The sequence below is a fragment of the Schistocerca piceifrons genome, chromosome 3 (genome assembly GCF_021461385.2).
Source record: "Schistocerca piceifrons isolate TAMUIC-IGC-003096 chromosome 3, iqSchPice1.1, whole genome shotgun sequence".
Classification (NCBI taxonomy): domain Eukaryota; kingdom Metazoa; phylum Arthropoda; class Insecta; order Orthoptera; family Acrididae; genus Schistocerca; species Schistocerca piceifrons.
The window spans coordinates 94,631,169-94,703,257 of NC_060140.1; the positions used below are offsets into that span (position 1 = coordinate 94,631,169).

Genomic DNA, 72,089 nt, shown 5'->3' on the forward strand with positions numbered 1-72,089 from the left:
AGTTTCTCTTATTTTATCCTCGTGGTCCTCACACGAAATGTACATTGGCGGCAGGAGAATCGTTCTGCAGTCAGCTTCAGATGCCGAGTTTGTAAATTTTCTCAATTGTGTTTGTCGAAAGGAACGTCGGCTTCCTTCCCGGGATACCTACTTGAATTCAGAAAGCGCCTTTGTAATACTCGCGTTCTGATCGAACCTACCATTAACAAATCTATCAATCCGCCTCTGAATTGCTTCGAGGTCTTCCTTTAATCTGACCTGGTGAGAATCGGAAACATTCGAGCAGTCTTCAAGAATGGCTAATACTAGTGTTCTATACGCAGTCTCCTTCACAGATGAACTACATCTTCCTACAATTCTCGCAATAAACTGAAGTCTACCACTCGCCTTCCCTTATACCGTCGTTACATACTCGTTCCATTTCACATCGCTTTGCAACGTTACGCCTAGATATTTAATCGGCATGACTGTGTCAAGCAGTATACTACTAATACTGTATTCGAGCATTGAGGGATTGTTTTTCACACTCATCTGTATTAATTTACATTTTACTAAATTTACATTTTACTAAATTTAGAGCAGGCAGGCGTTGTGTGTGTCATTTTGTACCCTCGTACAGTCACTCAACGCTGACACCCTCCCATACACCACACAGCCTCATCGGCAAACAGACGCAGATTGCTGCTCGCCTTGGCCGTCTGATGAATACACGTTATAGGTAGAAGCCCATGTCATTTCTCATAAAAACACAATAAAATATTTGACATGTTTTGTTGGGCAATCATCAGAATAATAAAGGCCAGTAGAAACCTAGCAGCGATATTACATTACAAGAAATACTGTGCAGCCCTAACATGTGTAATCAGGAAGGCCAAATGAACCAGGTATGGAATTATGCCCAAAAAAATCAGCCAGTCAAACAATAAAAACCATCAAAACATCATAAAAAGAGAGATAAATAGGAACATAAAATCAGGAAAAGGAGGGATACAACAGTCCTTTGGTAATGATACAGATCAGCAGAATCAAAAAGTTACAGCCTCAGTTGTCAATAATTTTTTTCTCATTGTAGCTGGAAAAAACAAGGAACCATAGTAACCAGTTTGCCACAGATGCTATACAACTACACTACTGGCCATTAAACATGCTACATCACTAAGATGACGTGCTACAGACGTGAAATTAACCCGACAGGAAGAAGATGCTGTGATATGCAAATGATTAATTTTCCAGAGCATTCACACAGGGTTGGCGCCGGTGGCGACACCCACAACGTGTTGACATCAGGAAAGTTTCCAATCGATTTCTCATACACAAACAGCAGTTGACCGGCTTTGCCTGTTGAAACGTTGTTGTGATGTTTCGTGTAAGGAAGAGAAATGCGTACCATCACGTTTCCGACTTTGATCGGATTGTAGCCTATCGCGATTGCGGTTTATCGTATCGCGACATTGCTGCTCGCTTTGGTCGAGATCCAATGACTGTTAGCAGAATATGGAATCAGTGGGTTCAGGAGGGTAATATGGAACGCTGTGCTGGGTCCCAACGGCCTCGTATCACTAGCAGTCGAGATGACAGGCATCTTATCCGCATTGCCGTAACGGATCGTGCAGCCACGTCTCGATCCCTGAGTCAACAGATGGGGACGTTCACAAGACAACAACCATCTGAACGAACAGTTCGACGACGTTTGCAGCAGCATGGACTATCAGCTCGGAGACCATGGCTGCGGTTACCCTTAACGCTGCATCACAGACAGGAGCGCCTGCGATGGTGTACTCAACGACGAACGTGGATGCACGAATGGCAAAACGTCATTTTTTCGGATGAATCCAGGTTCTGTTTACAGCATCATGATGGTGGCATCCGTGTTTGGCGACATCGCGGTGAACGCACATTGGAAGCGTGTATTCGTCTTCGCCATACTGGCGTATCACCCGGCGTGATGATATGGGGTGCTATTGGTTACACGTCTGGGTCACCTCTTGTTCGCATTGACGGCACTTTGAACAGTGGACGCTACATTTCAGATGTGTTACGACCCGTGGCAGTACCCTTCATCCGATCTCTGCGAAACCCTACATTTCAGTAGGATTGTAGTGTTGGCAGAAGTGCCAACATCGTGTTGCTAGAGGAGGCCGAAATGCACGCTTTTAATTACACGCAGACTGGCGTGAGGTCTGGAACAGTTAAGAGAATTAATAGTAGCAAATAAAGTACGTAGTTGATGTAATACTTAACTTTAATCCACAATTGTAGAACATCTCTCGTTACTGTACAAGCTTCACAATATTAATTATCAAATGCTATGGCGCCTGCCTAGGTCGTAGCAGATGACGTAGCTGAAGGCTATGCTAACTATGGTGTCGGCAAATGAGAGCGTAATTGTCAGTGATCCATCTCTGGCAAACTCTGCTGTACAACTGGGGCGAGTGCTAGTAAGTCTCGCTAGACCTGCCGTGTGGTGGCGCTCGGTCTGCAATCACTGACAGTGGCGACACGCGGGTCCGGCGTATACTAATGGACCGCGGCCGATTTAAAGGCTACCACCTAGCAAGTGTGGTGTCTGGCGGTGACACCACAAGAATAATGCACGACCGTATGTTGCAGGTCCTGTACGGGCCTTTCTGGATACAGAAAATGTTCGACTGCTGCCCTGGCCAGCACATTCTCGAGATCTCTCACCAATAGAAAACGTCTTTTCAATGGTGGCCGAGCAACTGGCTCGTCACAATGCGCCAGTCACTACTCTTGATGAACTGTTGTATTGTGTTGAAGCTGCATGGGCAGCTGTACCTGTACACGCCATCCAAGCTCTGCTTGACTCAATGCCCAGGCGTATCAAGGCCGTTATTATCGCCAGAGGTGGTTGTTCTGGGTACTGATTTCTCAGGATCTATGCACCCAAATTGCATGAAAATGTAATCACATGTCAGTTCTAGTGTAATATATTTGTCCAATGAATACCGGTTGATCATCTGCATTTCTTCTTGGTGTAGCAATTTTAATGGCGAGTAGTGTACTTGTTCGCATGCACATCACCCCAAATGTAGCACTTCATTACAAAAGCACGAGTCCTAAAGAAATTGTAAAAATCATAGCATTTCTTAATTGCACTTAATACTTTAGAATTGATGATGCATCAAGTACGATTTTGAAACCATGTGGAATATGTGCAGACTGAATCAGTCACATATTATACAGCCAGTAGTTGAAAACTGGGGTGTTTCCAGTTAGACTAAAACGTACGGTAATTATGCCAGTCTACAAAAGTAGCAAGAGCCATGTAGTATCCAGCTATTGGCCCATCTGGGTGCTGCCAGTGTTCCCGAAGATATTTGAGAGAATAGTGTATGATAGGATTTATAGCCACATTACACAAAATCACTGACATCCACACAGTTCGGTTTTCACTTGAGATTCTCCACTGAGAGAACAATGTTTTTTCCAGCAATTGAAATTATAAGTGAACTAAATTTGTGAATGTGTTCAGTGGGGATTTTTTATCACCTTGCTGAGGCATTTCACTGAGTGGGTCATAACAAAATGCTAAAATAGCTATCACAAAATGGCAGCAAAGATAAACTTTTGTCTTGGCAAGAATCTTAATTACACAACAGGAAAAAAGTGTTGTCTTAATGGAGGCAAGTAAAAACAAAAAGCTCAGACTGGGGAAACGTAAAAATGGAGTCCCCAGCACTCAGTCCTTTGGCCTTTGATTTATTCCATCTGTGTTATGTTATCTACCAATTACAATATTAATAATGGAGCAAAAATAGTGTTGTTTGCTGATGATATAAGTACTCTAATCAAATGGCCCAACTCCACAATGCGATAGACAGCTCTGGCGGTCACAAAGCACGCATATGCATGATTCAGAGCAAATAGCCTAACCCTAAATTTTTTAAAAATTAATATTGTACAGTTTCAGCCAACAAATAAAACACTTAATTTCCTGAAATGGATATTAAAAATCTGGAAATTAATCAAATCCACAGAAAATTCGTGGCCATGCAGATGCACTACCAGTTAAGACGAAATCAGGAAATTATCAGTTGTCCAAGAAACAGCTCAGCATGCTTTGCACTGAGAGCAGTTTCTCATTTTGTTCTCAGAGAAATATTGACGCTGTTCTATTTTGCATATTGCCACTCTATAATCTACTATAGCATAATCTTCTAAGAAAAAGCTGCAGGAACGGAAAAAATTTTCAAACTTCGAAAAAGAGCAGTGAGATTATTAACTGTATATATACCGCATGTGTTCTGGCCGGAGGCAGTTCGCTCCTCGCTGTTGTTGGTGCAAGCGCTGAATAAACCTCCGTTAAGTGAAGTTGGTGTTCGTCATTCATCTAATTACACCTGCATCTACGTGACCTGATCCAGATGGAGGCGCCGGGTATTGGAACTTGTGATAGTTCACATTATCGACGACACAGTGGCTCCTATCAGGCCACGACAAAGCCGCCGTTTACGTGGCGAGAAACCCGAGTTCGAGCCATATTCAGCAGATCGCAATCTATCGGAGACAGAAGAAGAAGACTTTACGATGACAGCAACTTTGTACCACCACATGAGACATCCTTCCGGGTTTTCTTGGGACGATGGCCAAGATCCAAACAAGTGACTGAAGGTGTATGAGCGTTTGGGCAAATTTAACAAATGAGATGTTTGGCTAACGTATTTTTCTACTTGGAGGACACTGCCGAGCAATGGTATGAGAACATCGAGGAGAAGTTCACAAGCTGGGAAGTATTCCAGGCGGAACTGCGCAAGTATTTCGGCGACACACAACGACAGACGTGCAAGGTTGAAGATAAATTAAAGTGCAGGGCACAGTGTCCAGGAGAAACTACAGCATCCTACATTCAAGACGTCTTGGAGCTGTGTAAAGTAGTGCATCCTAGGATGAAGGAGGAAGATAAGGTTGCACATGTCATGAAGGGTGTTGCTGAGGACATGTATCAAGCCATACTCATGAACGAGGTTTCGACAGCAGACGACTTCATAAAATGGTGTCAGTATATCGAGAGAATGCAACAGAAAAGAATTACACGCAAGAAGTTTGAACGGCTTCCAAACGTCGTATCGATGTCTGTGACGCAGGAGGAAATTGATTTCACAAGTGTTCTTCGTCATATAGTGAGAGAGGAGGTTCAGAAGGCACCTGGATTGCACGACGAGCAAAAAACCGAGACGCTTCAAGAGGTCATAAGGGAGGAACTGGAAATCCTCCGCAAAAGCGATAGGTAATGTGTCGATACCTTCATGGATGGCCGTCTATCCCAAGCTCTTGTGGACTCTAGAGCATCATATTCAGTCATTTCGGAGAATTACCGTCACCAGTTGCAGGAAACCGTATTCGTCGACAGCAAAACGTCTCTGCTAAAGATGGCTAATGTGAAATATGTCAAACCTGGGTCTGGCCGCACACCTTCGTTTGACACAAGGTGTCCAAGTATTTTGATTTCTTTTGCTCCAGAGAGACTCTTTCTTGGATTAAGTTTCAGTCCGCCTTGTTGGAGACACTTAAGAACTGCCCTCAGTCTTTTTGTATGCTCATCAAATGTCTCTGAGAACACTGTGATGTCACCTAAATAACAATGACACATCGTCCACTTCAGGTGACTTAGATTACACATCATCCGTTCAAAAGTTGCTGGTGCATTGCACAAACCAAATGGCATTACCTTAAACTCATACAGGCCATCAGGGGCGGAGAAAGCAGTTTTCTCACGACCAGCCTCATCTACTTCGATCTGCCAGTATTCCGAGTAAATGTCCATGGTTGAGAAAAATTTAGCCCCCTTCAGACAATCTAGGGTATCGTCAATTCGTGGAAGGGGGTAAACGCCCTTTTTACTTATCTTATTAAGCTTACTGTAGTCAACACAAAAGCGCCAACTGCCATCCTTCTTCCTGACGAAAACCACTGGTGAGGACCATGGGCTCTGCGACGGCTGACTGATGTCATTCTTCATCATTTTCTCTAACTCGTCGCGAATTATTCGACGTTCCGTTGCTGACACACGGTATGCTCTCTGGCTTATTGCTTGATGGTCTCCAGTGCTAATCCAGTGCTCTTCATCTGTGGATTGAAGCATTCAGAGAACTCTTGAAGAATGGCAAGTAGCTTCTTCTGTTGTTCCTTAGTGAACTCCGATGATAGTCGAGCTAGCAGCAGCGCTGATTTCGCCCACAGACTCGGCATCAGAGGTTTGTATGACACTCAGCTGTGCTGCAGTTACCGGCTCAGCGTTTGCTACGCACATGCGTCTTGGAAGGATCTGCGGTTCTCGGCGACAGTTAACTATCCACAATTCACCGAATACGTTCTTAAACGATACGACAGAGGCTGAGATGACGAAGTTATTCTTCAGTGGTATTCTTCTCATACAGGGCTATTACAAATGATTGAAGCGATTTCATAAATTCACTGTAGCTCCATTCATTGACATATGGTCACGACACACTACAGATACGTAGAAAAACTCAAAGTTTTGTTCGGCTGAAGCCGCACTTCAGGTTTCTGCCGCCAGAGCGCTCGAGAGCGCAGTGAGACAAAATGGCGACAGGAGCCGAGAAAGCGTATGTCGTGCTTGAAATGCACTTACATCAGTCAGTTATAACAGTGCAACGACACTTCAGGACGAAGTTCAACAAAGATCCACCAACTGCTAACTCCATTCGGCGATGGTATGCGCAGTTTAAAGCTTCTGCATGCCTCTGTAAGGGGAAATCAACGGGTCGGCATGCAGTGAGCGAAGAAACGGTTGAACGCGTGCGGGCAAGTATCACGCGTAGCCTGCGGAAGTCGACGAATAAAGCAAGCAGGGAGCTAAACGTACCACAGCTGACGGTTTGGAAAATCTTACGGAAAAGGCTAAAGCAGAAGCCTTACCGTTTACAATTGCTACAAGCCCTGACACCCGATTTCAAAGTCAAAGGCTTTGAATTTTCGGCGCGGTTGCAACAGCTCATGGAAGAGGATGCGTTCAGTGCGAAACTTGTTTTCAGTGATGAAGCAACATTTTTTCTTAATGGTGAAGTGAACATACACAATGTGCGAATCTGGGCGGTAGAGAATCCTCACGCATTCGTGCAGCAAATTCGCAATTCACCAAAAGTTAACGTGTTTTGTGCAATCTCACGGTTTAAAATTTACGGCCCCTTTTTCTTCTGTGAAAAAAACGTTACAGGACACGTGTATCTGGACATGCTGGAAAATTGGCTCATGCCACAACTGGAGACCGACAGCGCCGACTTCATCTTTCAACAGGATGGTGCTCCACCACACTTCCATCATGATGTACGGCATTTCTTAAACAGGAGATTGGAAAACCGATGGATCGGTCGTGGTGGAGATCATGATCAGCAATTCATGTCATGGCCTCACGCTCTCCCGACTTAACCCCATGCGATTTCTTTCTGTGGGGTTATGTGAAGGATTCACTGTTTAAACCTCCTCTACCAAGAAACGTGCCAGAACTGCGAGCTCGCATCAACGATGCTTTCAAAATCATTGATGGGGACATGCTGCGCCGAGTGTGGGAGGAACTTGATTATCGGCTTGATGTCTGCCGAATCACTAAAGGGGCAAATATCAAACATTTGTGAATGCCTAAAAAAACTTTTTGAGTTTTTGTATGTGTGTGCAAAGCATTGTGAAAATATCTCAAATAATAAAGTTATTGTAGAGCTGTGAAATCGCTTCAGTCATTTGTAATAACCCAGTACATTCTTCTATAAGATCCATGGGTTGATGCAAGGCATGACACATGACAATTACCTTTCTAGCGCTGACTACAGGAATGATCATCCAGCACACATAGTCTCCACACACTCGGATGCGCATCTTCCTGTCGACAGTATTCCATCTCGTCTAGCATAACCTTCGAACGACCACAATCTATCATTGCCAGAGAAGCTTTCAAAAAGTCCCATCCGAGAATGACGTCATGACTACACGCTTGTAAGACGATGAATTCTAAGGGCTATGTATGGCCACTTATACCCACACCAATGACACAATTGCTCAGTTTACGTATTGAAACAAGGAATTTCCAAAAATATATGGAAATATTACCCTTTGTCAGTGGGGGATACTGCACAATCCTGGTGATGGGTTTTCTGAATAAACTTAATGCAAAAATCGATCTTTCACACCTGTTATGGATGATATTGAAGCTGGAAACGAGTGATACATTGGCAGAAGGTCCACCAAACATGAAGGTGGAACGGAATAAACTACATACACATTAATTAAAGCACAATTTGCTAGATTAAATACCGAGAGGCAGAGGAAAATTACTCTGGGTGAGTGTGCATACTGACCTGAACGATATGCTGTGTGTTATAGAGCTGTTTGTTCCAGTGCGTTTAGATAATTTTGACTCTCACGAAGGAGATCTGCCAAAACGGTTAGTGGTCGCCCATTTAAAAGTCCTAAATGAGGACCATTTGGATAGGTCGAACGGAGACCTCTGTCTCAAGTGAACGGTCAGTGCATCTGAATTATGCAAGAAGATGAAGCATTTGAAAGGAAAGAATAAATCTGCTATGATAATCCTGTTAATGTGATTCGGAGATTTGTTTAATCCTGGTGACCATTGCCAGTAACAACTGTGACTAAACACAGAATCCTAAAGGGAAATAACCACCAGTCTATTAATAGTTATACGGAATACCCAGAATCTTGCAACCTGTAATGGAAGATTCATCAATCAGCAGTCGGCTGATCGCATTATTAAGAAGAGTGGGAGTCCATGGGGCGCACATGTCGTTATTGTTCCAAAGATATCCTCAGATAGAACAAAGGAATACACGTTTTGTTGGGATTACAGATACAAAAACATAAGAAAAATCATGGATGCATATCCTACACTGAACGTCACGGAGACATTGGATAACCTAGGTCAGGATAAATATTTCTGCATAAAGGATTTGAAGAGAGGATATCACCAGTTGGAAGTGGTTCCAGAAGACCAGCCAAAGTCAGTATTTACTGTTCCATGGAGTCACTATCACTATCGACATACACCATTTGGGCTTAAGAATGCATCGGTCACAGTCCAGAGGCTATTAAATGAAATCATAAGGGGATTAAAACTACGGCAAGGTATGACCTATAGCGACAATATTAATGTGTTTTCTAAAGATCTAGAGGGCATTGTGCAATGATAGGAGTATGTGTTTAAAGGTTATTTTCGGCACATTTAATACTATTGAAAAATTTCACTTTGCATTAAGGGAGGTAGGACGTCAAACGGGCCGACTTGGAGCAGGAGAGGCACCACAGAACATTTTAGTTTCCACCGTTTATACTTTTACAAATTAATTCATAAAACTTTGTCAGTATGGCCAGGAAGGATTCAGAATTGACCCCCATAGCAGTGGAAGTTCGAAAACATAACGAAATAATTTTTTTTACAAGTGAAATTTCATCATTTTTTTCACCTACTAATGGCTGCATTTGTTGCTATAGGTACACTTTTCTTGATAAGTGAAAGAGATTCTTCGATGAATTTTGCACAGCATACAAGCCATACTTAAAGGTGTATGAAACTCTAGGATTTCCCAAATCTATAAAAACCTGTGGTAAAAATTAGATAATTAACTAAAAAATTTGTGTTTTTTCTAAACATGAAGTTTAAAATATAACAGTTCATTCGTTTGTTCATAAATTAAATAAAGTCTAGAAGAAAAGTGTGCCTATAGCAACAAATGCAGCCATTAGTAAGTGAAAAAAATGATGACGTTTCGCACGTAAAAAATTTATTTTGTTATGTTTTCAAACTTCCACTGCAATTAGTCTGAATCCTGAATCCTTCCTGAAGATTTGACAAAGTTTTATGAATTTATTTGTAAAAGTATAGACACTGGAAATTAAAATGTCGTGTGATGCCTCTCATGCTCCAAGTCGACCCGTCTGACGTCGTACCCCCCTTAACAGAGGTAAGCTACCTAGGTCATGTGATTAGCCAGAATGGTGTAAAAAGTCCCCCAAAGTTGATATGTGCTGTCCTTGATTCTTACTTCTATGAGGGTCTTTCAATAAGTAATGCCCCACATTTCTTTAAAGGCGTTAATATATACAGACAAACATACTTGTGGGTGCTTCACGATTGTTGTTTGTTCTGTGTGCTGGTGAAGTTTCGGACAGTTCTGGCAGACGGCAGAGCTGTAGTACAGCGTCAAAGTGGTGTCTACATACGACTTACTTTACAAGCAGCGTGCTGTTATTGAATTCTTGTGGGCAGAAAAACAAACCGTGGTGACCATCTACAAACGTCTGTGTGCAGTGTATGGCGATGCCCCAGTTGATAGGAGTACAGTTGGGCGGTGGATAAAGAAAGTTACAGCCTCGGGAAATGCAGAAACAGAGCTCCATGATCAGCTACGCTCGGGACGTCCTGTCACAGCCACTGCTCCGGACATGCTGAATCGTGCGGATCACATTATTCGTGCCAACCGCCGCATCAAAACTCGACAATTGGCTCTACAGTTGTCGGTCAGCATTGGAAGTGCGTCTAGAATGACCGAGACTCTCGGATATTCAAAGAGGTGCTCACCATGGGTTCCACAAGTGCTCACAGCGGACCACAAGATTCAAAGAAGGAGCATTTCATCTGAATTGTTGGGGCATTTTGAGACCGACAGCGAGGCCTCACGGATCGTTACGGGGGACGACAGCTAGGTGCACCACTTTGCGCCGGAAACAAAAAGGCAGTCCATGGAGTGGCTTCATCATCATTCACCACAAAAGAAGAAATTCAAGACAACTCACTCTGCCAGAAAAGTCGTGGTGACACGCGTCTGGGTCCGTGATGGTGTCATTCTCGTGGACGTGACAACAAGAGGTTCAACCATGAATTCAGAGGCATAGGTGAAGACTCCGAATAAATTCAAGAACCAATCCCGACGTGTTCTATCGGAAGAGAATGCAACAGAAATCTTGCTCCAACGCGCCCACACACAAGTGTGAGAACCCGGGAACACATCGCCAAACTGGGTTGGACATCATTGCCTCATCCACCCTACAGTCCAGACCTGACACACTCGGACTTCCATCTCTTTGGGCCGCTTAAAGATTCTCTAGGAGGAACACACTTTGAAGATGACGAGAGTGTCAGTCATGCAGTGAAAATATGGCTACACCTACAGGACAAGAGCTTTTACCAGCAGGAAATACATGCTCTTTCACAACGTTGGCGTATGGCCATTGAACGTGATGGAGACCACTTAGAAAAATAAGACATGGACAAGACATGTTGGTGTATATTGTCACCAAATTCTGACTTTTAACAATAAACGTGTTCTGAGAAAAAAATGTGCGGCATTACTTATTGAACGACCCTCGTACAGACAACAAAATAACTTCAATCATTTTTATTACTATGTAATTGTTATTGAAAATGCATCAAATAAAATGCTGAAATTGCTAGATCGTTAACTCATTCCCTGAAAAAAGGTATGAAAGTCCAGCGACCAACCTACTGTCAGACTGCATTTGAGGAACTGAAATACAGGTTTTAACAATGAGTCAGGTGTTAATGTTTCTAATCCGCAAGAAGAAATTTATCCCATACTGTGACGCAAGTGGTTAGGCAATTGAATGTGTTGTAAATCAGGATACAGATTGCAAGGAACACACAGTAGCATATGCACCAAGGCAGCTGAATAAAGCTCAAGAGAATTACTCAATCACAGAGAAAAAGTTGTTGAGGGTCATATAAGTATATGGTATTATTTATTTCCATTGCTACCTGTACGGTAGGAAATTCAGTCATAATGGATTTTGCAGCATTAAAATGGATACTATGACAGAAGGATCCTTTGAGTAGACTAACGTGCTGGGCTTCAAATTTGACTGAATTCGACTACGAGGTAGTAGAAAAACCCAGCAAGGAACATAGCAACATCGGTGGTTTGTGAAGAAAGATGGGGGTCATGTAAACACTTGGCAATAGCCACAATGAGTAGCAAGAACTCAGACTGATGATGCAAACTGCCTGTTATTTAGGACACAGCTACATAAGGTGAAACACAAGAGGCTATTGTGTAAGATGATTAGGTAGGGTCGCGCATTGTAGTACTTGCAGCTTTGAAGGGTGAAGTGCTGAGACAAGTACAACCATATATTAGCAGTCACGGAGGATGAACGACAACGGATCACTAAATAGCTGAGTAATACTGATGGAGAACGATGAGGCAGGACGTCAGCCAATATTAGTAAAACTGTATACTTTGCGCACAACATGCTGATCTAAGTCATCAACGTCTACCTTTGCAAAGATTACTAGAGGCATCCACGCCATCTTAAAATGTGCGAATGAAACATTTTAGGTCCATTCAATGTGACGTCACCAGGCAACAACTATGTGTCAACAATTATAGACCATTTTCCACATTATAACACGATGGCTGCAGTCCTGAATCAACAAGCAAGTATGGTGGCACATGCTATGGTAAACAATTGGTTATTAACGTTTGGCGTTCAGGACACAATAATTAGAGATTGGGGCACCAAATTTATGTCTGAGTTGGTTAAGCAGCTATGACATCTATTGCAGATCCAGAAGCTCAGAACTAGCGCTTAACATCTTCAACTGAATGGAGTAACAGAATACATCCATGGTAGTGTTGGTGGGGGTGTTATAATGTGCACGCCTACCATAACGACTGAAACGTTTATCTACCTTGTGTCATAACTGTGTATAATTCTAAAGTATATACCAGTGTTGGGCTTTCAATATACAAATTTGTATATGTCGTCTTTTGAGGTGATTAAACCTGAAAAGTGGAGAATCAGTGAAGAAGTCTGTGAAGATTTTACAGGTGATTTGGAAATGGGTGAAGAAAGTTAATATGAAAGCACTAGATCGGCAAGAGCAAGTGGGGCAACACGTTGACAAATTACCTGAGCATAGAATCGGTCAGAGGGTCATGCTTGCGGATCCCTGCAGGCCAAGTGTAAAATAAAAAACTCGTTAATTATTACCAAAAGGCATATCAAGCTACGGAAGTTTGTTACCAACAAAGACTTCCATTGTTTACGTAGGGCACATCAAGCCTTTTAAAGAAGCTATGGACGTTTTGCCACAACCACTAGTGTCGTTACCAGCGAAGGACATTAAGGAGAAGAAGAAAAAAAAAAACTGGAGCTGATGGGCAAGGTACACACAGAGTTCCTGATGTACTCAGCTCACGCCAATGGATATCAGTGGGAGAGGAGGCATGAAAGATTGAAAGGGGCTGTTAATGGACGACGTGACCTGCCAACCACTCTGAGTGATCTACGCCGAATCGCCGTTGAGGAGTGGGACGATCTGGACCAACAGTGCCTTGATGAAATTGTGGATAGTATTCCGTGACGAATACAGGCATGCATCAATGGAAGTGGACGTGCTACTGGGTATTAGAGGTACCGGTGTGTACAGCAATCTGGACCACCGCCTCTGAAGGTCTGTGTATGTTGTTACAACATGCAGTGTGTGGTTTTTATGAGCAACAAAAAGGGCGGAAATGACGTTTACGTTGATGTCTATTCCTGTTTTCTGTACAGGTTCCGGGACTCTTGGAACCGAGGTGATGCAAGGCCTTTTTGAAGTGTGTAGTAGCATACTTCAATAACTTTTTTTAGTAGTATGAAGAAATGATTCTATGGGATCATGTTCCCGGAGGAAAGCAAGTCAGTCACGTGAACTACACCTATAAAATGTTGTTTAGAATTGGGGGTGCAGCCAATGGTCCTTGTCCCTTAATCTGAGATTGTGTAAGTGGGAGGATAAGAGTACTGTAAATGTTTGTCAATTTTTTAATATATGTCGAGACTTTGCAGAGGAGCCACAAAAAGATCTGGAGGACAGATTTTTCTGAGTGAGGGAGGAGTGTTGCAATGCAAATAATTTACTTGGCACATCGAGGTTAAATTAAGACACCTTCCTCAGTTAATGGAAGAAGCCACAGAAACAGGTCAAGTCAGAGAGCTGATCAGAATTATACCAGGGCTGTTTGCTTATTCAGTGACTATTGTGTCGAGGAGGTTATCCCACTGACGTTGTCAACAAGCTGAGAGACCAGAAACATAAGTACCACTGACGCACCAGAAAGACAAAGTCACCACAGGGGGCTGTGGATGGCTGAGTTACTTCACATCTGAGCCACGGATTTGATGTGATTTATGTGCTAAAAACTCACGCTATGCAAAACGAGGATGGACCAGTCAAAAGTATTGCAGTCTGCTGGCCACCAGTCTCTAGAAGGGACCTACGTTGTTACACGAGCCTGAGTCTCCATGAGTCAACCATTCGCGCACTCCAGACACTGCTAGCTGGAGCCCCATGCTGTGTACGTAGATCTCCCCAACTGGGGGGCCACCTGGAGGGCCTACTTCATCTGCAACAGCCCCTGGACGTCTACAGCTCAAACCTGGGGCTTCGCAGCGATTCAACCGCCATCACCACTGCAGTCAAACGTCTTACGGCCTGCCTCTGCTCTGGGCAGACTATGCTGTTGTGAGCTGCCCTTACTACATCAGGTCTGAAGTGGGATCCAGTGCTCCATGGTGTGCCTCGCTGTAGCTGTCTTGCTGCCTCAGACAGCACGACTATGTGATCTAGCAGGGTCAGCAGCTTGGCATACCATTGGCATCTGTACGACGGTGCTGCCTGCCCATGGGTACAGACCATGTGCTGACCACATGAATTCCTTATTGGGTGTGAACTGCTGACATCCTGGGGCAACGACACGATTATATTAGTTCTGTGTAATAAATGGTTGGTTTTTAGAATGCTGTTCCTATGACAACTTTTCGGACGTCTACCAGGCACCCACTCACCGCCACAATGCTACCTTGCCCAGGGTGGTGGACTAACAGCATCCTGACCTCAGTGCACCTAGGTCTGTCACTCACCACAGCAGCTGACCAACCTGGTCGCTTTAAATATGTGCATAAGCAGCGAGATATATCGGATTCCAGTGAGAAAATTAACGTGTGGTACGTCCTTCTTTTCTCTCAAATTATTCACATGCCCTCTTTTTTGTGATCGTTCTTCTTTGTAGTAGTTAACAAAATGACAAATGTTTAATCATTCTTGAAATCGCGTTTCGAATTGAAAGTACTGATATAACGGTCGATGGTGTGAGGATGGCTTCGGTATATTGAGGGATGGACAATATAGTATTTGAACCGTGATTTATTTTCAAAGAATATTCTTAAGAATTTATTTTATTTACTTGCGATTCATCAAGAACATTAACACATTTACTCACACTATGTAAGCATGGAAGTAGTTTCCAGGGAGTAACTGATGAAATCATAACCAAATCCTTTTAACAAATGAGAATTTTATTCACTTTAATAGTGCCTAAAAGCATTTTTTAAAAGAAACAGATTGAAAATTATAATCAGAAAGCGCCCTCTAAATATCAAGTTACAATTTATTCAGAGGCAGAAAGAAACAAGTTTGGACTTTATGAGCTTTCGGGCAGAGAACCTTCCCGCTTCCTTTTGACACGGCCGTAGTTACGACCGCTCACAACAGCCTCTGAAAGACTACACTGGTGCAAATCTGTAACACACCAGATAACTTTAAACTAAGAGTTTTAACAATTTACACAAGCACACAAACCATGCACCCCATAGGAGGGATGGAAATGGTACAAAACACTAACAATTAAAATATTAACCTTGCCACCGAAGGTGCAACTTGATTTTAACTTCTAAGAAAAGTCTTACGGCGAAAGGGTGGCAACTTTATATACTAAAACGATCATTTAAATAAAAGCCCATGAAATGCAATCTTATATAAAACTCTACAAGGTTGGCCAAACAATAGTTAAGATGCTCTACAGTACACAGATACCACCTCTCAAGATCATAGGCAATAATATCAAAGTTTTCAAAGATCAAAACATATTTCAGGTATTAGGCCGTTACACTCCAAGCAATAAATTCGTTAACACACCAAATCCGACAAACATGACAGAGGCAGCTACTAACGTATGATAGATTGATAGGGAGATTACCGAACACCCCGAACCGCAGGTTGCTCTAACCCGCCCCTACTCCACAAGGCAATAAGGGAGCACCCAATTTATAAACAACCACCTTCCCGCGGGTGGGCAAACGGAGAAGAACGGTGGGACGATCCCAAAGCAAAACGGCTGGTGACCTCAGCAACAAAACAAGTAGAATTTAACAAGAGTAAATCAAACAACATATCACCAATCACTTAACTTCTAATAAACTGTGATTTCTCGAGTAGACGTGGCGCAGCACCCCCAAATCGCTCTCCCGAACCGTCCGCTGCCAGCCGCTTCAACGGACGCAGGTAGGCGCGCCGATCTCCCGTCTCACGGCGTCGCAGCTCGCAGCGGCCAGACTGATGTCGTGGGTTGACTCCTGTTGCTCTCGTGTGGATCGCGAAGTCACTACCCCTCGCTATACGCCGCGACCCACTGGACTCACGTGGCGACCTCACATGCGCCGACGCTCAAGACGGACAAGTCATCTTGTGTCTCAGTGCGCGACCGACCAACCGATCGATCCAACCGCCAATGACCATTGCCTGAGCAAACTCGAGCAGACTTGCGGCCTAACGCGCAGACTCAGATACAGGAACTAAGCCCCGACCGGGCGATCACTCGCTGAGTTCTCTTACTGGCAGAGTGGAAAGACTCTCATTTTGCCGGCTTTAAAGGTTGGTCCGAACGACAGACAGACAGACACTAACTGCCGCACAAATGCGGACGAGATACAGACCCAGACTGACCCCGTACTGACCGACTGACGAGCTCATAACGCCCCTTAAAAGCACGTGAACAGGCAACCTTTCATCTTTCCCACCAGAGGGAGACACCAAAGCTGCGACTGCCACAGCAGCGCCTCCGCCAGAAACGGAGGGCGACTGCTTCACAGTACGCGCTGCGGCGCGCTCTTCAAAACGGCAATTTTTTACCACAGCTCAGTATTGTTAAACGATATTGATTGTGAGGAGAGCCCTTATGTAAAGGTGTTATCTGCAAATTTCCGCCAAACCTGCTGTTCGCGTACTTCCGTATACACCGCATTTCTCCAGCATTCAGGCGGCCCTGGCCCCAAGCACCTGCAGCGGCTTGCTGTTGACGCTGGGGTGGGAATCGTAACCTTCATCGTAAAGCATGGTGTACTGCAAGAAAGAACCAAATGATGTCAACACGTCACTAATATTGCTCTAAAAACTCCGTTACGTCATACCGGATGGCTATAATTAATGTGGGTGAGCCTGGTGTGTCACCTGGAAGATTAAGACGGCCTATCCCAGTGGAAGCTGCTGACGAAGTTGCTGCCGTATGGGACGGTACGTCACATAAATATTGACATTTTTATCGGTTGTAAACCGCAGTTATAGTATTTTATGAGTATAATTAGTGTAAAAGATATAGTTAATGTACTTCAAACAACTGGTATGCAGCGATAATTGAAGAGTAGCATCTTTATTTAATGTCTATGAAAATGAAAAAAGATCGAAAGAGACGTGATTGTACGGCCGAGGAGAAAGGACGTATTTTATGAGACACACACTGTTTTGTTTCGCTAGACGGAAGGCAGCCATTGAGCGGCTACACATATTTTATGTAAGTTATTCGTATCTCTGCTAAAATAAAATTGTTATTATTATCACAAAATGAATTTCTTTGTAGTAGTTGTCACCTAAAATGCTCGCAGTGGCTAACTATTTTTAATAAGCATTTTTTCAGTAATTTGCAGCATCTGGTCGGCCATTACGCGGCGAGTATTAATTTATTCTTCAAAGTGTTAACAGTAACTGTAAATGCGAGAGATTTCGTTATAAGAACCTTTTTAAATTGCAACAGATAATTAATTTACGTTAAAGTTCTTGTTGTTAAACTATACACGTTCCATGAGTTCAGTAGGGTTTATCTTGGCCGCTCCATGGCAACAATCGACATTCTCTCGAGGCTTGCTTCGCAATCAATGAATAGAAATCAACAGAATTACATTCAGTTAAGTTAACGACAACTATATTTTAGTCACCACGTTCAAAAACTAAAGTTGGTCCAAGAATAACAGCGGCCCTTCAAGAACACGTTTCATATTTACTTATGCACGTAAGTAAAAGTGATAAGAAAAGATAATATCCCTGACAGAAAGAGTCATGCTCAAACCAAAGAAAAATTCATGCTGATAAATTAAAAATAACCCTCGGTTCGGGTTGTTCGGTAATCTCGCTATCAATCTACCGTACGTTAGTAGGTGCCTCTGCCATGTTTGTTGGATTTGGTGTGTTAACGAATTTATTGCTTGGAGTGTAACGGCCTAGTACATGCAATATGTTTTGATGTTTGGAAACTTTGATATTATTGCCTTTGATCTTGAGAGGCGGTATCTGTGTATTGTAGAGCATCTTAACTATTGTTTGGACAATCTTGTAGAATTATATATATATATATATATTGTATATAACGTAACAAATGCCACAGACGTCACACGTAACTGACCATGCAGCACGACCACGCGCTCCGTGTAGTGCTACAGCTTGTGCTGAGTCACTAGAATTTCCATCCGACGGTCAACTGTATGGAAGTTTTGCGATGTATATTACACTAACACCCGCACAAGGTCCAGACTGGACACAACAACTGAAACCTCATGATCCGCAGCAACTTTTTGCGTATGCTCTTCAGCTTACGGCACGGATCAAAATTGATTATATGTGGCCAGACAATATTCTCTGCAGTGACGAGGTACATTTTACGCTACAGAGTGCAGTGAATACACAGAACTGCCGAATTGGGGGTACTGTTAAGCCGAGCGTTGTGCATGAAGAGCCACTGCACTTCCGTTTGTGACAGTGTACTGTGGATGCACAAGTACCTTCATTCTAGGTCCGTTCTCCTTTGAAGACAGTACGCTCAGAGAGCTTGTCAGTTGTACCGTGACTTCTGCACGTTATCGAGACCTCCTTGTACAGCATGTGATTCCTACTTTGGAAGAGCGAAACTGTGTCAAACCACAGTTTTCATGCAAGATGGCGCAACGCATCATCTCGCTCTCCCAGTGAAAGATCTACTTAATGCAACCTTCCACGATCGTGTTATCCCATGAGATTTTCCAGGTTCACGGCCTGCAGTATCACCTGATGTGAATCCTAGTGACTTTTGGCTCTGGGCATGCTGGGCGGAGAAAAATTGTGCCACAAAACTTGGCGCCACGCGCTTCGATTGGCCGTGGGATTGGCCTGTTGTCGTTCGTCGGTTGACGGGCAGCGCTATGGTTGTCTGTTCAGACATCCCCCGTCACTGTCCCAACGTGATACGCACACGTGTCGAATAGGTCTCGCTGTTTGTCTCCACCTCACGTCAGAGGCATTCGGTACACACACACGTCACCTGCGATTTAGTCATACATTAAGCGTGGCGGCACAGTATCCGTTTGGAGAACAACGAGATATGGTTTTTGTTTATGGACTAGCCAACGGTAATGCGCATGACGTTCGACGGTTGTATGAGGAACGGTACCCAGCAAACCCGCAAACGTTTACAACAATTCATCAGCGACTTGGCGAAACAGGCTCTTTAGCGCGATATCATGGTGATGCTGGAAGACTTCGAACACGACGCTATGCTGCATTTGAAGAGCTCGAGTGCTTCGAGGAAGCATCTACGACAAGTACTCGAGCGGTTGGACACGATATGAGGGCACTCATCGGTTAGTCTGGGAGGTTTTGAGGGATGATGTCCAGCATCCATTTAGTTTCCACCTTATCCAAGACCTAAATCCTGTGGCGGACTGTGAACATAGGCTAGGGTTTTGCAGGTGGTTTATGCGACGTGTTGCACGAGATCCCGACTTCCCCGCCATTGTGTTGTTTACCAACGATTGCACCTCCCATCGGGGTGCCCTTTACAACAGTCGAAACCTTCATTACTGGGCAAGTGGAAATCCTCACGTCACGTATGTCCACGGACACCAGGAACGATTTTCGGTCAACATTTGGGCAGGCATTGTGGGTGACCATCTGACTGAGGCGGTCCGTCTACCTCCTCGACTAATCGGGGAAAATTAGCTTCATTTTTTGCAAGAAACTCTACCCGTCCTGCTGGAAGATGTTCCGCCGGACATACGGCTATGCATGTGGTTGCAGCATAACACTGGTGCTGTGTGCGGATATTGGCAGAGGTGCTCGTAGGACGTGGCCCCCGTGATCACCAGACCTCACGCCACCGGACTTGTTCCTGTGGGGATTCTTCAAAGGTTCTTGTTCTCCCACCTGGACGGGAACTACCTAGAAACGAAGAGGAATTGATGGATCGCATTCAACATGACGCCAATCACATGAGGGTAATGCCAGGAATCTCTGAAAGAGTTCGGCAAGACACCGATCGACATTAACAAGCTTGTGTCGCGTCAGAGCGTCGCCAGTTCGAACACCTGCTTTAAGTAAACAATGTACCAGCTACAAAAAAGGCCTTTTTCAGGGCCGACACAATTTGTAAAAGACTTTCTGCAGGCGAAATAACAGATGTTGACGTGTTTGATCCCGGTACGTCTTATAATGAAACTACAATGGATGTGTCGCGACCCCGGCGGATTCGCCCTCAGGCTGCCAGAGTGGAAGGCTGGCGCGCTACCAGGGAGCGTGCGAGTCGCCTTGGATACATCGTGACCTCTGGAAGGCAAAGCATTCGCTGTCATGCGTTGTCCAGAGCATCCGGCAACAGGGCAATCCCGTGGCCAATAGGAGTGCGTGGCCCCAAGTTTCCGTAGTTTAAAAACTGTGCGTTGCCGACCTACACTACATTAGGAATTTTGGTTCCTACTGCCATCAGGTATCCAGGGTTAAAATTTCGTGACACAATTTTTCTCCGCCCTGCGTCTAAAAGGCCAGTATACAGGAGCACGTTGCTCATATTCCACCGGTGCTGTTACACGCAACTGTTGGTCAGATCGTTTTACAGTTGCATTACTTCGATGACGTTTCCAGTGTTCATTTTGAATAAACCGAGTAAGCGGAATTTAATAAAAAAATCACCATTACGCCTTTCTCACTTGTTTGACCTTTTCTGCCCACGCCCCATTCCTAATCCATTGCACAGGCAAAAACGTTTCTATACGTGTTCCACGTATTCACAGCGCCAAATTTTCACCTGGTGGTCAACTATTGTTTTTCCAGCGTAAATCGGTTCCACATTAACGCACTAGCATAGAAACCAAGTTTCGCCACCATACCATAGATCTGAAGTCCATTTCATTCATAACACAATAATGAAACTTCCTGGCAGATTAAAACTGTGTACCGGAGCGAGACTCGAACTTGGGACCTTTCCCTTTCGCGGGCAAGTGCTCTACCAACTGAGCTACCCAAGCACGACTCACGCCCCCTCCGCACAGCTCTACTTCTGTCAGTATCTCGTCTCCTACCTTCCAAACTTTACAGAAGCTCTCCTGCGAACGCTGCATAACTAGCACTCCTGAAAGAAAGGATATGCGGAGACATGGCTTAGCCACAGCCTGGGGGATGTTTCCAGAATGAGATTTTCACTCTGCAGCGGAGTGTTCACTCATATGAAACTTTCTGGCAGATTAAAACTGGCAGATTAAAACTTGGAAGGTAGGAGACGAGATACTGGCAGAAGTAAAGCCGTCCGGACATGGCGTGAGTCGTGCTTGGGTAGCTCAGTTGGTGCCGGCACGGTAGCTCTGTGTGTTCGGTCAGAGGTTTAGCAGCTCTCTGTAATAAAAAAAAACTGAGCTAATCGATCAACAACGAACTTAAAACGGATGTCTTACGACGTCCGCCCCGAGCAGATGCAACGAACAAAAGCAAACAAAATGAGATTAAAAAGAAAAAGTTGGTAGAGCACTTGCCCGTGAAAGGCAAAGGTCCCGAGTTCGAGTCTCGGTCCGGCACACAGTTTTAATCTGCCAGGAATTGTCATATCAGTGCACACTCCGCTGCAGTCGGCCGGTGTGGCCGTGCGGTTAAAGGCGCTTCAGTCTGGAACCGCGTGACCGCTACGGTCGCAGGTTCGAATCCTGCCTCGGGCATGGATGTATGTGATGTCCTTAGGTTAGTTAGGTTTAATTAGTTCTAAGTTCTAGGCGACTGATGACCTCAGAAGTTAAGCCGCATAGTGCTCAGAGCCATTTGAACCATTTGAACCACACTCCGCTGCAGAGTAAAAATCGCATTCTGGAAACACAATAATGACTACGATCGACATCGCATGTTTCAATCGGGGCTGGACCAGAATAATTTTCCCTGTTGTTGTTGTTGTGGTCTTCAGTCCTGAGACTGGTTTGATGCAGCTCTCCATGCTACTCTATCGTGTGCAAGCTTCTTCATCTCCCAGTACCTACTGCAACCTACATCCTTCTGAATCTGCTTAGTGTATTCATCTCTTGGTGTCCCTCTACGATTTTTACCCTCCACGCTGCCCTCCAATACTAAATTGGTTATCCCTTGATGCCTCAGAATATGTCCTACCAAGTGATCCCTTCTTCTAGTCAAGTTGTGCCACAAATTTCTCTTCTCCCCATTTCTGTTCATTACCTCCTCATTAGTTATGTGATCTACCCATCTAATCTTCAGCATTCTTTTGTAGCACCACATTTCAAAAGCTTCTATTCTCTTCTTGTCCAAACTATTTATCGTCCATGTTTCACTTCCATACGTAGCTACACTTCATACAAATACTTTCAGAAACGACTTCCTGGCACTTAAATCTATACTCGATGTTAACAAATTTCTCTTCTTCAGAAACGCTTTCCTTGCCATTGCCAGTCTATATTTTATATCCTCTCTACTTCGACCATCATCAGTTATTTTGCTCCCCAAATAGCAAAACTCCTTTACTACTTTAAGTCTCTCATTCCCTAATCTAATTGCCTCAGCATCACCCGACTTAATTCGACTACATTCCATTATCCTCTTTTCGCTTTTGTTGATGTTCATCTTATATCCTTCTTTCAAGACACTGTCCATTCCATTCAACTGCTCTTCCAAGTCCTTTGCTGTCTCTGACAGAATTGCAATGTCATCGGCGAACCTCAAAGTTTTTATTTCTTCTCCATGGATTTTATTACCTACTTCAAATTTTTCTTTTGTTTCCTTCACTGCTTGCTTCATATACAGATTGAATAACATCGGGGAGAGGCTACAACCCTGTCTCACTCCCTTTGCAACCACTGCTACCCTTTCGTGTCCCTCGACTCTTATAACTGCCCTCTGGTTTCTGTACAAATTGTAAATAGCCTTTCGCTCCCTTTATTTTACCCCTGCCACCTTCAGAATTTGAAAGAGAGTATTCCAGCCAATATTGTCAAAAGCTTTCCCTAAGCCTACAAATGGTAGAAACGTAGGTTTGCCTTTCCTTAATCTAGCTTCCAAGATAAATCGTAGGGCCAGTATTGCCTCACGTGTTCCAATATTTCTATGGAATCAAAACTGATCTTCCCCGTGGTCAGTTTTTGCTAGTTTTTCCACTCGTCTGTAAAGAATTCGCGTTGGTATTTTGCAGCCGTGCCTTATTATACTGATAGTTCGGTAATTTTCGCATCTGTCAACACCTGCTTTCTTTGGGATTGGAATTATTATATTCTTCTTGAAGTCTGAGGGTATTTCGCCTGTCTCATATATCTTGCTCACCAGATGGTAGATGGAGTTTCCCTACTGCTACTCAAATGCTTAAAACAGCAATTTACTTGAACAGTACCTGTTGTGTTGTCTAAATAAAGGTTTAGTGCCACATAATGTTCGTATGGGTGCTGAAAACAGTAATAACTTATGAAATTACATACGACTACTGCTATCAGTGTGTGCTTTTATGCCCAATAACGCTGACCAGCATTTTCCCCTTATTAATGTGAAAGATATCATGGTCTGACTATACTAATATCACGATATGTTGGGGATTTTATGTGTCACATCAGCTTTATAAACAAATAAATTTCATTTGGTACTGCCTACATAGCCTGATACAGTCGTATAATGCTGCTGCCGCAGGCCCCCACTATTCCCGTCATCCCTGCAGTCGTTCAGCTCCGTACAGAGAGCGTTACGTCGGAAGTTAACGCAAACGGCAATGGAAAAGAGACAGCAGATGAAGGCGGGGACCTGCGCACAGTGTTCCAGTCGCAGGTTGGGCGCCCACAGTTTCCGCATCCTTCGTGCAGACGCTCTTGTGTGGCTCTCCAGCTGTCTACACGTCACCGTTTGCTTCGCACCGCCCCGTATCTTGGGCGGAGAGGAAACATCTATCGAGGAATTCCCTTATATGGCAGGTCTCGAGAGGTGGGGTGTGTTTGAATGTGCAGCGACCATCATCAGAAAGTCTTGGGCCATGACTGCTAAACACTGTATCGAGCGGACTGAAACCGACGGCGAAGTAACACTGCGAGTTGGAACATCTGACCGCGAAAGCGGGGGATATGTGATTGGCGTCGATAAAATTGTTTCACATAGCATCGCCGACATCGCTGTTTTACACGTGCAGCTGGAGTTCCCAATGGGACAAAAAGTGCAGGTACGTTCTACTGATGTTCGCAGATTGTTACATCATATTCTGGGGTCATCTGTCTGTTGGCTGGTTCGAAACGGACAATCACAACATCTTCGCCTGTGCCAACCTCTTCATCTCACAGTAGCAGTTATTTCCTAAGCCCTCAACTTTTTTACTGTACGTGGTGTTCAAAAAGTCTCTCCGCAGTGCCGTATGATTGTTATCCGCGCGTGCCGTATGATTGTTCGCCTGCCTGGGTTTCTTCCCTTCAAGTGGACTCTCCCAACATTCCACTGTTTCGTTTATCTCAGCCAGCGTCAGTAGTATCGTTGGTGTGTGTCGTTACGTGTTGACATGAACGTTGAAGTTTAGTTCCTTTGTTCGTTTGTTTTGTTTTTGTCACTGTCAAAATGCTAAAAAATGAAGAACAAGTGATCAAAGCTGGCAGTAAATACACGGTTTCAGTTCGTCAAACATTTAATTCAGTTTTCCCGAAGACAACACTCCCACATCGCGATACTGTGCGAGATTTGACTAACAAATTTCGAAGTACGGGTTCAGTGACAGATGCACCGAGAAGTGGTCGTCCTAGCGTTTTGTCTGAGGATAAACTACTCTACATTTCCGATAAAATGTCCATAAGTCCGAACAAGTCAGTAAGAAAACTCGTCCAGGAAATCGATGTTAGTGTCGGTACGGTCCACACAGCTGTAAGGAAAAAATTAGAACTTTTCCCACACAAAGTGAGTCGTGCAAGAACTGAAAAATACTGATCATGGCAAGAGACTGCATTATTGTCAATGGTTCAAAAACGAACTCGCAAAATTCTCGTATGTGGAGTACTGCAAATCCATTGTGTATTCATGAGGGACCTTTTCATTTTGTGAAAATAGGAGTTTGGTTTGTGGGTCCCATATTTTTCAACGAAACAATAAACGCACAACGATATTGCAGTGATATTCTGTACCCATTCATAGGTGAACTTATGTTAAGTGAAATACTGAACGATTATTTTGAACAAGATGGTGCAACCGCGCATACAGCTCGCGTTTCAATGTCACTGCTTGCTGATGTTTTTGGTGATGGCATAATTTCACAGGAACTTTGGCCTCCACTATCGCCTGACCTAACACCACCTGGCTATTTCTGGAGTGCAGCGAAAGCAACTGTCTATAAAAACCGTCCAAAATTCATCGATGAATTGAAAACTGCAATATCCACTTTCACTGCTTCTGTTACAGAAGAAATGTTACAGATTGTGTTTGGAAACATGATTAGACAAATTGAATTGTGTATTCTACAGCAGGAGGGACACTTCCAACATTTAAAGTGAAAATTTGTAAGTAAAAATGAATATTCAATCAGTTAATAACTTGTATTTCACTGAGTTTCATTTCGGCATATTCACTGCGGCCTACGGCACGCGCGGCTAACAATCATACGGCACTGCGGAGAGACTTTTTGAACACCCCGTATATTGTCCACTTTCCATGTTACCCTACATTTGTTCCTTTTACGGTTCCCTATAAGATCAAGGAAGTTACCCCCTGATGACTAAAGAAACGAAATATGATCCTGTCTCTAATTCTAATTTTCAGCATCCTTCTGGAACGGCACATACTCTTTTTCGGTTTCCCAACAGCCCACAATTCGCTTTCATAGAGTGCTGTGCACCAGAAACATACTCGGAAATGTTTTCCACAAATCAAGGCCTGTAGTTGATACCAGCAGTCTTCTCTTACCGAGAAAAGTCATTCCTGGCTATCTTTTTCTGCTTATGATGCACCTTTCTGTTTGTCCATGTACGCGTCATTTTACATCCAAGGCTCCCTGTCCGACAACGATGATGAATTATTGGGCTCCACACCTGTTTCAATATCACTTACACTTGTTAAGCATGTATCATCATCAGTGGATTCCCCATGTTCATTGTCCACACAGTCGAGCGTATATGACACCACACATTCCACTGACTCACCTTGCAGAAAAGCTACTATTTCATCTGCCACTTATTTCTCGCTCTGAAAAATTCCTTTGGTTTCTTTCTGACAAAATGCCAACTTCGTCAACAGTTGTAGATATAACTCAATGTTTTATTTGTTTATCGTTGACATTGCTCTTACATGGGTTAAGTTTCAAATCTAATTAAGTTTCAAATCTATGTTTGGGCCCTTTGAGATTAAGCAAGTAAGTCAGCATTTACATTCTGGATGGCTGTGCATAGATTTGTTGGGTTTGCACTTAGATATGACTGTAGGTCATCAGTATGTAAATGACATTTGCAGTGGAAGATAATATTCGACATGTCATTAACATACAAAGAAAAAAGTAATGGGACCAATACTGATACATGTGGGACCCCTTACATTACATTCATCCACTGTGTCCTCTTTTCTCCAATCATTTCACACTTTTGGCGGTATGTAAGGTATGAGTGGAATCATTGTACACCACATAAAGGATAGTTTTGAGTTTTGAGGTTGGCAATTAGGATATAAAAGTCGACAGCATCGAAAGCTTTGCTGAAATCCATAAAACTCATAGTAGTTTTTTGTCCATAACTTGTTTTAGTTCGTCACTGGCTTTTATAAAAGCAGTCGTCGCTATGCGATTTATGCGGAAACGAGATTGACATTCGCTCAGAAAGCTCATAATCATTTCCTTGTGTGTTTGCCCCACTTCAACGTGAGGTCGGCCCTGTTACTATGAATTTGGCGTTGTTAGTGTCGAAGGTTGGCCAGATGTCCTTCCTGTTGCCATCCGGTACCCCCTGGGCCGGAATTAGTGTACCCCAACTGTCTGCGTCTAGTGTAAGCCACAGAAAAGTGCGAACGTGTCCAGATATCTGCGAGTCGTGTAACTGAGGCGGGACGTGGGGACCAGCCCGGTATTCACCTAGTGGGATGAGGAATTTCGCCTAAAAACCACATCCAGGCTGGCTGGCACACCAGCCATCGCCGTAATTCGATCCGGGGCCAGTGTCTACCCGAGTCCTATTAGTAGCCCTCATTTTTCCACAAGAAGGAGGGCGTGTTAAAATTCCCAGGTAACTAGTGGGCGTACCCCAATTTTGCATTTCTCACCGACTGACTAACTCAGTTACATAGTCGGTTGTGGCAGAGATCATTCTCGGACGTCGGATGCCATTTATAATCTCTGCATACTGCGTCTCTTATAAGGTGTTTGAGTTGTTCAGAGCGTGTTTATCGTATAAAATTTTTAGTTTCTCAGTGAAATTAGCTACTTCATAATTTATGTCACAGTTAGTTCCTGTCATTCCCTGGCAAGAATTTCATAGGCGTCGGTTATAAGCTCAGACTTACGCAAACGCTTAAAACCTCTAAAATTGGTGACTTGCTGTTTGGACACTGTAACCAATAATTCATGAATATTACAGCATGAGCAGATAAGCTAGGCGCAGAAATTTGATCATGCGAATTGCTCTCTTGCTTGCGAAAGTATAGATGTATGAATGTCAGCAGTATAATGAGTTGGCCCAATGGGAAACAATACACATAAATTTTGAATCTGCAGGACTCCAGCTACAAAGCTCCAGCTTTTCATACAAATATTGAAGACCCGAGAGCGGGACCCGAGAGCGCAGATTCAAAGCTGGAGAACTGTCCAGCTTTTGGTGGATTGAAAATCACATGTATAAGACACTTTTCTGTTAAGAGGGTTAACTTCAGTGAACATACACTACTGGCCATTAAAATTGCTACGCCAGGAAGATGACGTGCTACAGACGCGAAATTTAACCGACAGGAAGAAGATGCTGTGACATGCAAATGATTAGCTTTTCATAGGATTCACACAAGGTTGGCGCCGGTGGCGACATCTACAACGTGCTGACTTGAGGAAAGTTTCCAACCAATTTCTCATACACAAACAGCAGTTGACCGGCGTTGCCTGGTGAAACGTTGTTGTGATGCCTCGTCTAAGGAGGAGAAATGCGTACCATCACGTTTCCAACTTTGATAAAGGTCGGATTGTAGCCTATCGCGATTGCGGTTTATCGTATCGCGACATTGCTGCTCGCGTTTGTCGAGATCCAATGACTGTTAGCAGAATATGGAATCCTTGGGTTCAGGAGGGTAATACGGAACGCCATGCTGGATCCCAACGGCCTCGTATCACTAGCAGTCGAGATGACAGCCATCTTATCCGCATGGCTGTAACGGATCGTGCAGCCACGTCTCGATCCCTGAGTCAACAGATGGGGACGTTTGCAAGACAACAACTATCTACACGAACAGCTCGACGACGTTTGCAGCAGCATGGACTATCAGCTCGGAGACCATGGATGCGGTTACCCGTGACGCTGCATCACAGACAGGAGCGCATGCGATGGTGTGCTCAACGACGAACTTGGATGCATGAATGGCAAAACGTCATTTTTTTTCGGATGAATCCCGGTTCTGTTTACAGCAACATGTTAGTCGCATCCGTATTTGGCGACATCGCGGTGAACACTCATTGGAAGCGTGTATTCGTCATCGCCATACTGGCGTATCACCTGGCGTGATGGTATGGGGTGCCATTGGTTACACGTCTCGGTCACCTCTTGTTCGCACTGACGGCACTTTGAACAATGGACGTTACGTTTCAGATGTGTTACGACCCGTGGCTCTACCCTTCATTCGATCCCTGCGAAACCCTACATTTCGCAGGATAATGCACGACCGCATGTTGCAGGTCCTGTACGGGCCTTTCTGAATACAGAAAATGTTCGACTGCTGCCCTGGCCAGCAAATTCTCCAGATGTCTCACCAACTGAAAACGTCTGGTCAATGGTGGCCCAGCAACTGGCTCGTCACAATTCACCAGCCACTACCCGTGATGAACTGTGGTATCGTGTTGAAGCTGAATGGGCAGCTGTACCTGTACACGCCATCCAAGCTCTGTTTGACTCAATGCCCAGGCGTATCAAGGCCGTTATTACGGCCAGAGGTGGTTGTTCTGGGTACTGATTTCTAAGGGTGTATGCACCCAAATTGCGTGAAAATGTAATCACATGTCAGTTCTAGTGTAATATGTTTGTCTGATGAATACCCGTTTATCATCTGCATTTCTTCTTGGTGTAGCAATTGTAATGGCAGGAGTGTATATACGGGTTGTTTGTCCCCGCTTTTGGACATGGCTGGCTGGCTCTGAGCACTATGGGACTTAACTACTAAGGTCATCAGTCCCCTAGAACTTAGAACTACTTAAACCTAACTAACCTAAGGACATCACACACATCCATGCCCGAGGCAGGATTCGAACCTGCAACCGCAGCAGTCACGCGGTTCCAAACTGACGCGCTTAGAACCGCACGGCCACACCGGCCGGCTTTTGGACATGAGCACGATGTTCGGAAGCCAGTATCCTTGTATCCACGTAACCACGCTGCCACCTCTTCTTTTATACCTGTCGTGTCTAAGAAGCAGATAGCCATAGAGGCCAACATAGCTGGAAGAGATATTTGGCTTCAGTCACATCTCCAGTTGGAGTATGACATTAGAGCTACGAGTGGGAAAGGAACGACAGCACATTTACACGTATGTGTTGTAGCATATAGACATTGTGAATTATTTCCGCTGTAATGCTATAAGTAGGGATATCGGCTGCCCTGGAGTCTGGCATAGCCCTTGCGGTATGCGAGGGGGACGGAGGGGGGGGGGGGGGGGGGAGGTAATGGGCCCACAGGCAGATACGGGGTTTCAGGAAGCTTGGAGTTTCAAGGTTGGTTACACTTCACCAGAACAAAGCTCGGAGGTCTGCGCGAATACAGAGGAGTGAGGGGCATGGAGTATTCGTTCTGAGGCAATATTACTGAGGATTGCAACGGCTGTAAAAACATGAAGGACGACGGTCGAGTGTAGGCTCGTTCTGCGCATCTGCATCACACATTCTCCGACAACCAATCAGCGTTCAGTGGTGCTCTCAGCGCTTTGCTGTGAACGTCTTAGCCAATCAGAGCATTAGACGTGATAGCAGCGAGTTATTCAGTGAATTTTTGTTCCATTTATTGAGAGCTGTCACAGCTAATGGTGGTGATAAGCGACAAATTCTGCACAAGCAAGCGAGAGACATAATTTGCAATATATTAACTTTCTTCAAGCACAGAGCTCGTTTATGTACTTTCCGCATCTGTTGCTGGCAAGTGGCAACAATGCAACGCCCATCATAGTCTCGAGCTGTGCAAACCGCCGTCATTCGTGGACCGACTATAGTGCACTGTGCAGTTCAGGGTGATAGGAGAGAAGCAGATGATTTACACAGACGATGATACCAGCAGAGAAAGTTAGGCTCTATAACTACAATATTAACGCAGAAATCTAACAATTAAATTAGAAATTACGAAAGTAGCACTGACAGTAATTTTGTTCTGGGCCACATAAAGGAAGAAGAGGAGCGAATAATTTAAGCAGGAAAGGAATAATAATTACAGTGCTACAATTCTATGCAAGACAGGGAATTCTCACACAGACAGTGTTAAAAGTAAATAAAATTATATGCTACTACTATTACATACAGGACCACCATAAGCTTGTAAATACTAACTTTTGTTCGTTTACTAAATGTTTGTATGGTGGGTTCAGTGGGTAAATCATTTTATTTGATAATAAATCAAATTGTTATAGTGACCACTAGTATCCATTGGTAGGTAGATGAGCCCCTTCATTAATATAATCGTGTGAGGTGTGGTGCCCATACATTCATGCTTAATGGGGTCATCTCTAATAGTTTTCCTTCAGTAAGACGCTATCCAGGTTGTTTACATGGAAGGAGCCTGGAGACACTGGAAGGTTTCAGATAGATTATATAATGGTAAGACAGAGATTTAGGAACCAGGTTTTAAACTGTAAAACATTTCCAGGGGCATACGTGGTCTCTGACCACAATTTATTGGTTTTGAATTGTAGGTTAAAACTGAAGAAACTGCAAAAAGGTGGGAGTTTAAGGAGATGGGACCCGGACAAACACTGAAAGAACCAAAGATTGTAGAGAGTTTCAGAGATAGCATTAGGGAATGATTGACAACGATGAGGAAAGATATACAGTAGAAGACGAATGGGTAGCTCTGGGAGATGAAATAGTAAAGGCAGCAGAGAATGAAGTAGGTAAAGAGACGAGGGCTAGTAGAAATCCTTGGTTAACAGAAGAGACACTCAATTGATGAAAGGAGAATATATAAAAATTCAGTAAATGAAGCAGGCAAAAAGGAATACAAACGTCTCAAAAATGAGATCGACAGGAAGTGCAGAATGGCTAACCAGGGATGGCTAGAGGAGAAATGTAAGAATGTATAGGCATACATCACTAGGGCTAAGATGCCAAGAGAAAAATTAGAGAGACCTTTGGAAACAAAAGAACCACCTGTACGAATAACAAGAGCTCAGATGGAAAACCAGTTCTAAGCAAAGAAGGGAAAGCAGAAAGGTGGAAGGAGTATGGAGAGAGTCTATCCAAGAGCGATGTACTTGAGGGCAATATTATGGAAATAGGATGTAGATGAAGATGAAATGGGAGATATGATACTGCGTGAAGAATCTGACGGAGCACTTAAAGACCTAAGTTCAAACAAGGCCCTGGGAGTAGATAACATTCTATTAGAACTAATGACAGCCTTCCCTCGAGAGCCAGCCATGACGAAACCTTACCGTCTGGTGAGCAAGATGTATGAGACAGGCGAAGTACCCTCAGACTTCAAGAAGAATATAATAATTCTAATCCCAATTCACACGTGTGAAAACTACTAGTTAAATAAGTCACGGCTGCAAAATATTAACACAAATTCATTACAGACGAATGGAAAAACTGGTAGACGCTGACCTTGGGGAAGATCAGTTTGAATTCCGTAGAAATGTTGGAACATGTGAGGCAATACTAATCCTACGACTTATCTTAGAAGATAGATTAAGGAAAGGCAAACCTACGTTTCTAATATTTGTAGACTTAGAGAAAGCTTTTGAAAATGTTAACTGGAATACTCTCTTTCAAATTCTAAAGGTGACAGGGATCCAATACATGGAGCAAAGGCTACATAAAATTTTTACAGATACCAGGCGGCAGTTATAAGAGTCGAGGGGAATGAAAGGGAAGCAGTGGTTGGGAAGGGAGTGAGACAGGGTTGTGGCCTATCCCTGATGTTATTCAATCTGTATATTGAGCAAGCAGTAAAGGAAACAAAAGAAAAATTTGGAGTAGAAATTAAAATGCATGGAGAAGAAAGAAAAACTATGAGGTTTGCCGAGGATATTGTAATTCTGTCAGAGACAGCAAAGGACCTGGAAAAACAGTTGAACAGAATGAACAGTATCTTGTAAGGAGGATATAAGATGAACATCAACAAAAGCAAAACGAACATATGTTCCTTCTGTGCTTTTATCTTTCAGTGACAACCTGAATTTTATAATGGTATCAGAGACTGGGCCTGTAGGGCGCTCAGCGAGAACTTAGTATATGAATGATTTACATGGACCATCAGCGATATTCCAATTTGTTTGCATTCGAAACCTTATGTCATTTTGTTGACTTATGCACTACTCTTGATATGCAACATCAGCAGTGATGCATTTCTTCCTGCCCCTAATCTTATGATATTTTATCGTTAAGATATGTTGTAATTGTGTTAATTTGTATGAGATTGTCAGTGCTTAATATCAGGATTATGACACTTATTTATCAATACGTAGGTCAACCTATTTATACACTGACACACGTGTTTGTACATGAGAGTTTGTCTAATGTTTTAATGTTCATGACATTTTCCTGCTGTATACCGACTTTGTATGAATTCATGATTATATGTATATTCTTCCATGTACCTCTATGCATTTCTGTGAATCCCGTTGTCCAGTGTGATAAGCCACTTACTATGATATGTTTCCAATGACATGAATAATTCCGTATTTTAATGTGGTAATTGTGGATGTAGTAACTTCGTATTAAATTGATTTTGAGTTTGTTTTGAATTTTTACACAAACCATCCTTGTCTTTGTGAGATTATCTAGACATTATCTTCATTTATGAGCATTGTAAAACTAAATGATATGTGTGTGTAGTATTGTATGATCTCATGTTTCTCCATTTATTATTTACAATATGCCTTCCAACGAAATACACCCTTGCTCTAGAGGATATGACTCAGTGTGAGGAGGCTTCTGAGTAAGTCTGTTTCTGTATTTTCATGTTTTAATGTTGCAACCACGTTAAAATTTTCCACCCATGGCATGAAACACATCGGACAATGATCATGCAGAACAAAAACAAGGTATAGTACCCATTGCCCTGTGCTACAGGATCATCTCAGAAAAACTTTATCTACATACATGTTACAAGCAACAACAAGGTGATGGTACATGATAGTTTATTCCCGAACTGTCATGCAACCTATTTTATAATGTAATATGAACATCCCAATACCCAGAATAGCCGATTCTTTAACGCTGCATGAAAACTGTACACAATATTCGCTACTGCTAATGACTGAACAGCTGATTCTCCTTTCTTTTTGTTATAGCAAGAGAGACCTTGGGAGCTTTCTTTAGTTGGCTATCAACAGGAAGTTATCTTGGACGGACCAGAGTGTAAAACCTACTTGGCGCTGAAGTAGCCCCCCAGCAATTAAACAATGGGGAATCCACAGCGTCCCATCTGCGCACATTAGGTGTAGATCCGACGTTTAGTCTTGTAAATCCAGCTTTAATACAATGTGGCAAAAGTGGTGAAATGAAAGTGTAAGCGATTCTAATTTTTCGAGTGTTCTATTCACGCAACATACTGCATTTCTTGCTTCAGTGACCCTCTCTTCACCAAAATCTCCTTAATCTCTGTCGTGTCTATATGCAAGTCACTGCGTATTGCTACTCCTCAACTATAGTTAGGGGTATGATGCAATGAAACCGAAATCAGATACTCATCCAACAACTTCAGGAGGGTGCTTGCTTGTTGTGCAACCCTGCTTCTATCACTAATATCAAGCTGTCGAGACCCTTTATATATCTTCTCAAACGTATCATCTTCCCTTGTTATTGTAAGAAAGACTTTTAATGCTGCGGGTGTGTCCAGTTATGACACATTGCTTTAACTTTATATCAAGTCAGAGCAGGTAAGTCCCATTTTTACACTCTTTCTTACTGCCCAAGGGATAGCTTGACTATCAAAAGATAATGTTGGAGAACCCGTGCGTGCCATAGTGTTCCTACCAGCAACTATGGAAACAAACAGACCACCTAGGTAGGGTCCACACACCGAAGGCTCGCTTGCCCGATAAAGCCTTATACAACTGAGGCACAACAGTGTCCTCAAATGTTGCCTGCTAGTGACCATTCTACTTCAACAGCAATTCACCGCATCGGCATGTAGCACACCCTGAAGCTGAGGTTTCTTTTTTGTGGAAACTTGTACCATCCTCGCAATCTGGGCAGTTAAGGCTACTACACAAGTCAGACAGACGCTCCTAATGTACCAACAAGAACTGCTTGAAAAACATTCAGCAACAAATATCTTCTGGAGTTGTCCACTGTAAGGAAAAGACACAACATTATTCTGTATATTCTTACGTAACTAGTGGAATGCTTGGGTATGGGAGTATTGCTAGTTAGTGAAAGAAAACCATTAAACCAACGAAAAATATTATTTATTACAAAAAAATGTGAGAAATCAAGTGAAATTTTTTCTTATAAAATAGTAATAAATTTCCGGGTTCTTTTCAGAACAGTAGATTGCCTCTTATGGGCAGGAATGCTATTATTTTACAATGCATAGAAAGGTTATTTTTTCCCTTTTCTTTAAGAATGTTATTTACTTGGCAGAATGGCTGAGAGCCGCACCTACACAACCTGAATAACTTTCCTAGGTACGGTCAAGGCTGTCGTATGAGAAATGTAATGGAGTGTACTGTTATGGAGGACAGATGGGGCTCGCATACGCTGTAGCGCACAATACCGTGAGCTGCGACGACTGCTGAGTGCGTCACTCTTTGCTGACAAATAACACAACTATCTCTTTCTATCTAGATTGACCTTCATCAATCAAACTCTCACTACGCCTTGATGAAATGAAGGACTCCTATCTGCCCCTAGTCCAACTATTGGCGTGGTACACTGGTCAGATAACCTGTCCACCGCGATGCCACTCAATACTCGCTCGCTGGCGTTTAACTAGTACTCTGTCCGTGTCCACACCACACAATAAATGTGGTGGCCAACACAGTGATCAGCGCTTATTCGCGAGCGACTCAATATAGAGTGTCACTCTGATTTGATAACGACAGAGGTGCTCTCCCAGTGAAGTACTGAGGAGAGACTTTATTCCTCGCACTTTGCGTACACGTACAAGCGCACTCGCTCTCGTTACGTGTTCCCGCTCGAAGAGCGACAATAGAAGTGCCTCTTTTTCTGGAAAAGTTGCAAGGGTATGTCATTCACTGCCTTCCCTCTCTCCTATGACTCTTTGCATCTGAAATATTCCGCCAATCAGCGTTGCTCTTTTAAACGGGAGAATGACGTTTTGTTTAAGACGATCATTGCGGTAATCTGTAGCTCCTCTGTTAGGCATATACTTTCCTCCTGTGAGAACTCCTTAACTATGCAGTCGGTCCATGAAAAAATGCGTCTTCTGGGCGCTCCCACACAATGTAGCGGAATTTGCTTCTAAGTCGAACACGGGGGTCGTTATCCCTTCGCTCTGGCAAAAGTTATCTTCTCTCTGGGCGGTCGCTTCGGCTGAAGTAGGTATGTTGTTGACCCAGTGGGCTGGTTTCCTCTTTAGAACAAAAATTCTTATGGCCATCATGTTGTGTGTGCCAGACTCGTCTTTTTCAACCTTGGTGCGCACTTGCGATTTACTTATTAGATTTGCATATTGCTTACATGAACTCATACAAAATTGACATTACCTTATTGAGTTCAGGTTCGAATAAAACGTCTTGATGTGCAGAATACGATTGTGAGGTCGGAATATGTAAGAAATGAAGGTCAGGAGACCATGTCACCTTACAATGCAAGATCCCCATTCGTTCTGCTGCCATGCCAAATGGTTGTCAGTGAAGCATGCCCATAGATTACAGTGACAGGGACGTCAACATTCACCAGATCCCATCTCAGGACCCCTAGGTACGTGAAGCCCGTGCCCAGAAAATTAATGCTGAGCCATTTAGAGCGACCTGGGGGAGTGGGGCATCGTTTGGTTGTTTATCGAAAATACCACAGTCATGGCAAGCATAACCCACCCCATTTGGATGGCATTGTGTTTGATTCCGAGATTATCTGAATAATTTTTGTTAGACATGCTAACATATAGTCACCAGTGATTCCATATATTTGCAGGTATATTGTGCTGCTCTGATGCTTTGTTATTATTAAGTTTTATTATGTTTCCTCCAGTACCTTCTAAGTTGGTGGCTTTGGGCCTCGTTACCTTGATGCTGCTTTGTCACAATTAAAATTTTGCTGTGGTGGCTTAGAGTTGTGTGATTGCTCCAAACATTCTACAAGTATTTACCTTATTTCCATTAGTCTGATTCTATTGCTGTCAACTGAACTTCCAGATATTGCAATGTCACCCTCTAAAGAACTTCGTATGTCACGACTTGGCTTCTACACTAGCTTCTCGATTCTTATCACTTTTTATTGTCATTCCAGCTGTTAAAGGATCTCTTATCTTTAGCGTAAGAGAGAGAGATTTCAGAAACAGATTTTAAATTCTAAGACATTTCCATGGGATGATATGGACTTCAGCCACAATTCATGGGTTAAAAGGTAGTAAATTAAGGAGATGCGATGTGAATAAGTTGGAAGAACTACAAGTTTCTGAGAGTTTCTGGGGGAGCATCAGACAACGAATGACTCAAAGACAGCAGAGGATCAAATTGGTAGAAAGACAAGGCGTATTAGAAATACTTGGATATCACAGGACACACTTAACATAGTTGATGAAAGGAGAAAATGTAAAAATGCAGCAAATGAAGCAGGCAAAAGGGAATACAAACATTTCAAACGTCCCCTTAGAAAAATTATACAGGACTGTGCTTAACCTGACACACAATATTTTTAGCGCAACGCAATCTGACTTTCAAAAATCCCTACAAAAGAATGGCCCTGACTAACATTAACCTATACCTTTCACAAATCACTTACCTCACCAAAAATCTTCGTTACTCGAACTACTGCAAAGCAGCGAGCGCCACTACTGCCAGCTAAATAAAAGATTCAAACTACGGAAGGCACTAACTACTGATAGGCATAGTTAGGAAATGAAAGATTGTAGCAGAGAACAAACAATGTATTTACCTTAATAGTGTTGAAAAATCATTATATACATAACAGATCATGACATCCAGTCTTACAAATTTCCAAACTCCGCCATCTCTCTCCCCACATCCACCACTGCTGGCGGCTCACCTCCAACTGCGCAACGCTACGCGCTGTTCACATCCAGCTGCCGCTGCCCAACACTACAATGGCAGACAACAATGCAAACTAGCCACAGACTGCACACAGCACAGCCAGTGATTTTCATACAGAGCGCTACGTAACGTTGCCAATAAGAAAACATAAACAGCCTACTTACGTAGCCCCCATGCTCTCCACAAAAAATTTTACAAATTGTTTTGGGCAGTGGCCAATAACGATTTGAAAAAATTTTTCATAATTACAATAACAAAGAAATCAAATGCACACAATTATTGATACAATGTTGGTCGAAAGCTAAAATTTTCTCACAGTCGATAAAGACAGTCCTGATCGTTCATCACAGTAAAATAGCAGTGTTTTTCTCAAAGTCTGAGCAGTAGAAGAAAATGCACATGGAAGTAGTGGATTTCCATGCAGTCTTGAAGAAGTAGTGTTGTCCTTCCAACGAAAAGACAGTGCTGACTCTTGACATGCAGACAGGTAATGAGCCACAACAGAGCAAACCCACAGCAGAGTCATTCGATGTTTTTAAGAATATTGCTAGGTAGGTCATCACAGAGCAGACCCACTGTAGTCCTGGTAGAGACTACGGTATTGGTGGGCCACCAGAGGTGCAGACCCACTGCAGTCCTTGTAGAAATAATGGTATTGGTGGGTCATCAAAGATGCAGACCCACTGTAGTCCTTGTAGAAATAATGGTATTGGTGGGTCATCAACGATGCAGACCCACTGTAGTCCTTGTAGAGATGGCCAGCAGCCATCTGTTGTGACTGTGCAGGTGCTCAATCACCATTGAAGAGTCTTGCGGATAATATAGCAAGTCCATAACCACCACTTGTGCACTCACAAAGTTTTTGGAGTTGTCCTTAGAACCAGCAATACTGTTATCCAGTCCCTTGCTGAATTATTAACACACATGCAAACACTAACGGTCCCTATTTCTCACATATTGTCCATATACTATGACCAACATAAACGTGTGCAGTGAAATGGAACTTACAAGTTAATAATATGATGAACTGGTGTCAATTACAATTTTATAACATAAGAATACAATTACAAAGGTACAAAATTCATCATTAAAGAACTTAACAATACAGATAACAGTTGTAGTAATACAGGCTTTACAAAAGAATCGAAATAACATATACATCAGTGTTACAGGAATTATAAGTACCTACATAAAAGATCAGAATAACTTTTGAAACATCAACTTCACACATGAGCAACAAAACAGAACAGATAAATAATGTCTAAACATCTTTACAAAGTAAATAACATATTATTAATGCAAATTATATTTGAGGATAACAGTATTCCTCATCATAGTGAATGTAGCTTAGTATTAGAAGAGAAAAAAAATTCTATGAAACAGTACACAGAGACAGGAAGAAAACAAATACACAAGGGTACACAAACACATAGGGGGATAAAACAAAAGGAAAGGACAGTGTTTGTTTTCCGTGTAACATTTGGTACTGCAGTCCAACCCAGAACTTCATTCCATAGATCGTCCCTCTTATTTCAACATTTGCTTCAGCCAAAAAAAAAATCCTATCCAAGCATGCTTTCTGTATTCTGTTCACATCCTCTTTCAAAAATAGTTTTTCTCCACTGTACACTACTTTTTTGGCCAAGCCATTTTCTTATAGCTTCTCAATGCATTTCTTCCAATCCATCATAGCTAGTTTCTTATATAGTCTACCCCCTCTTAAGCTAACTTAAATCTACTGAGCTCAGCTATATATACCAAGGGACGAGGCAATGCAGCAACACAAAACAGTTAACACAAACAGCAATGACACAAAAAATTCAAATTTGCAAAGCAAGCAGCATTATAGAAATTAGCAAAGCAATGGCAATATTACAACTAATATAAGGCAATGCGCAGCAAACAAGAAAAATAAATCAGTAGTAAAACTAGCTTAACAGAGTAATACAAAGTGAAATTTAGTAGCACTATGCCTGGCACACAGCAGCAGAAAATGTAATAACTTATATCTAAACATGACAAAGCTCAAGCAAAGAAAAATATTACACTAAAGATAGCCATGTCTAATACCTATGTCACATTTTAATACTAGAGTGATGCATCACAATTTATTCTACAAAAGAATTCCTGTGAAGGGAAATTTTTTTTTGTGCTCCTTCGTTTTTTTGAAGTACATCATAAAGTTAGTCTTTACTGGGTCTGTAGGCATAAAATATTTATATTAGTACATCTATAAAATTTTATTTTAACCATTGCTGCAGTGCAGCTTGAAACTAGATATTAAACAAATGAGCAAATATATATAGCCTATACAGAGCAGTGCATGAAACGTCATTCACTGAGCAAATGTCGTCTCCAAAGGCAAAAGAATTCTCTCAACTAGAAAGACAATAGATGTAAAATGTTTCTCATCATTTCATTAGGCATTTTAGTAAATATCATAAATCTAGATCTCTACAGTATAATCATATGTTTTCAAGTTTGAGCATGTCGTATTTGTGATGCTTTCGACAAAGAAATGTCAATAGCGAGGATAATGGCCTCCCGCTTTTTTTTTCTCCACCTGCGCCTCTGAAACGCACACACTAATGGCTTTTTTTTCCAGGCATCTGTCGCACAGCTGGGTGCTTACAGAGACCTACCTTTTTTCCTGAAATATTTACGACAGCAGTTTCCGCTACAGTGACAGTCTCATATAAAAATATTTCACAGGGCAAGAATTTGTGTTACAAATCTGTACAAACAAAATCCTATTGATATAACAGTGACCAAAAAATTTCTGTTGGCATTGTAATACATTCACGCATTTACATGCATTTCATAACTCTTAAAGTACGATTCTTGGTTTCCAACAACCTTTTTCACAAACCAGAGTCCCTAACCACTACTCATTATTCCTTACCTTATTCGTCGACACTTCTTCAATATTTCATCATAACAGATACATAGTATACTCAAATAACTCATATAGCATCAGCTTATTGATCATAAACAAATCGCAACAGCATAATACACATAGTCATCGTAATAATAACATCATAACACCTCAGTCAACTCTCAAAATCGCTGTAGCTTCCTCCAATAATTTCAAAACCTAAAAAAAATTCACTGCTCATGTCAAAAGTGTCATCAGCCTCAAACGTACTTTAAAAATCATGATCCCATACCAAATACATCATTCAAAGCTCTCATAGTATCGCAATGGTTCCAAAAAAATATGAGCAGTTCACAAAGTACAGACAAAATACAATTTCATAAGTGTGAAATTATCCAACTGTGTAATTGCGTAAACATGTGTCACTGACATAAAAAAAATTTTTGTTTCTCTGTTAAATAATCAGATAGCTGTGTAATTCTGTGTTGGAGAAATATGGTACCGATGTGTAAAGCTGTGTAAGCAAATACCATATTAGCCAGGGATCCTTGTGCTTGCCACACACATGGTACACAAAGTAAGTGTGTACCCCCCTGAGGATTAATGTAATTATACTCTCAGGTGTTACAGATTATTGCAATGGAATGAAATGTGTCACGGAAATACTTTGTATCATTGTACTTCAAATATCTTTAAAAATAAATGTTTTAAGTACAAAATTAATCACTCAAATACGTGTACTGTAGCGCTAAACTGTGCATCTTGTTGTAAGATAATCTCTGTGGAAGTGTCGAAGTTATCGTCCTCCGAAAGCTAAGTTCTGCAGAAGCCAATGTACTTACCTCATGATACACCAAATTTCAAGTAAACCAAAATGTTGCATTAAAATCTCATTTGCAGTACTGGTAAATGTTCTACGTATGTGAGCCTTATAGTCGTTACGTAATCGTGCAACTAACAAGCAAGAATGTACAAATAACAACGTTGTGTCGTCTGTTCACTATAACAATGCATTCATAATTTCTGTTGAAATAAGTTCTCTTGGCCCTTGACTGGATATTTAATTTCAAACATTGTTGCATGTTAACAGATTCTAAGTCTGACTAAGCATACTAGTAATGTAAAGTGAAAAATTTTATAGCAAAGACTAAGTTAAAAAGCAGAATATCTTTCAATAAACGGTTTTACATGAGAAACGTGGTGCAGTCCTTTACTCTTCCTAGTACTCAGAGTTTCAACTTGAACGGAATTATCATGCGGTATACGTCGGTGAGGAGTGCTAAAATTTTTCTCAAGGTTAGCATCTATGTAATTTTTCCCTGAGCCAGCCGGCGCACGTGGCTGCCTGCGGTGTGAGTCATAGTCTTTGTTGGCGCGCATCGTTATTGGGATTAGGAGACCTAACTTCTACAAATTCACCTTGCCGAGAGGGCCCAGCCCTGTTTAAATCCCGCCAGTTCTGATGAAGTTCAGGTCTGTCGTTATGATTATATCGTCTCTCGTCATGTCGGTAGTTCCTGTAGCTTCGTGTCTGTCGGTCATGTGGTGGAGAATTTCTCCCAGAATCGTAACTGCGCGCTGAACTGTTGCGTCTGAAGTTATTCTGTCTCCCTTGATAATAATTGTTTTTGTTCCCATATTGTCTGTTTCTATGGTAATCTCTGTCATATTCATTACTACGGAAATGCGATCCTTCTCTGTAACTAGTATTACTCTGCCAGTGGTTGTCATATGGGTGGTGTCTGTTTTGGTCACGATTTGAATTGTAAGAATAGACTTGTCGTGTCCAGTTATTGTTTCTGTCATCACGGAATTGTGACGGATGTGACCTGTAGTGATTGTTTTCCTGTTTTCGCATCCCGCGACTGTCTGTGTCACTTTCTAATTCTTGTAAGAGTCTCTGAAAAGCTTCAATGTCGTCTTTGCAACGTCCTGCCAAAATAATATTTCTTAAATGTTCAGGCGATTTCATTAAGCAAATGCGGATGAGTTCTGAGGGGCTGTATGGGTTTGACAGGTACTGATTCTTGTGCAACACGTCTTCAAAATATTTCACAAGACTGGAAAATTCAGATTGTTCGAAATGTTTCATCATTATGATGCTATGTTTTACTCGGTCTTGTGTAGCTTGAGACCAATATGCTGAGAGGAAGGCATGATAAAAATCTCCTTCACTGTGACAATCGTGAATGACCGATCGCATTCTTACAGCTGGTTCATTCTCCAAGTAGCCACACATAAATTCTAACCTGTGCTCCAATGACCAGTTGGGAGGAAAACAATGAGAGAATTGATGGAGCCACGCTTGTGGATGAATGTTGTTGGCAGAATTCTTAAACGTTTTGAATTTACGTCTAGTAATGAACAGCTTATAGTCAAAATCATCTTGTCGGCGAGTAGCATATCGGTCATTGTTACGTCGTGTCGGCGGTTCCATCTCAAAATTCGGTGCACCTTGCCAATTTCTTTCACAATTTCCGAAATGCGTTGTGTTATTATTTTGTGGCTTTTCCGTATTTCTAAGTTCCTCTTCCCGTATTGGAGCGCGAGTGTCCTCTGAAATATGAAATTTTTGTATTACTTGTGCCAACTGATCTTGTACTTCCCCGATTTCTCTTTTGTATTGCGTATTAATTTGATTCTGATTTTGTTTGAATTTCTTAATTTGTTCATACTCTTCTGTGTCAGTGATGGCTACAGGTCTTGTGTCATTCAGATCATCATCTACCTTTGCAGATAAGTTAGTGAACTGATCCGAAAGTTCGGCTACTTTCTCCGATAGTGTACTTATTTCCTCAGTGTGTTTTTCTGAACCAAGTTTCAGAGTGTCCATTTGTGTTGAAATCGTATCTACTGCGTCCTTTAAGTTTTCTTGAGTTTTTGCAAGTTGCGTAACCGAATCGGTAGATGCAGCTGAGTCAATTTTAGCTAGCAAGGTGTCGTGATTTTCATGAACAATGGTTTGCAGTTCTTTTATGGCTGCTTCGTGATTCTGTAATGCATTTTCATGACGCGAAAAAATAGGTTGGAAATGCTCACAAATTTGTGTTTTTACGTCATTACAGACTTTTTGACATTTCGATTCGATGTTATGTAACTCAGTAGTTAAATCTTCACGTGTTTGTTCAAGCCTGATGTCTAACTTTTGAAGATTTTGTTCCATTGTGTCTAACTTTTTAAGATTTTGTTCCACTGTGTCTAACTTTTGAAGATTTTGTTCCATTGTGTCTAACTGTTGCTGTGTTTGTCTCTGGTGTTGTTCCATTGTGTCTAACTTTTGAAGCCTTTGTCCCATTTGTCTCTGATTTTGTTCCATTTGTTGCACTAATTGCAATAATAATGTATTAGTGTCTGGGATCTGTTTCTCTATGCTTTTTGGCAGTGCATTTTCACCGGCAACATTCACATTTTGACAAGCAGAAAATGTGTCTTGACTCATTTGAGAAAACGGTGAGGACCCAAAACCTAAGTCTACAGTATTTGCAATATTGTGTTCTGTCATTTCGGATTCCTGAGGCGAGCTGTTGCCGACCGATCGATCGATAATGCTTCCTTGTTCACTACCTGTTTCACTGTCTACACCATTATTTGCCGCCCGCTCCATTTCCCTATGCACAATTACCAAATTACTACTTTGAATGTCTGTTAATTCATTACACAGTGGTGCTGATAAGCTACGCTCGTCGTCACTATTATTTCTCAGTTTACTTTGAAACCTAGTGTTACGTTTTTCACACGCCATTATTGTCACAATATTTCACACGCTAACACAGAAAAGCACAATTTGAAGAGCAAAAATAAGAGAACACATTAACATAGCACTGAAAATAATACGTAGTTACTTGCAAGCGCAGCTGCAAAATACTTGGTGCAAATCTACATGCATGCCACAACTGTTTTACTGTACAACAATGAAAGACTGCAACTACAAAGGAGATTCTCTCTACAATTACGCGCTAGCAATAAACAATAGCTACACTATTTACACAAACTGCAAGAAAAAAATCAGAAGATTCCAGTGAGGTATCCTCGGCTAAGGGTCGACGTATGAAAGATCCCCTTAGAAGAATTATACAGGACTGTGCTAAACCTGACACACAATATTTTTAGCGCAACGCAATCTGACTTTCAAAAATCCCTACAAAAGAATGGCCCTGACTAACATTAACCTATACCTTTCACAAATCACTTACCTCACCAAAAATCTTCGTTATTCGAACTACTGCAAAACAGCGAGCGCCACTACTGCCAGCTAAATAAAAGATTCAAACTACGGAAGACACTAACTACTGATAGGCATAGTTAGGAAATGAAAGATTGTAGTAGAGAACAAACAATGTATTTACCTTAATAGTGTTGAAAAATCATTATATACATAACAGATCATGACATCCAGTCTTACAAATTTCCAAACTCCGCCATCTCTCTCCCCACAACCACCACTGCTGGCGGCTCACCTCCAACTGCGCAACGCTACGCGCTGTTCACATCCAGCTGCCGCTGCCCAACACTACAATGCCAGACAACAATGCAAACTAGCCACAGACTGCACACAGCACAGCCAGTGATTTTCATACAGAGCGCTACGTAACGTTGCCAATAAGAAAACATAAACAGCCTACTTACACGTTTAAAAACATGAAATTGCCGGGAAGTGCAAAATGGCTAAGCAGGAATGACTAGAGGACAAATGTAATGATAGAGAAGCACATGTAACTAGGGGAAGGACAGGTACTGCCAGTAGGAAAGTTAAAGAAACCTTTGAAGAAAAGAGAAGTATCAGTGTGAATATCAAGAGCTGAGATCGATAATCAGTACTGAGCAAAGAAGTGAAAGCTGGAAGGTGGAAAGAGTATACTTATATATGGGGTCTATACAAGGCAAATGAACTCGAAGAGGATGTAGATAATGATGAAATGAGAGATACGATACTGCGAGAAGAATTTGACAGAGCACTGAAAGATCTAAATCGAAACAAGACCCCAGGTGTAGACGACATTCTTTCAGAACCACTGATAGCCTCGGGAAAGTCAGCCATGACAAAGCTATTCCCTCTGGTTTGCACGATGAATGAGATAGGCGAAATGCCCTCAGATACAAGAATGTAATAATTCCAATTCCAAAGAAAACAGGTGCTGACAAGTGTGAATATTACTAAACTATCTGTTTAATAAGTCATGTTTGCAAAATACTAAGACGAATTCTTTACATGAGAATGGATAAACGGGTAAAAGTCGATCTCAGGGAAGACCAGTTTGGATTCCACAGAAATATAGGAACACGCAAGACAGTCCTGACCCTATGATTTATCTTAGCAGGTAAGTTAAGGGTAGGCAGTTCCGCGTTTATAGCTTTTGCAGATTTGGAGAAAACTTTTGACAGTGTCAACTGGAATAGACTCCTTGATACTCTGAAGGTAGGAGAGGATAAATACAGGGAGCGAAAGGTTATGCATAACTTGTCCAGATGCCAGAGAGTAGTTATAACAGTCAAAGGGCATGAAAAGGATGCAGTGGTTGAAAAGGGAGTTACACAGGCTCCGATGGTATTCCATCTGTACATTGAACAAGTAGTGAAGGAAACGAAAGAACAAATTAGTGAAGGAATTAAAGATCATGGAGAAGAAATAAAAACTTTGAGGGCTGCCAATGACATTGTAATTCTGTCAGAGACAGCAAAGGACTTGGAAGATAAGTTGAATGGAATGAACAATGTCTTGAAAAGAGCATATAAGTTAAACATTAACAAAAGCAAAACAAGCATAATTGAATACAGTCGAATTATATCAAGCAACGATGAGCTAATTATGTTAGGAAATGGGACACTAAAAGTAGAAGATAAGTTTTTCTATTTGTGCTGTAAAGTAATTGACGGTGGCCGATGAAGAGAGGACATAAAATGTAGAGTGATAATGAAAAGAGAAGTGTTTCTGAAGAAGAGAAATTTTTCTAACTTCGAATATAGATTTAAGTGTTAGGAAATTTGTTCTAAGGGTATTTATCTGGAATGTAGTCTTCTGTGGAAGTGACTGCGGCCAATAAACAGTTCAGACAAAAAGAGAATAGAAGCTTTTGAACTTTGGTGCTACAGGAGAGTACTGAAGATTAGATAGGTAAATCATGTAACTAATGAGGATTATTTGACGGCATTGTCAAGAAAGAATTGTTAGCGACTACAATGATTTACCTCTGTGAAATAATCTGTAAGTTTACGTCTTGTTGTCGGTTCAATGAAGGTTATCGCTAAAGTCAAGTAATGGTTTAGTTCGTTGGTTGCGACAAGAGGATCAGCTGCAGCTTCTAGTTTTCCTATTATTCCCTATATCAGACAAGCTTTTCCATAAGGCAAAGGTCCCAAGTTCGAGTCTCGGTCCGGACCGCAATTTTAATCAGCCAGGAAGTTTCATATCAGCGCACACTCCGCTGCAGAGTGAAAATCTCATTCTGAAAACATAACCGAGGCTGTGGCTAAGCCATGTCTGGGCGAAGTCCATTCTTTCAGGATTGCTAGTTCTGCAAGGTTCGCAGGAGAGCTTCTGTAAAATTTGAGAAGTACTGGCCATTACTGTTAAACTTCTGGCCATTAAAATTGCTACACCAAGAAGAAATGCAGATGATAAACGGGTATTCATTAGATATATTATACTACAACTGACATGTGATTGCATTTTCACGCAATTTAGGTGGATAGATTCTGAGAAACCAGTACCCAGAACAACCACCTCTGGCCGTAATAACGGCATTGATACGCCTGGGCATTGAGTAAAACAGAGCTTGGAAGGCGTGTACAAGTACAGCTGCCCATGCAGCTTCAAAACGATACCACAGTTCATCGAGAGTAGTGACTGGCGTATTGTGACGAGCCAGTTGCTCGGCCACCATTGACCAGACGTTTTCAATTGGTGAGAGATCTGGAGAATGTGCTAGCCAGGGCAGCAGTAGAACATTTTCTATATCCAGAAATGCCCGTACAGGATCTGCAACATGCGGTCGTGCATTATCCTACTAAAATGTAGGGTTTCGCAGGAATCGAATGAAGGGTAGAGCCACGGGTCGTAACACATCTGAAGTGTAACGTCCACTGTTCAAAGTGCCGTCAGCGCGAACAAGAGGTGACCGAGACGTGTAACCAATGGCGCCCCATACCATCACGCCGGGTGATACGCCAGTATGGCGATGACGATTACCGGTACACGCTTCCAATGTGCGTTCACCGCGATGTCTCCAAACACGGATGCGACTATCATGATGCTGTAAACAGAACCTGGATTTATCCGAAAAAATGACGTTTTGCCATTCGTGCACCCAAGTTCGTCGTTGAGTATACCATCGCAGGCGCTCCTGTCTGTGATGCAGCGTCAAGGGTAACCGCAGCCATGGTCTCCGAGCTGATAGTCAATGCTGCCTCAAACGTCGTCGAACTGTTCGTGTAGATGGTCGTTGTCTTGCAAACGTCCCCATCTGTTGACTCAGGGATCGAGACGTGGCTGCACGATCCGTTACAGCCATGCAGATGAGATGCCTGTCATCTCGACTGCTAGTGATACGAGGCCGTTGGGATCCAGCATGGCGTTCCGCATTACCCTCCTGAACCCACCGATTCCATAATGTGCTAACAGTCATTGGATCTCGACCAACGCGAGCACCAATGTTGCGATACGGTAAACCGCAATCGCGATACGCTACAATCCGAGTCGGAAACCTGATGGTACGCATTTCTCCTCCTTGCACGGACCATCACAAAACGTTTCACCAGGCAACGCCGGTCAACTGCTGTTTGTGTATGAGAAATCGGTTGGAAACTTTCCTCATGTCAGCACGTTGTAGGTGTCGCCACCGGCGCCAACCTCGTGTGAATGCTCTGAAAAGCTAATCATTTGCATATCACAGCATCTTCTTCCGGTCGGTTAAATTTCGCGTCTGTAGCACGTCATCTTCGTGGTGTAGCAATTTTAGTGGCCGGTAGTGTATGTTCTACAGTAACAATATAGACACACTGGTATAGCTAGTGGCTGCATGAGTAAATAAGTTTGTAGCTCCTAAAGCATAGGCCCTAGATTTCATTTGCACTGATTTTTTCCAGCCTTTGTCCGCACCATTATCCTGCCATCTCTTGTTCAGTCATCATGTAGCCCAAATTAGGATATCACATTATTCGAAGCTTTTACCTTTAAGTAACGATATCCTCGCATATTATCAGGCTTGTCTTCGCGAATTTCTTAATCACTATGTCTATTTCAGAACTTTTTGTATACAACACAAACTTCACGTTTGGGGCTGTAGGTTTCATAGATCACAACGCTCTACGTGCTACTCTATAACTTATGAATATAGAATGTGCTGCATGTATATTTGTTCTGGCTTTAAGCTTTTAGGATTTAAGATATCTGTGTTAACAGTAAATATCTTAATTTTACCAGTGTACTTTCCGGCGCTGCACAATAATATGTCACCCAAATTGTCTTCGCCTAGATGAATTACGAGAGATTTTCGGTACCATTTCACCAAAATGCAAGAAAAAGGAAAGTTCCGCTACTGTCAGCGGATAATTGCCCTGAGTTCTAGCTCATCATCATACCTGAAGAGATATCTAAACTCGAAGCATCGTACTGTACAATTGGAATGATGTGGGTCAGAAATTCGAGAAATCGTTTCTCATAAACCGTCCTCACAAACGTCTGCTTCTGCCTCGGATGGAGTTATCTTCTCAGAATGGCAAACTGAGTCTCAAGCTGCATGCAGCCCACTAGTGTCGTCAGGTTCTGGACCAAGTCCTGATTTATTTCCTTTTGTAATGCCTTCAACCCCAACTGCTTTTCATATACAACAACCAATAAGTTATTTTTTAAATATTAATTTTATATTATATTATAAATCCGGTCACATTAAATAAAAATATGACATTAGATGTACAGCTTTTAAAAGTGATCAGCAGTTATATATGAGCCATGCTGCAGCTCGTGTTGATGCTGTTTGTAGGTTTCTGTCCTCTGTTGGAGGCCAGACCGTATCGTTTAGCTGTCATGGTTGCGGTCTTCTCTCGTGTTGTCTTCTTCTCGTTTTGACTGGCGCCACTAGCTTTCGTAAGCATTGCCTGTCCGCTAGTGGCAGCAACGGCGTTTATCGGATGTAGTAACTGTGGCCCTATCGTTGGAGCGACGTCTTGGTTCTTCCGGGTCGTGTCAGTGTGCAGTTCGATTGGGGACTCAAGAGGAGCCAGCTCCGAGCAGTGCGCAAACACGCCGGGACCGCTGGCGGTGAACATGGACTGCCAGATCGAAGGCCTGTGGTCACGAGGGTGCACGACCTCCTCGTAAACCGGATCCTGCAAGCTTTATGATGAGTGCTTTTGGATTCAAGTAGAGAAACCTCCACCATTGTGAGATCTTGCGATTCTCAAGTGACTTGGGTTCGTGATGCTATCATAGTGTTGCGAGGCGAAGAGCAGCGAGTGGAGTGCTTGGGGAAGGCGGATCTGATTAGCTTTCCTGCACTTCTAATTACTGTTTATTGCGTTCAGTTTGTTACCGTTTGTTAAGATCGACCAGCGGTATTTTTCCTGCATCGTGGCCGCTAACGCCTCAGTTACCTGCCCTGGGGATTAGTGTTTGTTCAAATGGTTCAAATGGCTCTGAGCACTATGGGACTTAACATCAGAGGTCATCAGTCCCCGAGCACTCAGAACTAGTTAAACCTAACTAACCTAAGGACATCACACACATCCATGCCCGAGGCAGGATTCGAACCTGCGACCGTAGCGGTCGCGTGGGTCCAGACTGACGCGCCTAGAACCGCTTGGCCACACCGATTAGTGTATGTAACGGCAGTGTACGTTTCCTTGCCTTGCAGCTGGTGCCCAGTGAGGCGTGTAGTTTTGACAGCTTTCTTGATTGTAGGTTGGTTGACGATTCTTCTACTCTGGTGGTAGTGATTTCTTTCTCATTCCAGGTGCTCTAGGCACGCAGAGTCCAGACCGCCGGTTCCGGCTTTGGCGTATTTTTACATCTTTGCATTTGATTTATTGGACGTCAGGTAGCCTCAGCAAGGTTATCATTACTCATTCGCTAGACTGCCACTAGTCTGAGTTACCATCTTGTGAAGTGAATGCAACTCTTGGCTGCCTATGTCATCGCTCGCGAAAGTGTTTTTTGCCGGACCTACTCAGAGGTCGATTCCTGGTGCACCGTCTGTGACTGGCACTTGTGTTTTATTATCGTATTTGCTGTTTTACTGTATCGTTCTAAATTTTGTTATATAATTGCCATTCTTGGCGTTACAGCAGGTTTAAATGATTGTGCTATCAAATTTGCCATCATTTTGTCTCACCTGGTCGGTGATCAGTTGCTTGTCCTTTTAAATTAACCATTGGTGTTGTATTTGCTGTTTTACTGTATGTTTTTAAAAAATTTTATGATTGCCATTCCTTGAGTACCAGGTTTCAATATATATTTATGCCCAAGTGAAACTATCTGATGCCCAGTCTGCATCATGAGTTATTTAATAAAATGAAAAATTATTTGGCCACAGCAAAGGGAGTCTGCCTAACATGGACGAGTGTAACTAACATTAGTTTCTATGCTCTCACTGCTCATACCGCAGATTAGAAGAGTGAACTAAGTCATAACTTTTTGTGTGCTCACAATTCGAAGACAGACACACTGCTAAAAATATGTCACACTGGATAAAGTTTGTTATCACAAATACAATATCAATTTTAAAATCACATCCATAATAACAGAGAATGCGTCAAATGTGAAACTGCCACGCTTCTGAAACTTCCACATAGCCCACGCTTTACACATTCTTTAAACCTCACTGCGCAACAAGCAATTCAGAAGTCCATACAGAACATCATTAACGATGTCAAATGAGTTGTTATTTATTCTTAAGGAGAGACCCTTTGCTTTAAGCAAAAAATTTAAAAAAGACCGACTGAAACTGAAACAAGATGCCCCAACCAGATGGAACTATACTTACCAAATGTTGCAAATATTTACTTTAAATAAAGATCCCATAATATCTTGCCTCGCTATTTTAGGTGGAAAGTCGATCATCTTAAACTTAAAAGGTTCAGACTGGCAGATAATGCAACAGGCTTTGCAGATATTTGAACGTTTTCGATGGGGTAACCAGAGAAGTGTCCTCAGAGAAAACAGTCTCACATTTAAAAGTGAATATCTTGCCAGATTAATGGAATGGCAACTAAAATCTTTTCAAGACAGAAATAAAGAGTTTCCTCAAGAAAGAGAATCATTGGCTGATAATTTGCTTAAACGGTTATCAGAGTGGTTTGGGATTATCTCCAGCAACGAAGTGGTTAGTCAGGCAACATTACTGGATCTCCGATCCAAAGCCAGTGATTTTCAGACGACAAAACAGTTCAGGACTGCTACATGAAAGCTTTTGCAAAACTGAAAGCGTTGGTTGTTCAAAATAGATCTCATTTCTCAACCATTTACCACTGTGACACGTGAGACTTCTTGAATCTGTGAGGATTTTAATGAAACTATTAGTCAGCTTCAAGCAAGTCACGACACAGAAAGTGCACCAACTGTCGAACTGGACATGTGTAGTGGAGGGATATTTGCCTAGAAATAGCAATTCCTTAAACTGCTGCGAAACAAGAAAATTGCTGTGGCCAGCGCTATAGCAATTGGTTCTAAAAGTATTATGTATTACGGCAACATCAATGGCTAGTGAACGAATATTTTCAAAATCAGGACAAATGTGCACCAAGAAGAGAGACTTTCATCAACTAAAATGGGTCAAGTTGTAACTATAAATGACAATACTGATTAATGTTTCCTTTATGGGAACATATATGGTAATACTGACTGTCAACAACTGCAGATACAATTCAACTACATTTGTAATAACATTTACAATGTTTTTTTTCAATAAAAGTATCAAAATATAATAAGAATCAGTTTTCACTCTTAAATTTTTTCTACTTGATAAAAAATATGTAGGATTTTGTTTCTGAAAATTACTACGGACATAACACAAGATTATTACTCCTCTTTATACGCTCTATCAAAATAAGACCAAATTAGTTAAAAATACAGGTTTAGACACCTGAATTAAAAAGACAATGTACCATGCCTTTAATTATTTTTGTGAATGAAGGGTGAGCGCTAAATCGTGAAAAAGAACTACTTCATTCCAGTGAACGACCAGGTCTGACCCGATCTGTGAAACGAACAGTTTTGCTTACCTCTCGTGGCCTGATCACGTGTCCCCCCAAAATGCGTTTAAATGACGCCATTGGCAGGAGTGACACGGTGGCCAGTCACCTCCGACTTGCTTTTTGGTTTTAGGGTGGTTCCAGGATGCTCTACTCAACCTTCACACAATGTTTTGCGCACCAAGAATCCGAAAGCTTACTATCCATTTCCCTAGGAATCAGAAAATTGTTTACTCCCTGTAGTAGAATCTCTTACAACGTGCATCATATTATTTACTGCTTGATGTGTCTGAGCAACAGGTCCTCTAAGGGTACGGCTGAAAGTTAGTAGTTTCGAGAAGAAAATTTTCAGCCGCTCCTCAAGTGAATAGACGCTGACCATTTTGCCACTTGCTACAAGTCAGACGCGAAACTGATATCGCAGGACGTCTCTTGCACCAACTCTGCCACCTAGATGGCCTTCGTCACCAGCTACATTGCCATTGAACGCCCCACGTAGCAAACCAGTCCGTTTTCTTTAGCTCTTAGTCTACAAGGCAGCATGCTAAGATTACCTTCGTTCTCTTCGGAACCACTGTGTACTGGGCCAATCCCACTGCGACGACCCCAGTCCATTTGTACCATCGTCATTAAGGATGCGCATGATATTAAAATTTACTGATACACTACTGGACATTAAAATTGCTACACCACGAAGATGACGCGCTACAGACGCGAAATTTAACCGACAGGAATAAGACGCTGTGATATGCAAATGATCAGCTTTTCAGAGCATTCACACAAGATTGGCGCCGGTGGCGACACCTACAACGTGCTGACATGAGGAAAGTTTCCAACCGATTTCTCATACACAAACAGCAGTTGACCGGCGTTGCCTGGTGATACGTTGTTGTGATGCCTCGTGTAAGGAAGAGAAATGCGTACCATCACGTTTCCGACTTGGATAAAGGTCGGATTGTAGCCTATCGCGATTGCGGCTTATCGTATCGCGACATTGCTGCTCGCGTTGGTCGAGATCCAATGACTGTTAGCAGAATATGGAATCGGTGGATTCAGGAGGGTAATACGGAACGCCGTGCTGGATCCCAACGCCCTCGTATCACTAGCAGTCGAGATGACAGGCATCTTATCCGCATGGCTGTAACATATCGTGCAGCCACGTCTCGATCCCTGAGTCAGCAGATGGGGACGTTTGCAAGACAACAACCATCTGCACGAACAGTACGACGACGTTTGCAGCAGCATGGACTATCAGCTCGGAGACCATGGCTGCGGTTACCCTTGACGCTGCATCACAGACAGGAGCGCCTGCGATGGTGTACTCAACGACGAACCTGGGTGCACGAATGGTAAAACGTCATCACGAATCGCAAAACGTCATTTTTTTCGGATGAATCCAGGTTCTGTTTACAGCATCATGATGGTCGCATCCGTGTTTGGCGACATCGCGGTGAACGCACATTGGAAGCGTGTATTCGTCATCACCATACTGGCGTATCACTCGGCGTGATGGAATGGGGTGCTATTGGTTACACGTCTCGGTCAGCTCTTGTTCGCATTGACGGCACTTTGAACAGTGGACGTTACATTTCAGATGTTTTACGACCCGTGGCTCTACCCTTCATTCGATCCCTGCGAAACCCTACATTTCGCAGGATAATGCACAACCGCATGCTTCAGGTCCTGTACGGGCCTTCCTGGGTACAGAAAATGTTCCACTGCTGCTCTGGTCAGCACATTCTCCAGATCTCTCACCAATTGAAAACGTCTAGTCAATGGTGGGCGAGCAACTGGTTCGTCACAATACGCCAGTCACTACTCTTGATGAACTGTGGTATCGTGTTGAAGCTGCATGGGCAGCTGTACTTGTACACGCCATCCAAGCTCTCTTTGACTCAATGACCAGGCGTATCAAGGCCGTTATTACGGCCAGAGGTGGTTGTTCTGGGTTTTGATTTCTCAGAATATATGCACCCAAATTGTGTGAAAATGTAATCTCATGCCAGTTCTAGTATATTTGTCCAATGAATACCCGTTTATCATCAGCATTTCTTCTTGGTGTAGCAACTTTAATGGCCAGTAGTGTAGCTATTAGTCTATTAATACGTACATATTGTTAAAAAGTTTTGTGTTCTTATCTCTTTAAAGCGCCTTGTAGCTGTTTATGCGTCTCATAATTTGTTGTTCAAGTATTGATTTTTTCCAAGTGTGTTGGTATATTACCATTTCCGAGATTTATACGTATGTACGAATATACTGGCGAATTAAACTTTATCGCCTCTGCCTGCTGTGAAGGTTGACTGGCTGCATCATAGACAGGGGACGCGATAGTGACAACGGTGCAGTGAAAAATGGGGAGTTCATCTAGCGACTATACGGCCCGCAAATGAGGAAATCCACCGACAGAGGCGACCTCTACAAATCGCAAACTTACGGCCTGGAACAGTGTCTGGGAATGAGCATATGGGAAATGGAGATGCTGGTTGTCTGTTGGCGTGCTACCGCGGCGAGAGTCTGTGGAAAGTGGTTGAAAAATAGTGAAACCACGAGTAGGCGACAAAGTGTTTGCCGTCCACGTTTCATCACACACCTGGCAGACGTTATGAGCCGTGATGATTCCACCATCGTGCGACATTTCCATGGAATGAGCAAGATTGAAAAATTGAGTGCATGGTACCGCATGCTCTAAGCAAAAATCACAAAAATCAGGGCATGGCCATATCTGCATCTGTACTTGCTGGCTCGGGAACAACAAACACATTCTTATCCTGTATAGCCAGTGGTAACGAGAAATGGTTTCTTGATGCTTACTTAAGGAAAAGCAATCTTCGGTACAATGATCTGCACGCATTCACAAAAGATAATCTCGTGGATCTGGTGGAACAGTGACGTTGTGGTGTACTACGAATCGCTTCCCTCAGGTGTAACTACCACTGTTGACATTTATTGTCAACAACTGCGACGTCTTGCAAACTCAGTCCAAGAACAACGACCAGGAAGACTGCGTGAGTGATGCTACTCATGATAATGACCACCAGCATTCGGCCAGACTGACAAAATCCACAGGAGTTCGGTTGGGAAGTCGGTCCGCACTCACCTTTTTCTCCAAACCTTGTGTCAACAGATTTTCACCTTTATTGCTATCGAAAAACCTTCAAAGATTTCCTCTCCGGATGAAAATCCAATCCGAACATTAATCGACGAGTTTCTCTCCTCAAAAGCACGTGTTTTCTACAGTCGCGCGATCGAGAACTTACCCATCGTTGGCGGACTGTGTGAAGTAGCGAAGGAGAACGAATATACACTATGTGATCAAAAATATCCAGACAACTGGCTGAAAATGACTTACAAGTTTGTAGCGCCCTCCATCGGTAATGCTGCAATTCAATATGGTGTTGGCCCACGCTTAGCCTTGATGGCAGCTTCCAGTCTCGTTCAGTCACGTGCTGGAAGATTTCTTGGGGAATGGTAGCCGATTCTTCACGGAGTGCTGCGCTAAGGAGAGGTATCGATGTCGGTCGGTGACGCCTGGCACGAAGCCGGCGTTCCAAAACATCCCACAGGTGTTCTGTAGGATTCAGGTCAGGACTCCGTGCAGGTCAGTCCTTTACAGGGATGTTATTGTCGTGTAACCACTCCGACACAGGTCGTGCGTTATGAACAGGTGCTCGATCATGTTGAAAGCTGCAATCGCCATCCCCGAATTGCTCTTCAACAGTGAAAAGCAAGAAGGTGCTTAAAACATCAATGTAGTCCTGTGCTGTGATAGTGCCACGCAAACCAACAGGGGGTGCAAGCCCACTCCATGAAAAACACGACCACACCATAACGCCACCGCCTCCAAATTTTACTGTAGGCACTACACACGCTGGCAGATGGCATTCACCGGGCATTCGTCATACTCACACCTTGCAATCGGATCGCCACATTGTGTACCGCGATTCGTCACTCCACACAACGTTTCTCCACTGTTCAATCGTCCAATGTTTACGCTCCTTACACCAAGCGAGGAGTCGTTTGGCATTTACCGGCGTGATGAGTGGCTTATGAGCAGCCGCCACGAAATCCAAGTTTTCTCACCTCCCACCTAACTGTCATAGTACTTGCAGTGGTTCATGATGCTGTTTGGAATTCCTGTGTGGTGGTCTGGATAGATGTCTGCCTATTTCACATTACGGCCCTCTTCAACTATCGGCTTTCTCTGTCAGTCAACAGACGAGGTCGGCCCGTACGCTTTTGTGCTGTACGTGTCCCTTCACGTTTTCACTCCATTATCACACAGGAAACAATAGACCTAGGGATGTTTAGGAGTGTGGAAATCTTGCGTACCGACGTATGACACAAGTGACAACCAATCACCTGACCACGTTCGAAGTTGGTGAGTTCCGCAGAGCGCCCTATTCTGCTCTCACACGATTTCTAATAACTGAGGTCGCTGATATGGAGTACCTGGCAGCAGGTGGCAGCACAAGGCACCTAATGTGAAAAACGTATGTTTTTGGGAGTGTTCGGATACTTTTGATCACATAGTGTATTATTGATGTTTAAAGTCTGTTATGTGTATTTTTTGTGTCAATAAAACTTATGGACTTGTTTACTTACCCTGTATATTTGATTGAAGACCACTGACAATGTTTTATATCATTAATATGAAAGGTGTATGGGGACATAAACAATCATATTCTAGTAGTTGCACAGATGTGTTAAGTACCTTCAATAACCCGTGCAGAGAATAAAAAATGTATATAAAACTTATGATTTATATATAGTAGCCCTACGCGAAATCTGTATCTCGAGTATTTTCTATGTATAAAGTCATTTACTTGCTCATTTCTAGGTAATATCGCTAGTAAATTATCAGTTGTAGCAGCTGTAGTTAAACTTGTCTCGTTTTTACATGGAGCGACTTTCGTTCTCGACAATGAAGAGTCACTGGGATTGCTTTGGGTGTCCACAGGTGGTGACGCTGGGAACAGGGTCTCTAGACGTCGACACAGTGGGGACCGTGGTCGGATGGGGCTTGAGTGGCGTGCATCCCAGCCCCAAGAGGATGGGGAAGACCACAATGGTTGTGGTGCCACGTGTCGAGTGCTACCCTAGGGGCTTGGAAGAGCAACTGAACACCTTTTACTGTATGCGCCTTCAACAAGAAGGCACTGGCGCCTGCAGAGGTGACAGTGGAGGGCCGTTTCTCGTCGACAACATGCAGCACGGCATCCTCTGGTCGGGAGCCTGCACAGGACAGATAAGGGATCGATTTACGTTCACCAATCCAGTTAGTTTACGAGATTGGATTACCAGTGCCATAGATTCATTCCTGGAAAGTTGAACAACAAAACAGAATAGTTTCTGTCTTCTCCCCAGTGTAAGTCCCTTCGAGACTCTTCAAACCTTTGCTAAGGAGTTATATTTCTATCCAGTTGCTCTTTGTTGGGGAAACGCTGTAAATAAAATACAAAAAATTAAAGCTGATTAAAAATGTGTAGTTTTAAATTATGTCTTTTCACATTCTGCATTGGTAGTATATAATGCCTGTTTCTGTTCAGGTGGGACATAAGTAAAGTAAAACGCGGGATCAGTGTATTAATCCTGGAAAGACGCCTCCATTTCTTTTTACCCTGAATTATGCCTGGACTAGAATCTAAACACACAATCTGGACACACATTTCAATTCCATATCGCTTTGAATTACGGCGTGACTATAATTAAACATCCGCTACTTGAGACAGTGTGGACGGAAAACGGTGTACTGTGTCCAACATTGTAGGAATAATGTTCGGACTGTGCGTCAAGGGTTTGCGTTGTTAGTAGCGTTAAGTGTCATGACTTGTAGGTAATCCAACATTTTATCGCGTGTTTCGACGGAACAGCATCATGACGTCCTAAATTATAAAAATGTCGAAGCTCCTTCTGCAGCGCTACCAAATTATTGTTTTTATGAACCATTTTTATGGTTAACGCCCGCTGTTGTCCCTTCCACTGATCCATGATTACTGAAATGGCGGACTGTTTACTCGCTAACGGTCACGATCCCACAGTGCTGCCACCTGCCCATGGCTGCCAGTGCTCCTTTCAAACATTCCCGTTATTCTGTGTCACCCCGTAGTTAGGCGCCAGCACTGGTAGGTTTGAAACACAAGCACCAGTGTGTGTTCAGTTTCAGACAGTTAACATGTGTTTGGAAAAGATGAGTGGGGCTGTACTCGAAATTTTTTTTTAACTAAACAAAGGGAATAGTCTCCTGCTGTTCGCGAGTGTCAGTGCGCTAAAGCTATACGGAGAGGTCCTCTTTCTGCACCAGCATTGAAGAACGTGATTCAGAATCGAATTAACTGACAATTTAGGAATTGCCCCTAAAAGAGTCCCACGGCCAGTTGCGCCACAAATTCTTGAATAAGTTAGTTGCCATAGTCTGAGACACAGGATAAGGACAACCAGCACACATTGCAAGCTGAAGATGAGCATAGCGATGGAGCTAGTCAATATCCCACCTGAGACGTTTTGCGCAGCAGTAGAGTATTCTATAATGTGCTTCCACTCTGTTGTAGAAGATGATTGTCATCCCATTGAGCAACGTTTGTCATCTGGAACGCGAATATTGTACTCAATTAACAAATGTTATCCTCTGATGCAGAAATCAAAATGTGTTTTATTTCAGTGGTTTATCCGTTATTTCCCTTCCGCATGTTCTTAAAAACGATTCCGAAAAATTTCGGTGTCCAACGATCACTAGTTTTTTGTGGGGACTCTCTCAAGTAGCGAATTTTAATCAACCTACGTATGTTTAATGCCAACGACCTTGCCGCAGTTGTAACACTGATTCCCGTCAGATCTCCAAAGTTAAGCGCTGTCGAGCTGGGCTAGCACTTGGATGGTTGACCATCTAGTAAGCCGAGAGCTGTTGGCAAGTGGGGTGCACTCAGCTCTTGTGAGGCAAACTGATGAGCTACTCGATTAAGAAGTAGCGGCTCCGGTATCGAAAATTGACATACGACCGGGAGAGCGATATCCTGTTCACATGCCCTCCATATCCGCGTCCAGTGACGCCTATTGTCTAAGGATGACATGGCGGCCAGTCGGCGCCGCTGGGCCTTCATGGCCTGTTAGAGAGGAGTTTAGTTTTCAGTTTTTATGTATGTTGAACATGGCAAAGAATTTTGTACACGTTAACACATTATGCCTGAAGTTGTGCTCATTTCAGGAAATGTAGCAGCAATCAGTAAAGCTTTTAGATTCAAATCATGCGTTCATATTAGTTTTAATTGCTTTCAGTATATCTACAAACTCATTTAACCCCAACTAATGGGTGGACGTCCAGAAGTACAATAATCTCAATGAAACTATGACGTATTGGGAGCCATATCAGGAAGAATCTTAATTTTATATAAGTTCTCTGAATGACTGTTTTGTCGCAGTGATACCAAAGAAAGAAATTACGTGACATACAGTGCTCAGATTTTTGTAACATCTTACGGGATCCATCAGATTAGACGCAACGGTACTCATGTTAAAAAGAAACCAGCAATATGATGGACAAAATACAGAGCAAACATTCATTTAAAGAAAGTTCAAATCATGACAGGCACCGTTTACATGCTTATTTTTAGGAACCCAAAGGACAGTATTGCAGTAAACTCTTGTAGCGTTGTAGTTATCAGGTGGATTAGCTTATTGTTCATGAATCCAACAAGCAGAATTATGACTAAACGTATATGTATTCTGACATTCAGACTCAAGCTTCCACACCAATACGTTTATCTTTTAAGATATTTATTACAGTTATGAGCAACTTCAGAACAAGTACAGAACAAAGGAATCGTGAGAAACATATATTTTGGCAGAAATTTAGACATTACAAAGTTACAGTCCAGATACAGATCCAAAGTAAAACATCTTGAAGACGGTGTCATGTAATAGGTAACTCCCGCCACGGACAGATTTTGCATCTACTGAAAACGTTTGCCACCACTTGTCACTTCAAATTTTCTCCACTCACGCGGAGCAAAGCTATATAGCCAGATAGACATTCAAAAGGCGTTGTGAATCCATTTACAATTACTGTAATAATGCTATGGATGCAGATAGTAATCAGATGAGAAGTTTCTGTATTTGCAACCTCACACTAACTAATATGTTCCTGCTAAAGAAAGACATATCTAAATACATTTGTGATAACAGAGGAAATAGGTCAGTACTAAGTGTCCATGCCATGTGCACGACGTTAAATTTTCCAGTGGCCATGATATTTGCAGTGACCATTTTTTTGGTTATAGCCAAAGCAGGAATACTAATCAAGTCAAAGCGACTCAAGTGCTCATCATGTATGAACACAGATCCTTCATCTTCAGATCCCAACAAACAAAGATTTAATTATTATTTAATGCACACACCTACAAAAGTCATGTGATCATATAATGGGAAAACATGACATACAGTATAATTAAAGCAACAGGTGAAGCCATAGGAAAGTAATCTCGTGTCAAAAAAAAAAAGGTCTTAAAATTTGGAATGAGGAAATTGAAGAAATAATTGAACTAAAAGAAAGAGTAATGAGTCTTTTCTGCAATCTCCAGGAGACCAAAGAAAAATCAGTTGTAGGAGAGGCTCCTCGAGATAGTTGGAATAAATTTGTAGCAGAGTTGTAAAATGATGTATATGGGAGACAAAACTTAATTTTCAAAACATAAATATATCTGAGAAAGATGTACCACAAATAAAAGTAATAAGTCAGGAGAAATGGACAGAACATTACAAGAACCACTGGTGTAATATGCGATATATACACTCCTGGAAATGGAAAAAAGAACACATTGATACCGGTGTGTCAGACCCACCATACTTGCTCCGGACACTGCGAGAGGGCTGTACAAGCAATGATCACACGCACGGCACAGCGGACACACCAGGAACCGCGCTGTTGGCCGTCGAATGGCGCTAGCTGCGCAGCATTTGTGCACCGCCGCCGTCAGTGTCAGCCAGTTTGCCGTGGCATACGGAGCTCCAGCGCAGTCTTTGACACTGGTAGCATGCCGCGACAGCGTGGACGTGAACTGTATGTGCAGTTGACGGACTTTGAGCGAGGGCGTATAGTGGGCATGCGGGAGGCCGGGTGGACGTACCGCCGAATTGCTCAACACGTGGGGCGTGAGGTCTCCACAGTACATCGATGTTGTCGCCAGTGGTCGGCGGAAGGTGCACGTGCCCGTCGACCTGGGACCGGACCGCAGCGATGCACGGATGCACGCCAAGACCGTAGGATCCTACGCAGTGCCGTAGGGGACCGCACCGCCACTTCCCAGCAAATTAGGGACACTGTTGCTCCTGGGGTATCGGCGAGGACCATTCGCAACCGTCTCCATGAAGCTGGGCTACGGTCCCGCACACCGTTAGGCCGTCTTCCGCTCACGCCCCAACATCGTGCAGCCCACCTCCAGTGGTGCCGCGACAGGCGTGAATGGAGGGACGAATGGAGATGTGTCGTCTTCAGCAATGAGAGTCGCTTCTGCCTTGGTGCCAATGATGGTCGTATGCGTGTTTGGCGCCGTGCAGGTGAGCGCCACAATCAGGACTGCATACGACCGAGGCACACAGGGCCAACACCCGGCATCATGGCGTGGGGAGCGATCTCCTACACTGGCCGTACACCACTGATGATCGTCGAGGGGACACTGAATAGTGCACGGTACATCCAAACCGTCATCGAACCCATCGTTCTACCATTCCTAGACCGGCAAGGGAAGTTGCTGTTCCAACAGGACAATGCACGTCCGCATGTATCCCGTGCCACCCAACGTGCTCTAGAAGGTGTAAGTCAACTACCCTGGCCAGCAAGATCTCCGGATCTGTCCCCCATTGAGCATGTTTGGGACTGGATGAAGCGTCGTCTCACGCGGTCTGCAAGTCCAGCACGAACGCTGGTCCAACTGAGCCGCCAGGTGGAAATGGCATGGCAAACCGTTCCACAGGACTACATCCAGCATCTCTACGATCGTCTCCGTGGGAGAATAGCAGCCTGCATTGCTGCGAAAGGTGGATATACACTGTACTAGTGCCGACATTGTGCATGCTCTGTTGCCTGCGTCTATGTGCCTGTGGTTCTGTCAGTGTGATCATGTGATGTATCTGACCCCAGGAATGTGTCAATAAAGTTTCCCCTTCCTGGGACAATGAATTCACGGTGTTCTTATTTCAATTTCCAGGAGTGTACTTATACATACTTATACATTTGTACATTACATACATTTCTTTGCACTGTTGATTCATAATTTCAAAGGTGTTTTTACGAATGTATGGAAATGAAATTTTTTCGATATTACACTGAAACCCTAGTTCATTGTTCGTTTTCATTTGTAATAGAGACTGGTACCTCGAAGACCTGGGCCATGCCAGGATTTTTTCGATATTACACTAAAACCCTAGTTCATTGTTTGTTTTCATTTGTAATAGAAACTGGCACCTCAAAGACCTGGGCCATGCCGGGATTGTCAGCTTGTAAAGTAACAAGAAGCGGTGCCAATATTTCCGCGCCTGGTTTAGTTAGTGTAGCGAAAAATGTCCCGTAGTTCGTAGTGGGGCAACAACTCTGTCAGCTTGAGGAATGGTGGTCGGTATCCAGAGAAATGCAGGCACCGGAGGTCTGCGGAAAGAACTGGCTGATGAAAGGATTTACCTCGTCCAAAGGGGTGGGTGCCCTGTCCCTTCCACCGCCTCTGTCGAGTACTTTGATCTATCTGGGTCTTCTCCTCTCCCCCTCCTCCCATCAAGAGCTATGTCGACGTCGCGCTTGTGGAATCACGAATCCCTGTGCTTAATGTGCTTCCGAAGCAAGGGCAGCATATGATGGTACTTAAAAGTAAAAACAAAAGTTGTTCAAATAAACCTAGTTATACGTAAGTAGAGCAAGCCTTTCCGATAATAATTCCATATACCATTTCGGAATGTGGTTTATAAATGAAAAATTTAAAAATCGAAAATTGTTATCATTTTTAATATTAAAACACGGTGTTAGCTTATCGAATTAAATCACCACATTATATCACATCGTAGCTACGAAAAACTACTTCCGCTTCGAACATTTATACAATGATTAGCGATATGTAAAATGTGCACCGTGTGTCTCACGAAATTATCACAGAAAATTAAGGAATCTGGACATAACCTATATATATATATATATATATACATATATATATATATATATATATATATATATATATATATATATATTGTAGAATGGAATGCCTGTTTGCGTTTATTTAGAAATTACTCTACAGTAGCATTTGTAAGTAGGCTGTTTAGTTTTTTTTATTGGTAACGCCACATAGCGCTCTATATGAAATCCACTGACTGTGCTGTGTGCAGTCTGAGGCTGGTCGGCATTGTTGCAATATTCGCCATTGTCAGATTGCGTTGCGCTAAAAATATTGTGTGTCATTTTAGTGTTGATCAGAATAGGTAAAGAGCAAAATGCGAAATGTCTGAGTACGTTCAGTTCTGCTCAGCTGTTTGAAAATCAAATAACGTAGGGGCTTACCAGCACAGTAATTCATTAAGTTTTCTAAGGGGACGTTACACATTGACCTTCAAGCCATATGAAACAACAATCGCAAAATACAAGAAATTGTTTCTCTGCTTTTATTTAATTAACTAAAAACATCGTTCCACGACAGACATAGGCCGCTAATTGCTTTGCAGTATTTCCGAAAAGTTGTACTGCTGGGGGTTGCAGATGTCACAAAACTAAATATCACTCAACTGACCTTCCTGCCGACAGTAATTTCAGTTATTGCTAACCTTTTTTCACCTGCATGTCCTCTCTAATTACTATGTTTCCTTTCTCTATTCTCTCCTGCCACATCTTTAGTGACTGTGCATAAGCCCCGAGATACATCATATTCCAGTGAGACAATTAACATTGGGATGTCTTTCTTTTCTCTCTCTGAAAACTCGTGATCCGCAGGAACGTTCTGCATTTGCTCTTCAGTTTCTGATACGGATCGAAGTTGAAGATATACGGCCGGGCAATATTCTATGCAGGGAGGAGGCATATTTTAAACCACAGAGTGCAGAGATACACAGAACTGTCAAATTTATGGTAGTGTTAAACTGCGTGTTGTGCACGACGATCTACGGTACTTGCCGTTTGTGACAGTGCGCTGTGCATGCACAAGTACCTTCATTCTTAGTCCCTTCTTCTTTGATACGCTCAGAGAGCTAGTCAGTTGTACCGTTTGGAAGAGCACAACTGTGCAAAACCACTGTTTTCATGCAAGATGGCGCAACGCATCTTCTCGGTCTCCCAGTGGAAGATCTACTTAATGCAACCTTCCACGAGGTCGCCACGTGAGTCCAGCTGGCCGCGGCGTACAGCGAGGGGTAGTGACTTCGCGGGCGACGCGAGAGCAACAGGAGTCAACCCACGACATCAGTCTGGCTGGTGCGACGCCGTGAGACGGGAGATCGGCGCGCCTTCCTGCGCCCGTTGAAGCGGCTGGCAGCGGACGGTTCGGGAGAGCGATTTAGGGGGTGCTGCGCCGGGACTTCTAGAGAAATCGCAGTTTGTAAGAAGTTAAGTGATTGGTGATATGTTGTTTGATTTACTCTTGTTAAATCCTACTTGCTTTTATGGTGAGGTCACCAGCCGTTTTGCTTTGGGGTCGTCCCACCATTCTCCTCCGTTTGCCCACCCGCGGGAACGTGGTTGTTTATAAATTGGGTAGTCCGTTTTTCCCTTGTGGAGTAGCGGTGGATTAGAGCAACCTGCAGTTCGGGTTGTTCGGTAATCTCCCTATCAATCTACCGTACGTTAGCTGCCTCTGTCATGTTTGTCGGATCTGCTGTGTTAAAGAATTTATTGCTTGGAGTATAACGGCCTAACACCTGAAATATGTTTTGATCTTTTGAAACTTTGAAATTATTGCCTATGATCTTGAGAGGCGGTATCTGTGTACTGTAGAGCATCTTAACTATTGCTTGGCCAACCTCGTAGAATTTTATATAAGATTGCATTTCATGGGCTCTTATTTAAATGATCATTTTAGTATATAAAGTTGCCACCCTTTCACCGTAAGACTCTTCTTAGAAGTTAAAATCAAGTTGCACCTTCGGTGACAAGGTTAATATTTTAATTGTTAGTGTTTTGTACCATTTCCATCCCTCTACGGGGTGTGCATAGTTTGTGTGCTTGTGTAAATTGTTATAACGCTTGGTTTAAAGTTATCTGTGTGTTGCAGATTTGCACCAGTGTAGTCTTTCAGAGGCTGCTGTGTGCGGTCGTAACTACGGCCGTGTCAAAAGGGAGCGTTAAGGTTCTCTGCCCGAAGGCTCATATAGTCAAAACTTGTTTCTTTCTGCCTCTGAATAAATTGTAACTTTGATATGTAGAGGGTGCTTTTAAATCTATTTCTTTAAAAAAATGTTTTTAGGCACTATTACAGTGAATAAAATTCTCATTTGTTAAAAGGAATTTGGTTATGATTTCATCAGTTACTCCCTGGCAACTACTTCCATGCTTACATAGTGTGATTAAATGTGTTAATGTTCTTGATGGATCGCTTGTAAATAAAATAAATTCTTAAGAATATTCTTTGAAAATAAATCCGGCATGAACAGGAAGCGAACTAAATAATCCAAACCGCGGAATTGAACCTAACTCGAAGTTTTTCGCAAAGCTACCTAACCCGATTGCACTTTTGTTAAGGGATATAGGAGAATTAAGTGTAGAATCGTTAGCGACGATACAGGAAATTCGGTGGTTACTGGTTTATTTTGAGCAGCATTCTTTTTCTTTTCGAATACCGCACTCCACCCTGTTATCTCTGCTGTCCCCTTTAGCAAAGGGGAAGTGTAACGAATTAATTTCTAGAGCTCTTTCAGGGGGGTTCTTGTTACGACAACTTAGACAACTAATAATCGCTGAGAGACTCACAGAGGGTTTTAGGAAACATCTCGAATGTCAGTATATTTGGAAGGTGCAGGCCGCTAGTGAAGGTTTGCCGATGTATGTGGAAAGGGTAAGGGTAGCTTCGCAAGCCTTGCTAAGTGATTTATCAGAAGAACAATTAATTGCAGTAGTTTTAGAAGGGATGGCGGCTGCTGATAAAATAAATTTTATTTTCAAGTCACCCCCGAAAACCTGGGAAGAACTCTCTGTTGTTGTTACTTCTGCTTCTGTGCAAAAGTTAAGCGAGGACTCTAGGAATATTAGTGTGTTGGGACAAGCGAAGGAAAATTTTGCAGAGAGATCGTCCAAGTAGTAATTATCAAGCTGTACACAGGAAATGTTTTCGATGTGGGGCTAGTACGCATTTGGTTAGGAGTTTTCCGGTTTTATGTGGGGCAAGAAGTACTAAGTGATATAAGGACAGGCGACACATTTCCAGGAGTACCTTATTGTTTAGTGAGGGGCGTACCGTAGTTGCTGATTCCTGGTTACGTCGACCTTACGTTTGTCTGAGTTTGAATCAGGAACCCCTCTGCGCCTTATTGGATACGGGTAGCACTTATTCCTTGCTTAATGAGGCTTGGTTTCTAGAATTTGGGCAATCTTAGCAGGCTCAAACTTGAAAAGATCCCGCTTCGGAGATGTCGTATGGCCAATGGTCAGGTTTTGCCTCTGGCGGAGTGGGTTGAGGGTAGTGTCTCGGTAGGACGGTTCTCCTGGCCAGTGACCTTTGCTATCACTGCTAACCTGCCAGTAAATATGGTGCTGGGTTTTGATTTCATTTCTAAAACTCAGCTTGTTCTGGGTTATTCAGGGGGTAATTTTTTTTTTTTTTTTTTTTTTTTTTTAAGTTCACGCCATGTCAGAAGTCCGGATTTTGTGAATGTCGAGCGGTGGTGTCATCCATGCCTTCTTCCTTGTCGGTCACTACTATCGATAATGTCAATCTTGATCTCTTGATCATCCTTCCCCGAGTCAGGTTCAACAGGTCCATCGGTTAATGGAGGCTTTTCCTGACTTACGTTGAGATAAACTTAGAGTAACTAATAAACTAGAATAACATATTCGTTTGACTGACAATATTCCGGTTAGGCAGACCCCATATCGTCTCTCACCACCTAAGATGAAAGTATTGCAGGAGATGGTACATCCGTCCCTCGACTTCTCCGTATGCTTCTCCGATATTCTTGGTACCGAAGGATCAGGGTAGCGATTTCAGGGCGGTGGTTGATTACCGTCATTCGAATGAGAAGGTGGCGATGGGATCAGTTTGAAACGTCCCCTTCGAACAATTATAAAAGACTGTGCTTAAACTGACACACAATATTTTTAGCGCAACGCAATCTGACTTTCAAAAATCCCTACAAAAAAATGGCCCTGACTAACATTAACCTATGCGTTTCACAAATCGCTTACCTCACAAAAATCTTGGTTACTCGAACTACTGCAATACAGCGAGCGCCACTACTGCCAGCTAAATAAAAGATTCAAACTACGGAAGGCACTAACTACTGATAGGCATAGTCAGCAAATGAAAGATTTTGATAGAGAACAAATGATGTATTTACCTTAATAGTCATAATATATATAGCAGTTCATGACATCCAGTCTTACAAATTTCAAAACTCCGCCATCTCTCTCCCCACATCCACCACTGCTGGCGGCTCACCTCCAACTCCGCAACGCTACGCGCTGTTCGCATCCAGCTGCCCAGCACTACAATAGCCAACAACAATGCAAACCAGCCACAGACTGCACACAGCACAGACAGTGATTTTCATACAGAGCGCTACGTGGCGTTACCAATATAAAAACCTAAACAGCCTACTTACAAGTTCCGTTGCCCGATCTACACAAATCCTTTACTTGGTTTTCAGGGGCATCTTGGTTCACCGTTCTTGACTTAAATCAAGCTTATTATCAGATTCTGTTGACCGAGGAGTGTAAACATGTTACAGCATTTTGCACCGATTGGAATCTATTCTAATTTAACCGGGTCCCATTTGGGCTGGCTACCGGATCTGCTGTGTTGACTCGTTTATTAGATAATATACTGGGTGAATTTAAATTGCGTTTTGTTTGTAACTATTTGGATGACCTTGTGATATATAGTAAATCGTTTGAAGAGTATTTGAGTCATTTATATCAAGTATTTACTAAGCTTCATCAGGCTGGTTTAACCGTTAACCTCTCGAAGGTTACACTTGCGAGGCCACAGTTTTCGTTTCTAGACCATATTGTTTCAGGCGATGAGGCTCGGATCGATCAAGAGCGCACTAAAGTCTTGCACACACTCACACATCCTACTGATAAGCGGGGAGTCGCTAAGTTTATTGGTACGGCAAATTATTTCAGAAGGTTCGTTCCAAATTTTGCGGCCTTAGCTGCCCCTTTGAATCAGCTTCGTGAAAAAGGAGTTAAATTTACTTGGGGTCCCACCCAGCAGGCGGCCTTCGAACAGATTAAAACCGCCATTGCTAGTCCACCGGTGCTTGGGGTGCCTGATTTTGATAAGCCTTTTATAGTTCAAACGGACGCGTCGAGTGCGGGTGTGTCAGCCGTCTCATTACAAGAATGGCAAGGTCAGAGGCAACCTTTGGCCTATCCCTCGCGCTGTTTGAATGATGCTGAGGCAAAATACTCAGTTTATGAATGTGAGGCCTTGGGGGTCCTATTTGCATTAGAAAAATTGCGGTTTTCCCTAGAGCAGAAACCTTTTTTTGCTGGAAACGGATAACCAAGACCGGTCGAATCGCCCGTTGGGCAGTGAGAATCTCAGCCTTTAAGGGGCTCCAGAAAGGCTCAAAATCATGAAAAGTTCAATTTTTACTTTTTTGCGTTTTCTGAATCTGCAGACTATTACCTTTTAATAGATATATGATTTATTCAATTCCGAAGACTACAACTATTTTTAAATTTTTTTTGAAATGTGTTCTACATGGGCGTGACCCTCTGTGGCGCTGTTAAACTGCTGTCAAATGGTGTCATTATTAACGTCCGTGTTCATCAGGTACATTTTAGTGATGCGAGATAAAGTATGTGTTGTGGCTAACCTGTGATGGTTCAATATATATCGCTGGTGTGATTGTCGATTGTTTCATGTTTATTTACTCTGTCGTTATCTCGAAAATATTCGCAATTAATTCTATTTCTTGAGTCTCTGTTTTGTTGAAGTATAATAATGAGAAAAGTAAAGTTATTAGAAATCCTCTGAAGGCTTTTAAGAAAAGGAGAAATGTTGGAAAGCCAAAGGTATGTGCTATTACTGTAAACAATAAAGACGATAACCAAGTGAGTGAACCTAACCTCTCAAGTACAACTGCCCATAGCAGTCAAAGTGGGAAAGAAAATACTTCACAGAAGAAGCTTGGTTCAATGAGTGAAAACTATGAATGTTTTATGGGCGAATCGGATGTGAATGAAATATTTGATATGTCGGTTCTCAAAGAAATTTTTTCAAACTGTGTAAGATGTATTCATTGTAGTGAAGTTGGTGTGGAACTCTCCATAATAAAGCACGTAGGACCTGCTAGTGAAATACAACTGAAATGTGATAAGTGTTCATACATGACCACCTTTTGGAACAGTGTTGCAGTAACTGCAACTGAAGAAAATGGTAGCAATATCTACGAACACAACAATGAGCGATGCTTGCTTTAGACAAGGAACGCCTTCGGGCTGCAGACAGGGCTGTAAAGAGTCTAGAAATACAAGCAAGAGTAAACAGGAGGAGGAACAAGAGGAAGCTGGAGGAGGAGTTTGCAGAGGATGAAGATAATCCATCCTATGGACCTGGAATGCACTAAAAAGTTAATCCAATCTTTGTCGCTCGATTCCCAAAACTTTTATTTTCTCATACTAATTACATGTTTTCTAAGGATCTTCCAAACATATTTGTTTCAAACTTTCAGTAAATGTTACACAGTACCTTCTACATAATTTAACACAGCCTTTTTCCAAAAAACTGTATATTTTTGAATATATAAATAAAAAATTGCCAAAAAAGTTGTGAATTTTCATTACAATTGAAAAAAAATCATCTTTAATAACTGAACTAAAATTTTGTAAAATCCCTGTGTTAAGTTGTAGCCCATATTCCAATAAAATAATCTGTAAAAAGTTCAACTTCCTACCTCAAATAGTTTGTGAGGAAAGATGTAATTTATAAGCGTTATTTTAACATTGGAAGTATAGGTCGTTCCGGAGCCCCGTAAATTTAGGGTCAAGCATATCAGAGTGTAAGAGGTCCATGATTAAAGAATTTGTTGCTAGCGCACTCGAGCAGATGTAATTTCGATGGATTGTTCACGTGCTGCCTGTGATATGTAAGCTATAAGAGAATCTCAGACCAGAGAGCAGTGTTGTATGCAGTAGGAACTGTGTGGCAGTAGGAAGAAGTTGTAGCTAGCAGTCGTGTGTGTCGAGTTGGCTGAGCCGGTCGTGGGGAGCGATGGCAGAGGCTGAGCGTTGTAGTATAAGGCAAAAGCAGACTCGCGCATATGTATTATTGTAATATCAAGTCCCATGTAAATGTTTTTCAAAAATCTCTTAATAATAATCTTTCTTATAAAAAAATTAACTTTTGATAATCGTTCATCTCAATTTAAAGAATTTACTAATTTCTCCAATCCATGGCCATCCCGATTATTGTAAAGAAAAATCAGTTGTTTCCTTTTATACATGACAAATCTATCGGCCAGCATTGCACTGGGCTGTCCCAGAAAAATTTCTTATAGAAGCAGATATATATGCGTTATCCGGCGACCTTATTGAGGTAAGAATCTTCAGTTTAATCAGTATGATCTTTCAGGGCCATTACGCAGCACTGCTGACGTCCAAAATTTACCAGTTTAAATTCACAGTTAATTATTGAAAGGTTGTAAGTGAGCCACAATTCTATTGAGAGATTAGTCACATTTTTATTATTGGTAGTTTACGGAATTTATCTGTTGGTGGCTTACGCTGAATGTGAATGCTATAATTATATTTTATACTGTTGGGAGGTTATTATAAATATTTTTTATCTGTGGAGAGGTTATACTAAATTTAAATGCCATATACATATTTTTATTGTGGTGAGGCTACTCTAAATGTACATATTAACTGTGGGAAGGTTACACTTGTCGACAACCGGCCAGGATCGTATTTTTGTGAATTTCTGAGAAGTAGTCAGTTATATATCTGCT

At 42.6% G+C, this 72,089-nt stretch overlaps 1 protein-coding gene across 1 annotated transcript; it reads left to right on the top strand.

Annotated features, from left to right (window-relative positions):
* Positions 1 to 24,347: 24,347 nt before the first annotated feature.
* On the top strand, positions 24,348 to 58,290 carry LOC124788420 (trypsin-6-like). The gene is made up of 2 exons (XM_047255686.1): positions 24,348 to 24,530; positions 57,919 to 58,290. The coding sequence occupies exons 1-2, from the start codon at positions 24,348 to 24,350 to the stop codon at positions 58,288 to 58,290; spliced, it is 555 nt and encodes a 184-aa protein (XP_047111642.1).
* Positions 58,291 to 72,089: the final 13,799 nt, after the last annotated feature.

Coding starts and splice junctions, on each gene's coding strand:
- LOC124788420 (XM_047255686.1), top strand. CDS start 24,348: ATGACTGCTAAACACTGTATCGAGCGGACTGAAACCGACGGCGAAGTA. Junction 24,531..57,918: donor CAATGGGACAAAAAGTGCAG/GTACGTTCTACT, acceptor GGGTGTCCACAG/GTGGTGACGCTGGGAACAGG.